This window comes from Rhinopithecus bieti, unplaced genomic scaffold (genome assembly GCF_001698545.2).
Source record: "Rhinopithecus bieti isolate Rb0 unplaced genomic scaffold, ASM169854v2 scaffold_26546, whole genome shotgun sequence".
Lineage (NCBI taxonomy): Eukaryota > Metazoa > Chordata > Mammalia > Primates > Cercopithecidae > Rhinopithecus > Rhinopithecus bieti.
In genome coordinates, this window is record NW_016812367.1 from 2,215,772 (window position 1) to 2,272,080 (window position 56,309).

Below are 56,309 nucleotides of genomic sequence, written 5' to 3' on the forward strand. Positions count from 1 at the left end.
TGTTAGCCAGGATGGTCTCGATCTCCTGACCTCGTGATCCGCCCGTCTCGGCCTCCCAAAGTGCTGGGATTACAGGCTTGAGCCACCGCACCCGGCCTTTTTGTTTTTTTTTTGAGACGGAGTTTTGCTCTTGTTGCCCAGGCTGGAGTACAATGGGGCAATCTCGGCTCACTGCAACCTCTGCCTCCCAGGTTCAAGCGATTCTTCTGCCTCAGCCTCCTGAGTAGCTGGGATTACAGGTGTGTGCCACCATGCCCGGCTAATTTTGTATTTTTAGTAGAGACAGGGTTTCATCATGTTAGTCAGGTTGGTCTTGAACGCCAGACCTCAGGTGATCCACCCATCTCAGCATCTCAAAGTGTTGGGATTACAGGCATGAGCCACCGTGTCCAGCCTCAGACAGTCCTTGTAATATTTTCTATCATAGGCATGTGTGCATGGGAGCCCCTCCATTATGGCCTCCTGAGTTCATTTTGTTAGGGTTTGGCATAAGTGACTCCAGTTTGATTTGGACAACTTGTGCAGAAGGATGCCGACTTTTGCTACTTCTATTCAACATAGTACTGGAAGTTCTAGCCAGGGAAATTAGGCAAGAAAAAGAAATAAAAGCAACTCAGATTGGAAAGGAAGAAGTATCTCTGTTCGCAGATGCTATTTATTTATTTAGAGACAGTGTCTCACTCTCACTGCCCAGGCTGGAGTACAGTGGTGTGATTGTTACAGGACAGGGGTAACCCCAAGAGAGGGTTCTTGGATCTCACGCAAGAAATAATTCAGGGTGAGTCCCTGGTGCAAAGAGAAAACAGGTTTATTAAGAAAGTAAAGGAGGGGCAAAATCTCGCTCTGTTGCCCAGGCTGGAGTGCAGTGGCGCGATCTCAGCTCACTGCAAGCTCCGCCTCCCGGGTTCACGCCATTCTCCTGCCTCAGCCTCCTGAGTAGCTGGGACTACAGGCACCTGCCACCATGCCTGGCTGTTTTTTTGTTGTTTTTTTTTTTTTGTATTTTTAATAGAGACGGTGTTTTACCGTGTTAGCCAGGATGGTCTCGATCTCCTGAGCTCATGATCCACTTACCTCGGCCTCACAAAGTGTTGGGATTACAGGCGTGAGCCACTGTGCCCAGCACTGCAACCTGTGTTATCAGCAAGGTCTTTATGACTTGTATTTTGTGCTGACCTCCTATCTCATCCTGTGATTCAGTATGCCCTAACCATCTGGGAATGCAGCCCAGTAGGTTTCAGCCTCATTTTACCCAGATCCTGTTTATGATGGACTTGCTCTGGTTCACACGCCTCTGACACAATCATGGCTCACTGCAACCTTGACTCCCCGGGCTCAGGTGATTCCCTAACCTCAGCCTCCTGAGTAACTGGGACTATGGGCACCATAACACCATGCCTGGCTAATTTTTTGTAGTTTTAGTAGTGATGGGGTTTTGCCAGGTTGTCCAGACTGGTCTCAAACTCCTGGGTTCAATCTATCCACCCACCTCCACCTCCCAAAGTGCTGGGATTGCAGGTATGAACCATGGAACCTGGCTAATAAGCTCTTATCTGCAGAAAACCCTAAATATTCCACACATAAAAAAAAGTTAGAGGTAATAAATGAATTCAGCAAAGCAGCAGGAATCAAAGCCAATGCACAAAAATCAGTTAAATTTCTATGCATTAACAATAAGCAATCAAAAAAGAAGATAAAACTTCCACTTACAATAACATCAAAAGACCAATCAAAAGCTCATGCCTGTAATTCCAGTTCTTTGAAAGTCTGAGGATGAGAGGATCACTTAAGCCCAGGAGTTGAGGCTGTAGTGAGCTATAATCGTGCCAGTACACTCTAACCTGGACAAGAGTAAGATCCTGCCTCAAAACAAAAAACAAACACCAACAACAAAAACTCATGCAAATGGACAGCAATAAATAAATACATTAATTTAATTAAATAAAACAATTTTTAAAAAAACCTCAAAAAACCAGTAACAGCAAAAGGTTCTCAAGGTGTTACCAATTAAATTGAAAGTTCCAGGTGGGCTTGGTGGCTCACACCTGTAATCCCAGTGCTTTGGGAGACCAAAGCAGGAGGATCCCTTGAGGCCAGCAGTTCAAGACCAGCCCAGTTACTATAGCAAGGCCCTGTCGCTAAATAAAAAAATTAAAAAGAAAAAAACAAAAAAACCTGGAAGTTCCCTTCAGCCCAACTCCACTTCTACCCCAGTGTGGGGCACGTCTTTCCTTTCTCTCTTCCAGTCCATATTTCATGTAGCCCTTCAAGTCCCACATTAGAAATAGCAGACAGCCCAAATCCCATGGTGTTTCTTTGCATCGTCTCCCTGTACCCCGTGTTTAAAGGTCACAGCGCCTCACACACAGAGCCTTGACATACCATTTGCCGTCTGTTGGTCTCACTGGATTGTAATCTCTGCATGGCCATGGCTGGATTTTGTAAAACGTTGCTGTCCTGGTGCTTGGCAAAGCGCAGGCAGGGAGGAGGTATTCAGAGCCTGTTCACGAGGGCAGAGGGCAGCGGGCAGCGGCGGAGAGTGGCAGGCTGTCTGGATAAACCAGGTCTGCCTTTCTCAGGCTGGTTCATACCTAAAGGACATTTAAGGGGTCCAGCCGGGCCATTCAAACTCTGGTCGTATGAACTGAAGCCTCCTCAAGGGAGATACACACAAAAAATGCACAAAACAACACGGCCTAGTGGGAAAGGACCTGGACTTGCATGAAAAGGTGCGGGGCAGCCTTTTCCAGCCTCAATTTTCCTCCTCTTACAGAGGCGGAGGCTCATAGAATGAGGTGCATGACACCCCAGCTTAGGAGAAGAAACTTTTGCAGAATGAATCAGGAGCCAGGTCTGCGCTCCCGAGGCCAGAGCTGGCTTCCTGTCGCGGCCCAGTGCACAGTGCGGCCACTTTGTGCCTTGCGCTTCGCTTCCAGACCGGGCGGGAGCTGTGCCTCGCCCCGGTGTCCTGGACGCGAACAGCTGGGCGCCGCTGCGGAGAGAGGGAAGCGCCGCGCGGGTGCCGGGCCCAGCGCTGCGCCCAGTCCTGAGGCGCCCTCCTGCGGCCGCTGCTCGGCGACCTCCCGGCCCTGCGGCTGCGGCCCCGCCCCCGCGCTGACGTCACCGCATTCTCCGGCCTCCCGCTCCTCGCCGCGGCGTCCGCACCGCAGTGCCAGCCAGCCGGGCCCGGCTGGGCGGAGAGGCAAGTCGTCCGCGGGCCAGGCTCCCCCGCCGAAGCCGGCTCCCCGCGGCTCGGGTGACAGCGTCGCGGCCGCCGGACGCAGCGCGGGGCAGGCGCGGGCAGAGCCGAGCGCAGCGGAGGCTCCGGCGGAGGCGCGGGGAAAATGGCTGATGACTTTGGCTTCTTCTCGTCGTCGGAGAGCGGGGCCCCGGAGGCGGCGGAGGAGGACCCGGCGGCCGCCTTCCTAGCCCAGCAGGAGAGCGAGATTGCAGGCATAGAGAACGACGAGGGCTTCGGGGCATCTGCCAGCAGCCATGCGGCCCCCGCGCAGCTGGGCCCCACGAGTGGGGGTGAGTCAGCGCGGGGCCTGGAGCGGGGCTCAGGGCGCGCACCCGGGGGACCCCGGCCGGGGCCCAGCGGCACAGGGTAGAGAGCCTGCTCTAGGCCAGCCGGGGCAGGAGCTGGGGGACGTGGGGAAGAATCTTCCTGGAGCTCTCCATGGAGCACTTCCGAGCTGGGGATGAGGCCTCCCCTGGGGCTGTGGATCCGGTGACTCCCGGGACAGGAATTCTGTCATGACATTTCATCCCCAGGCCAGCTTCCTCGCTGCCCGGCTCTGGAATCCAACCCCAGCTCAGTTTTGAGAGTCCCTCCTGAGCCTCCTAATATCCTGGCTGTCCCAGGCTCCCAGCTAAGTGTGCAGGTGTGGGCAGAACACAGCCCTCCTGGCCCCTCAGGCTTAGCTCTCTCCTGCAGCTGGGAAAAAAAGAGGACCCTGGGTGCTCCAGGAAGTCACTAACCTTCCCCGGTGACCACCTGCCATTCGGCAGTCGCTGGGCTAAGCGCCTTGGTTACATTTAATCACTTCATACATGTTACTGAACCCATTTCAGAGATGGTAAAACTGAGACTCAAAGGGGTATGCTATTGAAATAACTAATAAGTGGCAGATCAAGAATTTAAACCTGATTCTTTTTATTTTTTATATATTTTTTCTCTTCCTTTTTTTGAGATGAGGTCTCGCTGTGTTGTCCAGGCTGGTCTCGAACTCCTGGGCTCAAGCGATCCTCCCACATCTTCCTCCTAAAGTGTTGGGATTACAGGTGTAAGCCACCACACCTGGCCGTGAATTTAAACCTGTTTCTGTCAGACTGGAAGCCCTCTCCACCTGACCACACTGCCTTCCAAGTGTCTGGCTCTGAGTTAGACACCGGAATGTGGGCCGCAAAGAGCCATCAGTCAGATGCGGTAGGGCCCTTCAGGGTTTTGTAGTTGTCGACTTAATGGTTTTCCAAAGGTGGTCCGGAGCTATCATGGTTTTCCGTGATTGTCTTCAGACTTCAGAGTTCATGCCTTGTCCCTGAGAGATCATCTTTATCAATGATGTTCCTGCCCTGGTTCTGGCTAGCAAGAATGATTTTGTGAAATATTTAGTAAAAAAAGTAGATATCAGCCGAGTGCGGTGGCTCTCCTGAAATCCCAGCAGTTTGGGAGTCCAAGGCGGGTGGGTCACAAGGTCAGGAGATCGAGACCATCCTGCCTAACACAGTGAAACCCCATCTCTACTGAAAATACAAAAAATTAGCTGGGTGTGGTGGTGGGTGCTTGTAGTCCCAGCTACTTGGGAGGCTGAGGCAGGAGAATGGCGTGAACCCGGAAGGCGGAGCTTGCAGTGAGCTGAGATCGCGCCACTGCACTCCAGCCTGGGTGATAGAGCGAGACACCGTCTCAAGAAACAAACAAACAAAAAGTAGATATCACCTTCATGGGTGCATCCAAAACAGGTTTTACTTCCTGTTAATGTCATTTTGGAGAGGTTTATGGGCCTGTTGTGATAGTGCTGACATGTATACATATAGATATATTTTGGTTAATGATGTTTACAAGGCTCTTCACAGTCATGTTTGTATTCATTCCACATTTGCTGAGCACCTACTGTGTGCCAGGACACTAGGGATACAGAAATGAATAAGACAGTTCCTGTGGCTGAGGAGTTTGAAGCATCTCTGTATCTCCTTGATATGAGAAATGTAACCAGGCTTTTGTAACATGCAAGAAACTGGTGGCCCAGATAATCTGAGTATCTTGCCCAGAGTCACACAGCCAGGAGTGACCGATCTAGGGCTTGATCCCACACCTCCCAACTCTGGTCTCCATTCTCTTTCAAATGCTGTGGAGCCTGGGCAGCATGGTGAAACCCCATCTCTACAAAACATACGAAAATTAGCCAAGCGTGGTGACATGTAGCTGTAGTTGTAGTTCCAGCTACTCGGGAAGGCTGAGACAGGAGCATCGCTTGAGCCCGTGAGGTGTGGGTAGGTTGCAGTGTGCTGTGATCATGCTACTGCACTCCAGCCTGGGCAACAGTTAGACCCTGTCTTTAAAAAAAATATGTGTAGCAGTCACCTCCTTGGGAGGAGATAGGATATGGGGTGAGAAGCACTGGGTCTTTTGCCACCTGTCTGGGACAGCAATGGAGGGCTTCTGAAGTGGCAGCTTCCAGCACCTCAGTACAGAGCCTGCCCTGTCCCAGGGAATTCCTGAGAAATGCCTGCCCCAGTTAATGCACCAGTATTCATTGGTCCACACCTCTGTGAGACCACCCTTTTCTTCAGTCTGGCTCACTGGGGCCTGTTGGGGGAGGGGTGCAGGGAAGAGGAGGGAGGCCTTGTGGGGAGGTCCTGCTGAGGGGAGCCATTGCCAGAACCTCAGGAGAGAGAAGATGGGATTCAGGCCGAGGGCAGCCAGACGCCTCTGGCAGCTGAGCAGTTTGTGGCCTCTCCCAGGACGGTGGGGCTCCAGGGGCTTAGAGCCTGGATGGGAAGTTCTGTCCTTGGCAGAGCTGGGGCACAGATTGGCCTCAGACCCAAGGTGACAGGGAGAGAAACAGACACGCTCTTCCAGGGAGCTGGCTGGGACACAGCCTTCTGAGGGTCTCCCAGGCACATACCTGCTGACTCTGCAAAGCCTCAGCTGCCCTTAGTCGGGTCGGGGAACAGGGAGGTGTTAAGGGATGGTGGCTCAGTGGGTGGCCTGATGGACTAGAATTGATCTGACCTTCTCAGCCTGCGCAGTGCTGAACAGGTAATCTTCCCCTGACCAGGGATGTGTGCCAGGAGCCTGGATGGGGCAGAGAAAAAGCGCCCTGGCCTGCTGGGAGTTGGGCAAAAACTGGCTCTGGCAGCAGCCGCCAGTCATTACCTCTGAGGCACCTTCTCTTGGATGTTGGGGTGCTCGGATTAACAGTCTCTGTGCCGACACTGGGCTCAGGTGCCCCTGGGGAAAGAGGGATCTGGTGTAGACCTGTGCTGGAGCTGCAGGGAGCCCTCCTCTCTGGCGGGGCCTGTGGCCCTGGGTGATCAGGGTGATGGACACTGTTTCCATTCATCAGCCTTGGGTAGGTTTCCATTTTCACACCCAGTTTTCTGAGCACCAGGCCTGGCTCTGACTTGCCTGTCAGTTCTGGGCAAGCCCATTTCCCCCGCTGGGCCTCAGTAAGCTCACAGGAATGTTCTGGACCCTCTCTGCCCTTGTTCCAAAATGGGTCAGACAGCTGAGGGAAGCAAACAGCCAGGGGTTTATCCCCGGGACGTGTCTCTGCCTCAGTCCTGTTCTGCCGGCCTGTGAGTGTGGACTCCCGGTGATAGATGTGCAGTGGGCGGGTGGAGAGCCCTGTGGGAACAGGTACTTGGAACGCTGTGTGGGTGTGTGTGGACTCCCAAGGAGGCCGAAACGGCATCTCCAGAGGAACACTCTGGAGGCTGAGGCTGGGGCAGAGAGACTTTCTGAAGGTCAGGGTAGACTCCGGGTAGCTGCGTGCAGATGTGGGGTCTGAGACTGGGGTTGGTCAGGGCGGAGTGGAGTGGTGCAATTTCTTGAGAAGGCCAAGTGTACTGACTGGCACCACAGGAAATAGACAGACCCCGGTAACGTGAAGCCCTGCTAAAGGAGACAGCCCTGCAGGAGAAGCCCCTTTGCGGAAGATGCTGCCACTGAAACCCTATTGGTCCCACGGTGATGTAGGGGCCAGGACACCCACACGGGAGAAGCCTTATCTGAAGGAATGGGGGTGACAGCTGGCAGAGTTGGTTGGAATCAATCACTGTTTGACTCTGAAAGTAAAGTCAATTATGATTTATGTCACCCGGGGATTATTTCCGTGGGATTAAGTGTCCTTCCCTTCAGTCCCCAGGCCAAACACACTGTCGCTGCTCACAGCCCTCTCTGGCTGGTGAGGGGCTGTTTGACCATCTGCCTAATAACCTCATGTGGCCTCCATGGCTTTTTGCTAGGAGGCACGGCAGTTTCTGAGAGCCTTGCAGATAACAGCAGGCCTCAAAAGAACAATTCAACTTGCATTTAGCCAACAGTCACTGCTCACCCCTTCCGTGCTGGAGCCCTGAGGAGCTAAGTAGGACACAGAGCCGGGTAAAGGGGTACACACAGGCCCTGGGGATCATAAGTAATTGCACAAGAGGATGGGAGATACTGTATGATATCCTGGGATACCCCAAAAGTGAGACCTACCATAATTGCCCAGGGAAGTAGAGGAAGCAGAAGAGGGCTTCCCAGAGGAGGTGACTTATGAGCTGGACCTTGGAGAATAAATGGATCCAAAAAAGCGTTCTTTAGAGAGGGAAGCAGGATGAAAGCATGGGGATGAGGGTGGTGTGTTTGGGGAAGGAGGAAACCAGAATTTAGGGTTTGTGGGATGGGCTGGTGGGAAGTGAGCCAGGAATGGGCAGGGCCAGATTGTAGAGATCCTCATGTTCCAGGTTAGATGTATTCATCTGGCAAATATTTATTGAGTCTCTGTCATGTGCCAGGGACTGTTGCAGGTGGTGGGCCCCATCATGGATGAAACCAAGTCCACACCCTCATGGAGGGTCTGTTCGATGGGGGAAGACAGATAATAAACACATAGACAAATAAACAGCAGGCTGTAGTAAGTGCGCTTAATACTGCTGGAGGAATAGGAAGGGGTGCCCGAGGGGTGGATGGGAGTGTGGTCAGGGAGGCCTTTAATTAGACAACATTTCAGCAGAAGCTGAAGGGGGTAAGGGAGCAGCCTTCCAGGCAGAGGGAACAGCACCTGCAAAGTCCCCAAGGCAGGAGCAGGCGCTACAGGCCACTGTGGTCCATGGGAAGTGGATTACTTTGGAGTTTGTTTTCATGACATTTTGAGTCAGAGGAGAGGCACAGGTAAGTGCATGTTTTACAGACTGTCAGCCCTGGCAGTTGGTTTGAAAGAGGGATGGGAGAGGCTGGAGTCAAGGGGGCCTGTGAACGGGCAAAAGCCGTGCATTCGTTGTCTTTCTTTCATGCATTTATTTACTTGTTTATTCAACAGATAATGATTGAGCACCTGCAAAGGCACAAGTGCGTGCAGGTCTCTGGGAAAGACACAGGAGAAGAGAAGGAGACACAGTTGTGTCTTCCCAGCTGTTTGCCCCTATTTAGCAGGCAAAGCAGTTGTGCAGGTGCAAGATGCTGAGGGCCGGGCCTGGGGCTGAGCTGCGGGAGAGAGTGGAGGGCAGCTGTGAATGTCACTGTTGTAGCTGAAGCCCCAGGAATTGGTGACTAATCAGATGTCAAGGAAAGGGACAGGGAGGAGTCACTACTGAGGGCAAACTTCGTTCCTTCTGGGAGGGGCACAAAGAGAAAAAATGTGCCAGGTGCTGTCTGGTGGGAACTGCAACTCCGGCTCACCCAGGAGGAGCAGTTGCTTAAGGCACCTCAGGGACAGGCAGAGACACGTCGGCCCCCCTTTTCCTTATCCAGTATAGCCCCCACCCTGAGCTTACAGCAGCTCAGCCTACTCACCAGGCACAGGCTCCACAGGTAATCTGGCCATTCCCAGCCATGGCCAGGGGTCAGTGATTTCGGGTAGGTAAGGAGCTATTCCTGGCTGGGTGATTTTGAGCAATCGCATGGCCTGTCTGAGCCTCAGCTTGAGTATCTGTAAAATGGGTTGACAACAATTTCATTGCAGGGCTGTGGTGAAAATAAAATGGACTAATGGCTGTGAGAGGCTTTGTAAACAGTCAGGGATGGGATTGAGCCTAAGTTATATATATATCTGTTATGTCTGCTTGCATGTGGGTCAATATATACATGGGTGTACACAGAGTTTGGGTTGAGGGGCTAATGTAGGACCATTTCCTGCTTGCTATAAGCTAAACAGTGAGTAATGCTATCTCCTCGTTCTCTTTCCAGCTGGTTCTGAGGACATGGGGACCACAGTCAATGGAGATGTGTTTCGGGTAAGCAAGGCTCTGTCTCAGCACTGGTGAGGACCAACAGCCCTGATCTCAGTAACTTAAAGCCTCATTGTTGTAGGCTTACGGCTCCAAGTTCTCCTGTTCATTATATCTGATGCGTTGGGGTGGGAACAAAGAGAAAGGTTTTTGGCATGTTTTCTTGTCATGTAGAGGGCAGGGAAGAAGAATAAGGACCACCAGTGATTGAGATTGATGGGGAGTAACCTCAAGTTGCCCATGGTGATGTCCGATTTTGGGAGGGAGAGGTCAAGTAGCCCACGGTGGCATGAGATGAAGGCAGCGCAAGGCCTTCCCTGACCATGTGCCACTGACGGGAGGCAGAACCCAGGCCATCTCCACACACAGGGCAGGCCCTTTGGTCCAGATATTCCACTTCCAGAATTTTCCCAAAGGAAATAATTAGACAAGGCCACCCAGATTCTCTGCAGGATTATTTATAATGGCAGACAAATTGGAGACAACCTAAGTGTCCAGCATCAGGGGACTGAATAGATAGATTAGAAAACCATGCTGTTGTTAAAAAGGACAATCAGGGTTGGGTGCAGTGGCTCACGCCTGTAATCCCAGCACTTTGGGAGACTGAGGTGGGTGGATCACTTGAGGTCAGAGTTCAAGACCAGCCTGGCCAACATAGTGAAACCCCATCTTTACTAAAAATACAGAAAATTAGCCCGTCATAGTGGCAGGTGCCTGTAATTCTAACTACTTGGGAGGCTGAGGCAGGAGAATTGCATGAACCCACAAGGCGGAGGTTGCAGTGAGCCGAGATCATGCCATTGCTCTCCAGCCTGGGAGATTAAGAGTGAAACTCCGTCTCAAAATAAATAAATAAATAAAAAATAAAAGGGCAATCAGAGCTTCCTGTATTGACACGAAAAGATGTCCACAATATATTAAGTGGAAAAAGCAGCTTGCAGAATAATATACACAGTATGGTCCTGTGTTTTTTTTTTTTTTTAATATATGTTTGGGCCAGGTGTGGTGGCTCACACCTGTAACCCTAGCACTTTGGGAGGCCAAGGCAGGTGGATCATGAGGTTGGAAGATTGAGACCATCTTGGCTAACACGGTGAAACCCCATCTCTACTAAAAATACAAAATTAGCTGGGCATGGTAGCGCATGCCTGTAATCCCAGCTACTTGGGAGGCTGAGGCAGGAGAATTGCTTGAACCCTGGAGGCGGAGGTTGCGGTGAGCTGAGATCGCGCCACTGCACTCCAGCCTGGGCAACAAGAGCAAAACTCTGTCTCAAAAAAAAAAAAAAAGTTTGCACTGCATATCTGAAAGGATGTGTACCAGCTGTTAACAGTGGTTAGCCCCGAGGGCGGGGTGGGATGGGGATAAGAAAAGGGCATTCACTTTCACTGGGTTGTTTAAAAATTCTTTAAGTGTTTTTATAGCACAAAAAAGGAAAACCCAGTCGGGCACAGTGGCTTATGCCTGTAATCCCAGATTTTGGGAGGCCGAAGTGGGAGGATCGCAGGAGTCCAGGAGTTTGAGACCAAACTGGGCAACATAGTAAGACCCGTTTCTACAAAAAATGAAAAATTAGCTGGGGCAATAGTGTGTGCCTATAGTCCCGGCTACTCAGTAGTCTGAGGTGGGAGGATTGCTTGAGCTGGGGAGGTCAAGGCTGCAGTGACTAGGATTACACTACTACACGTAGCCTGGGTGAGTCTTTTTTTTTTTTTTCTTTTCTTTTCTCGAGATGGAGTTTTGCTCTTATTGGCCAGGCTGAAGTGCAATGGCACTATCTCGGCTCCCTGCAACCTCCGCCTCCTGGGTTCAAGTGATCAAGTGATTCTCCTGCCTCAGCCTCCTGAGTAGCTGGGATTACAGAAGTCCACCACCATGCCTAGCTAATTTTTTGTATTTTTAGTAGAGACGGCATTTCCTTTTCTTTTTTTTGAGATGGAGCCTCGCTCTGTCGCCCAAGCTGGAGTGCAGTGGCGCGATCTCTGCTCACTGCAAGCTCCACCTCCTGGGTTCACGCCATTCTCCTGCCTCAGCCTCCCAATTAGCTGGGGCTACAGGCATCCACCACTATGCCCGGCTAGTTTTTTGTATTTTTAGTAGGCACAGGGTTTCACTGTGTTAGCCAGATGGTCTTGATCTCCTGACTTCCTGATCCTCCCGCCTTGGTCTCCCTAAGTGCTGTGATTACAGGCGTGAGCCACCATGCCCGGCATGACGGTCTTAAAAAAAAAAAAAAAAAGGGAAAACCCTAGTAAGTGTATTTCTAGTTAAGACTGCTTCTGTCTGCACCCGCCTGACTCTCTTCCCCTTGAATACACACAAATCCATTTTAGTACTTTGAGGGAGCTCAGACCACAGAGGCGTGCAATCGTCCTCACCTCAGCCCCCCAACCAGATGCCTGGTGGGGCTAAACCTCCCCTCAGAGCCTTCATTCCCACTCAGACTGGGCCAAAGACCCTTGATCCTGGGGACTTTGGCTGTGGGATCTTCTGAGCCCTGCCCTGGAGGAGCTGGCTTCTTAAATTCTCTGGGGGAATAAACAATCCTTATTTTCTTATGTAAGAGGAATGGGCTGGTACCTTATGCAGGGAAACTGGCCAAGTCCTGTTTCTGGAAAATTACTCAACTATCAGCAAGCTGGAAAAGTCGATCTCTAGGACTTCAGCAGCTTCATGTCTGGTTGGGCCTGAGGGAGTCAAAGAATGAGGATTTGCTTCTGTGCAGCTTGGTAGATCACTGAGACTTAGGCTGCCCAGGCTCTGGGCACATTCAGAAGGACTTTGCTTGACCCCACAGTTCTCTGTCCTAAAGTGGACCCAGAGCTGGAGATATGCTTGGAACCACAGAAGTATGTAGAACATGGCTGGGCACAATGACTCACGCCTGTAATCCCAGCACTGGGAGGCTGAGGTGGGTAAATCACTTGAGGTCAGGAGTTCGAGACCAGCCTGGCCAACATGGAGAAACCCTATCTCTACTAAAAATACAAAAATTGGCTAGGCAGGATGGTGGGTGCCTGTAATCCCAGCTACTCAGGAGGCTGAGGCAGGAGAACTGCTTGAACCCGGAGGCAGAGGTTGCAGTGAGCTGAGATCACACACTGCATTCCAGCCTGGACGACAGAGCGAGACTTTGTCTCAAAAAAAAAAAAAAGTACCTAGAACACTCTCAGCAGGATCGTTCACCTTTCCTAAAGACGAGCATCGTGATGCTCAGCGCGGTGAAGTGGTGAATGCAAAGTCACCTAGGAAGTCAGCCAGTTCTGGAGTGCACCCCATTTGACTGATTTGGCCCCGTGCCTTCTCCCTCCCAACCCCGCATCCCTGGGTGAGCCCTGGGTGAATCTGAGGAACCCTGGGCCTCTTTTCCAATCTCAGTGAGAACCCTTATTTTCACTGTTACTAAGAATCACAGCAGGTGTGTTTATTTGTAAATCATATCACATCAGTGCCATCCTAGAATCCTTATAGGCAGGGCAGGGTCACAGACGAACTGAGTCACTCAGAAGCACGGTGGCAAAGCCCCAGCTTGCCTACATCTCCTGACCTCTGACCCGGTGTGCTTTGCCTTACCGCTCTGTTGCTGGAACTGGCTGGCCACAGCAGCTGGGTCACAGGTGGAAAGCCCCAGCTCTTTAAGATTGAGCATAGCAGATCTGGCCTGCACCTGCCTGGGGAGGAGAAACCTTGGCCTGTGCACACCCAACACTTTCAAGGATCCTGGACCGAGCTTTTGTGCTTCTTTTGTTACTCTTTTCTGCAGTCCGTGCACCACGAGCGGGTCCAGCTGCAAACCCGATTGCCAACACAGCCTAAGGACAAGCCTGCCCACACCTATTCCAGCTCCATTTGGCACAGCCAGTGTCAGGGACAGAAGGGGCCTGCAGGACTCCGCCTCCCCACCTCTGCACAGATCCTCTCTCCTTTCCCTTAATACTCCCATCATCCTCCTTTGAGCTACTTAGAGGAATCAGCAGCTCAGCTTAGCTTAGATTTAGCTGATCAATCCCAAAGAAGGATGTGGCTCATCCTCTTGGCCGTCCCTGGAGTCGCAGCACACGCTTGGCTGGTGTGGGTCCGCAGAGGCTTTCATGGGTGGGCCCAGCAGAGGGGTCCCTCAGGAGAGGGATTCTAGGGAGCTAGACTGAGACAAGCCTGGCCCTGACTGTCGCCTCCTGCCTTCTGGTCCTGGCTATTCCTGCCCCTTTCTCTCTCCAGAGCTTGGGAGGGGTCAGAACATTGCTCTAGCCACTGGTGAGCTCTCCTGGTTGCCACCCCTCCTGGCTGTGACTTGATCTCCCCACTGAGAAGCTCAGGTGATTAAAGGAGAGCCCAGTTGTGGCCCCTGACACTGTCACTGGCAAGGGTAGGGGTGGTGCAGGGGCGAGAAAATCAGTTCTGAGCAGCCCGGAAATAATGAGTGGCGGCTGCTTCTCGGGGCTTTACCTGCTGGCAGCGGCACTGTGCTGTCCTGGTCACGGTGCACTGAGGGCCAGCAGGTGTGGGGCCCTGCCACCCTGGAACAGCGGGCGACAGCAGCCATGCTGTCCCTCACACGCACACACCCTCCATGGGCTGCGGAGTGTTTCCATAGCATCTCATGAGCCTCACTTCCCACCGGTAGTAGGATGTTGTCACTCATTTAACAGGTTTGAGAGCCAAGCTGCCCAGGGAAGGGACTTCTCAAAGGTCACGAGTCCGGTGAGCGGCAGAAGGGGGATGTAAAGCCCAGCCCCTCTGATGGGAGTGTCCAGCGCTCTCCCGTGCCCTCCACACCCCTGTGTACCCAGCCACTTGTTTATTCATTTGGTTTATATGTTTGGTCATTTATTCATTTGGTCAGTGCACATTCTTTTATGGCTACACACCTGCTAGGGCAGCAAATAAATGGATATGGAGGCAAATCCACTGGGTAGTTTGTCTCCAAAGAGCTCTCTTGGCCGGGCGCGGTGGCTCACGCCTGTAATCCCAGCACTTTGGGAGGCCAAGGCGGGCAGATCACGAGGTCAGGAATTCAAGACCATCCTGGCGAACACGGTGAAACCCCATCTCTACTAAAAATACCAAAAAATTAGCCGGGCGTGGTGGTTAATACAAAAAAATTAGCCAGGCAGGCACCTGTAGTCCCAGCTTCTCGGGAGGCTGAGGCAGGAGAATGGCGTGGACCTGGGAGGCGACAGAGCTTGCAGTGAGCAGAGATCGCGCCACTGCACTCCAGCCTGGGCGACAACCGGGAGGCGACAGAGCTTACAGTGAGCAGAGATTGCGCCACTGCACTCCAGCCTGGGTGATAGTGAGACTCCGTCTCAAAAAAAAAAAAAGAGCTTTTTTTTTTTTTGAGAGACAGGGTCTTGCTCTGTAATTGAGACTGGAGTGATCAAGGCTGACTGCAGCCTTGACCTCTTGGGCTTAAGTGATCCTCCTGTCTCAGCCTCCTGAGTAGCTGGGACTACAGGGAGGGCCATCATGCCTGACTAATTTTTAAATTTTTTTATGGAGATGTGGTCTCGCTATATTGGCCAGGCTGGTGTCAAACTCCTGGGCTCAAGCAGTCCTCCTGCTCAGCCTTCCAAAGTGCTGGGATTACAGGTGTGAGCCACTGTGCCTGGTCCCACACTGGCTTCTGATAGAAGACAGGGACCTGGAAAGAGGCAGATGGGAGCCCAGGAAGGGAGGGCTTGGCTCTGGGGAAGTATTAGGAGCTAACAGATTGAGTTCTTCTCTGTGTAGGCACCAGCCAAGAGCTTAACGTGCATGATCTCCCTGAGTTCTCCCAACTCCCTGTGATGTAGGTTGTCATTATTGTTTTAATCCGGAGGGTTAACAGCTCGCTCGAGTTGTGTAGATAGTAAGAGGTAAAACTTGAATCCAGGATCAGGCGCCAGGGCCTGCCCTAAAGTTAGGGAACGCAACTGTGAGGGGACGCTGGCAGGGTTCTGAGGCTGCCCAGGGAGATGTGGGTGGCCTTGGCCAAGGGAAGAGCATGTGCAAAGCCGCAGAGGGTTGATCATTCAGTCCGGGGTTCACCCGAGCCTGGGACCTGCTGCACGAAGGGACGTGCCAGGAGAGCCAGGGGGGCCAAAGGTTTCGGGTGAGCCCTGCATAGCCCCCACTAGAGTGCATCAGTGGGCCTTGCAGCTGGTTGCAAGGGGTGGAGATGTGGACCCAGTTTGGCCAGCCTTGGCACCTTGGGCCTAGGGCAGGACACTGTGGGGGCTGAAAGTTTCCTTAAGGCTGTTCCCACACCCAGACTGCGGGCTGCAGCAGAGGTTTAGATGGAGTCAGAAGACCTGGACTTTCACTTTCTGCTTTTTCCCGGCTGGCTGGCTGTGCGCTAGTCACTTAACTGCTCTGAGCCTGGTTTCTCATTTGTAAAATGAGAATTAGAGGCTCCGCTCCGCTGCCACACAGGGCTGTGGGAAAAGTGCTCTGTAGCCCCGGACGCTTCTCACAAATTCCTGGCCCAGCCCCTCGTTGAGCTTCGGGTGGTGTGTGGGGGTGTGTCCCAGAGGAAGGCGGCCCAGAGGCCTGGGGGCAGCCGGAGCTGGGGACCCAGTCTCTAGTCTTGGCTTGAGAAGGAGACAAGCAGGAACACAAAGCATGCATCACAGAAGTGGTGCATGGGCCCTATTAGCTACTATGTGACCAGTCACACCCAGCAATTCAGTTTGAATCCTGGCTCTGTCACTTCCTGGCTGGGTGACCTTGGCTCTTTGGAGATAGAGTTTCCCTACCTGTGAAACAAAAAGAATAAAGCTTGGCTGGGCGCGGTGGCTCACGCCTGTAATCCCAGCACTTCGGGAGGCTGAGGAGGGCGGATCACTTGAGGCCAGGAGCTTGAGACCGGCCTGGCCAACATGATGAAACCCTGTCTCTACTAAAAATAAAAAATTAGCCGGGCGTGGTGGTGCCCACCTGTAATCCCAGCTACTCGGGAGACTGAGGCAAGAGAATCATTTGAGTCCGGGAGGCGGAGGTTGCAGTGAGCAGAGATCACACCACTGCACTCCAGCCTGGGCGACAGAGTGAGACTCTGTCTCAAAAAAAAAAAAAAAAAAGGGCCGGGCACTGTGGCTCACGCCTGTAATCCCAGAACTTTGGGAGGCTGAGGCGGTTGGATCACAAAGTCAGGAGTTCAAGACCAGCCTGGACAAGATGGTGCAGCCCCGTCTCTACTAAAAATACAAAAATTAGCTGGGCGTGGTTGTGGGCGCCTGTAACCTCAGCTACTTGGGAGGCTGAGGCAGAGAACTGCTTGAATCTGGGAGGTGGAGATTGCAGTGGGCTGAAATCACGCCACTGCACTCCAGCCTGGGTGACAGAGTAAGACTCCATCTCAAAATAGAAAAAAAAAAACAAACAAAAAACACCAAAAAACAAACAAAAAAAACCATGTAGGGTTGCGAAGATTAAAGAAAGCCATTTAATTGCAAGTTCTCCGGAGTCTTAATTTAGGGCAGGCTTGGCCAGGCGCTGTGGCTCATGCCTGTAAACCTGGCACTTTGGGAGACCGAGGCGGGTGGGACACCTGAGGTCAGGAGTTCGACACCAGTCTGGCCAACAGTAGAGAGAGAACCCCGTCTCTACTAAAAATACACCACACCTAGCCAGGTGTGCTGGCAGATGCTTATAATCCCAGCTACTTGAGAGGCAGAGGCAGGAGAATCGCTTGAACCCAGAAGTCTGAGGTTACAGTGAGCCGAGATCCTGACATTGCACTCCAGCCTGGGCAACAGAGTGAGACTCCGCCTCAAAAAATAAAAATTAAGGTCAGGCTTTATGGAGATGGCGGGCCCTGAAGGATACAGATGAAAAGAGACTCCTGCGCAGGGCCCCTCTCCGGTCCTCTCCTCCCACATCTGGCCACATGTATATATTGATTTCCCAAAGGCTCCAGGCCCACGTGATTCCTACACGTGCTGGCTCTTGGCCTGAAATGCCCTTCCCCATCTCTCCCCACTGTAATCTGTCTCCAGATAAGAATGGTGCCCTCCCCTACTCTCTACCTGACCTGTGTTCCAGCAAGGTTCACATTTCCCCAGCCATGGTTCTCATTTGCGAGGGACTCCCTGTCCCAACTTCCTGGAAGATGTCTTGCTCATCCCTGTCCCCAAGCCTGAACATCTCTGAATTCATTCAACATTCTTGAAAGGCGGCCGGACGCGGTGGCTCAAGCCTGTAATCCCAGCACTTTGGGAGGCCGAGACAGGCGGATCATGAGGTCAGGAGATTGAGACCATCCTGACTAACATGGTGAAACCCCGTCTCTACTGAAAAATATAGAAAACTAGCCAGGCGAGGTGGCGGGCGCCTGTAGTCCCAGCTACTCAGGAGGCTGAGGCAGGAGAATGGCGTAAACCCAGAAGGTGGAACTTGCAGTGAGCTGAGATTAGGCCACTGCACTCCAGCCTGGGTGACAGAGCGAGACTCCATTTCAAAAAAAAAAAAATTCTTGAAAGGCTCCTGCAGCCAGGCCCTCCTGGTGCTGGGTGCTGTATAGAAACAGGCAGCCTCTGTCCTCCTGGAGCTTGCTTACTTTTCTGGGGGAGGGAAGGGGGAAAACACAGATAATGAACAGGTAAACAAGCCAAGGCCTCAATCAGGAGGCAGAGGAAGCCCTAGGAAGATACAGACCCTCGATTCTAGGGGAAGAATGTTCCAGACAAAGCCTCTGAGGGGATACAAGATGAGCTTGCATGAAGGCCAGTGTGGCAAGAGTGCACAGATAGAGGACAGAAATCAGAGGCCCAGGGAGAGACCAGATCACTTGAATTTTGTTCTAGCCATAATAGGGACCCTTCACATATTTTATTTTAATTATTTTTATTTTAGTTTTATTTATTTATTTTTTGAGAGAGTCTCACTGTGTCACCTAGGCTGGAGTGCAGTGGCACGATCTTGGCTCACTGCAACCTCCATCTCCCGGGTTCAAGCAATTCTCCTGCCTCAGCCTCCTGAGTAGCTGTGATTACAGGCACTTGCCACCACATCTGGCTAATTTTTGCATTTTAGTAGAGATGGGGTTTTACCACGTTGCCCGGGGTGGTCTTGAACTCCTGAGCTTAGGCAGTCTGCCTGCCTCAGCCTCCGAAAATACTAGGATTATAGGTGCCAGCCACCATGCCCGACTGCCTTTGGATATTTTAAAGTGTGACATGATAAATCGGATTTAGGCTCTGAACAAGCCATTCGGGCATTTTGTGGAGATGAGGCTGCAGGAAGCAGAGACCATCTGTGGTCCAGGCCAGGGGTGGTGAGGGCCGGAGGGAGAGTTTTAGAGATTGTGATGACAGGCCCTGCTGATGACTTGCACGGGGGATGGGAAGGAAGGAGAAATCAAGGACGAGCATGAGGCTGGGGCCTTAGTACGCTTGGGAAATTGTTCACTGTCCCTAGGCTTTCATTTTAACATCTGGAACAAAAATCCAAGAAAGCAAAGGAGGTTTTGTAAAAATGCTGTGTGACACAAGGCGAGTGGGTGAGTGGCGATTGGAGGAGGCAGCCCCCACTGCCCTTTCTCATAGACCTAAAGGCTGAGGTCTCGATGCCATGTGGATGCCACCCTAAAGACAACGCTCAGATATGACCCTCTCTTCCCTTCCTCCTCCCCCACAAGGGCATCGTGGTGCCTTTTTCTCAGACGGAGGGTGGGGGCAAGTTTGGGGAATGAAAAGTCAAGTGGCGTTTGGGATTCCTGAACACCCACGTGGGCTGGCACAGAGAAAGGGCTCAGTATATGTTTGCTCAAGGAGTGGGGATTGGGTGGTGGTCAGATGGCTGCCTTCATTGTATTTTTATTTTTATTTCCAACTTCTCTGACCTCTCAAGTCATTTTAGACAGAGGTAAGTGTTGGGAAGAAAATAAAATAGGGCACCTGGGTAAACCCATATACACAAAGTAACAGTGCAGTTGTCTGCAGATGGAAGGCTCTGTAGGTTTGGGCAGCGGTGCTGGGAGGAGTCCTCGCTAGCCTGGCCTCAGAGCAGCGTTGTTCCCAGCAAGGAGCAGCGGTGAACTTGTGTTCTCCGGATGAGGGCCCCAGAAGGGCGCACTGGGATGTTGGGAGAGAGTCTCTGAATTGAAATGCAGCGCTGTGCTGGAAGAGGAGTAAGGGTGGCGCCCAGCTGCCCTGATGATCCCAGGAGCCAGGCTGCACCCCTGTCCTGGGCCTGCCCTTCCCTCACTCCCCAGACAGCTGGAGACCGAAGCCCTGATGTGCCATCTGTGTTCCCTCTCCCAGAGCTCCTCCCTGAACCAGGCGCCTGCTGGCTCCAGGGATCTTTGCTCATCCAGGCACTGAGGATAGGTGGGCGCCGTAGGACAGAGGGTGTGCCAGACACTCCTGTGGGGAGAAGATGTCAAACAACATGGGCAGTCATGGCAGTTTTGATAACTGCTTGAAGGAGGAGGAGGGGAGACTATTGCAGTCCAGAAGCGCCAGGAGACAAAGGCGGGGCGGCTGGAGTGGAATGCCTGCAGACAGAAATGCGGAGGGCGTGGGTGCCAGAGCGGGTGTGGCTGGACCTGGATTGGAAAGGCTTTGCCAGACCAGAGGGTGCCACACCCTTGTGAGCAGAGCTCACAGTCCTCAGCGCTTTGGGTCCCCAGCTCTGGCAAGGGGTGGGGAGACGTGAGCAGAGCCCCTGCCTGGGAGTCAGGGACCTGGACTCTAGCCCTGGCTCTGCCACTACATTGTCCCATGTCTCTGGGCCTCAGTTTCCTCCCCTGTAAAATGGGAATAATAATAGTAGTAATTCTAGCTACTATTCACTGAGCCAGCACTCTACACCAAACACTCTTCTAAATGTCTCACAAATATTATAGCATTAAATCACAACAGCTCTTAGGGATGTTCTTAATATTATTCCTTTTTTTTTTTTTTCTGAGACAGTCTCACTTTTATTGCCCAGGCTGGAGTGCAGTGGTGTGATCTGGGCTCACTGCAACCTCCCCCACCCCCGGATTCAAGTGATTCTTGTGCCTCAGCCTCCCGAGTAGCTGGGACTACAGGCGTGGGCCACCATGCCTAGCTAATTTTGTGTTTTTAGTGGAGATGGGGTTTCACCATGTTGGTCAGGCTGGTCTCTAATTCCTGACCTCATGTGATGCACCCGCCTTGGCCTCCCAAAGTACTAGGATTACAGGTGTGAGCCACCGTGCCTGGTCTTTTCCCATTTTTCTTGCTTTTTTTTTTTTTTTTGAGACTGAGTCTCATTCTGGACCGGGCTGGAGTGCAGTGGCATGATCTCCGCTGACTGCAACCTCCGCCTCCCAGGCTCAAGTGATTCTCCCAAGTTCCAGCCTCCTAAGCAGCCACCACGCCTAGCTAATTTTTTGTATTTTCAGTAGAGACGGTGTTTCGCCATGTTGGCCAGGCTGGTCTCAAAAACTCCTGGCCTCAAGTGATCCACCTGCTTTGGCCTCCCAAAGTGCTGGAATTATAGGCATGAGCCACCGTGCCTGGCCTTTTTTTTCTGTAATTGAAAAAAATTTTTTGAAAATAGTGAGTGTCTTGCTGTATTGCCCAGGTTGGTATTAAACTCCTGGCCTCAAGCAATCCTCCTGCCTCAGCCTCCCAAAGTGCTGGGATTATAGGCATGAGCTACCATGTCCAGCCCCATTTTTCAAATGAGAAAACGAAAGTCAGGCAAGGTTAAGCAATTTCTCCGAGGCCTTACAAACATTTCATAGTATGAGAGGTGGCATCTGAACCGAGACAACCAGGCTGCAGAGTCCAACTTCTTCCCCATGGTGTGATCTGAGCTATGATCATGCTGCATATCTCAGGGATTCTTCTCTACTCAACAGACATCTACTGAGCATCTGCTGGGCCAGGCACTGTGCTGGGCTCTGGGGACACAGCAGTGAAAAGGACAGAGATGACATCCTGATGGCAGAGACAGACAAACACATTATAAAGTAAGGTCCTTTTGGGCTGGGCATGGTGGCTCAAGCCTGTAATCCCAGCACTTGGGGAGGCCAAGGCCGGCGGATCACTTGAGGTCAGGAGTTCGAGATCAGCCTGACCAACATGGAGAAACCCTGTCTCTACTAAAACTACAAAAAATTAGCCAGCCATTGTGATAGGGGCCTGTAATCCCAGCTACTCAGGAGGCTGAGGCAGGAGAATCACTTGAACCTGGAAGGCAGAGGTTGCAGTGAACCAAGATCACGCCACTGCACTCTAGCCTGGGAAACAGGGACATGTCATCTCAAAATAAATAAATAAATAAATAAATAAATAAATAAATAAATAAATAAAGTGAGGTCTTTTAGGACTAAGTGTTAGGAGTTGATACAACCACAAGAGAGATTTTAATGACAGTAACATAAGGGACTCACTGTGCCAAGCAGTATTTTTATATTTTATTTTTATTTATTTATTTTTTGAGACGGAGTTTTGCTCTTGTTGCCCAGGCTGGAGTGCAGTGGTGCGATCTTGGCTCACTGCAACCTCGGCCTCCCAGGTTCAAGCGATTCTCCTGCCTCAGCCTCTGGAGTAACTGGGATTACAGACATGCACCACCACGCCCGGCTGATTTTTTGTATTTTTAGTAGAGTCAGGGTTTCTCCATTTTGGTCAGGCTGGTCTTGAACTCCCAACCTCAGGTGATTCGCCCGCCTCGGCCTCCCAAAGTGCTGGGATTACAGGTGTGAGCCACCCGCCCGATGTTCTTTATAATTTAACTCATTTCATCCTTATGTCCTCCCATCAGGGTGCATACTGTTATTTAGCCCATTTTATGACAAAGAAAGTGGCTGGCACACGCTTTCTTGAGTCTCCTGCTTGGGGGGTCTCAAAACCTATGACTGGGCTGGAGGCAATGATCAGGCACAGAGAGGGTGAGTAACTTGCCAGCAGTCACACAGGTGGCGGAGTGTTGCTGGCAGAGGGAACAGCAAGTGCAAAGATAGGTGTAGTCACCGGAGACGGTGGGTATGAGATGGTTTGAGGTCAAATTATCCAGACATGAGCGAGTCCCCAGCAGGGGCAGCAGAGACAGTGGGGCAGGTGTGCTGGCTGGATAGACTGCTGCGTGTTTGTGTTGTAGGAGGCCAACGGTCCTGCCGATGGCTACGCAGCCATTGCCCAGGCTGACAGGCTGACCCAGGAGCCTGAAAGCATCCGCAAGTGGCGAGAGGAGCAGAGGAAACGGCTGCAAGAGCTGGGTGAGGGCGGGGCTGAGGTGGGGTTGGCTGGGTGGGCTGTGTGTGGGGTGGAATGTGTGGGGAGTCCTCAGAGTGCATGGAACCCTGCATACCTTAATGTGGGACTGGGCCAGTGTGGTCCTGAGGCTGCCTGGCAGGGGCCAGGGGAGGAGCAGCCGGGGTGGCCAGGCCTGTGCATCCCCAGCTGGAAAGCAGCCGCTCGTTCTTCTGTGGGGTCCTAGATGCTGCGTCTAAGGTAACAGAACAGGAATGGCGGGAGAAGGCCAAGAGAGACCTGGAGGAGTGGAACCAGCGCCAGAGTGAACAAGTAGAGAAGAACAAGATCAACAACCGGTGAGAGGGCTGTGGGGACATGAAGGGGCTGTGGGGACATGAGGGGGCTGTGGGGACATGGGAGGGTGGGGACATGGGGCTGTGGGATATGAGAGGGTGGGGACATGAGGGGGTTGTGGGGACATGAGGGGGGCTGTGGGACATGAGAGGGTGGGGACATGAGGGGGCTTGGGTAGCAGGAGGGGACTGTGGGGACATGAGAGGGTGGGGATACTGAGGGGTTCCCTGTGGGAAGCATGAAGGGGCTAATGGGGACATGAGGGGGCTGAGTGGGGACATGGAGGGTGGGGACATGGCTGTGGGATTGAGAGGGTGGAAACACGAGGCGGGGGACATGAGAGGGTGGGCGACCATGAGGGGTTGTGGGACATGAGGGGCCTGTGGGGACATGAGAGGGGCCTAAATGGGGACATGGGAGGGGGGGATATGGGGCTGTGGGATATGAGGGGTGGGGGACATGAGGGGGGCCGTGGGACATGAGAGGGTGGGGGACATGAGGGGCTGTGGGGCGATTGAGAGGGGCTGTGGGGAGCATAAGGCTGGGGAATGAGAGGGTGGCTGTGGGGAGCATGAGGGGCGCGTGGGAACATGGAGGGGCTGTGGGGACATGAGGGGGGCTATGGGGACATGACTGAACATTGCCCAGCTTCCTGCCTTTGAGGCTGTGCCCTTCAAGGTACAAGGTCTTCCAGGAAGGGAAAGGCCTGTTCTGGGAAAAGCTACCCTTCTGTCTAGGGAACTGCTGTATGCCAGGCTCTGGGGTAGGCACTGAGGAGATGGAGATAAGGAGGACCCAGTCTTATGTCCTCAAAGGGCACAGAGGAGAAAAACACACGTTTGACTGAGCTCGAATACACTAGGGCCCTCTGCACAAAGGCCATGGAAGCAAGGAAACAGGTCAGGGAGGGACCTCTGTGTCTTGGGACTTGGGCTTTGGAAGATGACTAGGAGGTCATCAGGGAAAAAAGGGCAGGGGGTGGGGGGCGCATTCTAGACCTGGGTATGAAAGAAAAAGATGTGATGTATTGGGCAATGGGGCCAGGGAGTGTTGGGAGAGAAGGCAGGAACCTGTGGGCTCACATTGTAAGGGCCTTGGCTGATGAGCTGGGCAGTGACATGGGCGGTGGGGAGCCACTGAAGGTGTCTGAACAGGAGTAACATGATCAGGGATGGATTTTAGAGAAGGCGCTGGGGCCAGGGTGAAGGTCCCCATTCTCCTATTTGGGTCTGTGGATCGTTGCTGAGCCTTCCAGAACTATGCTTCCTAACACTTCTCCTACTGGAGGTACTAATGCTGTCTCTCTCTCTCTCTAACCTTCTGCCTGCCTGTCTGTCTTGCCATCTGTCTTCCCCCACCTAACCCCTTCCCTCAACCTTTCCCTCAAGGATCGCTGACAAAGCATTCTACCAGCAGCCAGATGCTGATATCATCGGCTACGTGTACGTGTCTCTTTTGCTTCTCTGTCGGGGGAGCTAGAGAGGGAATGGCCACCACAGTTTCTTGAGTTTCCTGCTTGTGGGATATAAATGAGTGTGGCTGGGCTCGGAGCAATGGTCAGAGCAGGAGGCAAATGCCCTGGTGGGTGCAGGCACCAACCACCTCCCTCCCTCCAGCGAATTGGAGGCTGCTTGGCTAAATCAGAGCCCTGCAGGATAAAGGCAGAGAAAAGAATGTGCTTGGCACTCATTCCCATGTGGGAGGGGCAAGTGGCAAGCCACCCAAACTCCCTCCCTCTGAGATATCTCTTGGTGAGTGTGGGGGGTGAAGGGTTTTGTTTTTTTTTTTGGGGGGGGATGGAATTTTGCTCTTGCCACCCAGGCTGGAGTGCAGTAGTGCAGTCTCGGCTCACTGCAACCTCCACCTCTTGGGTTCAAGCGATTTTCCTGCCTCAGCCTCCTGAGTAGGTCAGATTACAGGCGCATGCCACCATGCCCGGCTAATTTTTGTATTTTTAATAGAGACAGGGTTTCACCATGTTGGCCAGCCTGGTCTCGAACTCCCGACCTCAGGTGATCCACCCACCTCGGCCTCCCAAAGTGCTGGGATTACAGGTGTGAGTCACTGTGCCCGACTGAAGGGGTCTTTTATTGAACAAAACAGACACTGAGCATGGGATGCTGGAGGCATGTGAAGGACAAGAGCTGCTCCTCTGTGACATCCATCTCTTCCTCCTGCCCCAGTGCACTGACTTTGGCCATCAGCCCCTGCCCAGACCACCACAGGCCCGCTCACGTTTCAGGTTTGGGTCTACTTGGTGTGATGAGTAATCAAGACCAGGGTTGGCAAACAGGTTTTATCTCATGCCAACCTCAGTTGATTGGTAGAGGCATCCTGGAGGGTGGCGGTGGGGATTCTGGAGCTGAAGAGAAAGTGCTTTCTGTTCTTCACTCTAGGTGTGCCCTCATAGCCTGTTGTGTGTCGAGGCTAAGCCTCCTCTCACAGGGCACAGAGCACACCAGAGCCTTCGTCTGCTTCCTTCCACTCTCCCTCATTTAGTACTCATTGGCACTCGCCTTGTGCCAGATTGGTAAGACACCCACAGGCCGCCCCCCCACGGTGCTCGTGGTCTGGAGTGTGTTGTGATAAGGGCCTCGTGGAAGGACACAGTGAGCTCTGGAAGCCACTGTCTGCCTCGGGAGCCTGGGCAGGCTTCAGAGATGCAAGACCTTCAGCTGACCTTCAAGTGTGAGAAGGAGTTTGCTGGACAGGGAGGGTGGGAAGAGAAGGTGGGAGGAGCGGCTGGGGCCAAGGCATCCGGAGAGAAAAGGCCCAGCTGGCTGCAGTGGCTGAAGCTCTACAGGCCAGAATGGTGGGGATGGGTGGGAGCTGAGGCTGGGAGGTGGTTGGCTTGGGGCTGGTTGTAAAGCTCCTGTTGTGCCAAGGCTGAGCTTAGACTTGATCCAGAAGGCAGTGGGGAGCCACGGGAGGCTTCCAGCCAGGGATGGGGATGTCAGATGGGCATGGGTGCTGTGAAATACCACAGGGTGCTCAATGCTTCTGTTGAGCCTGAGCAAATGGCCCAGAGAGCACCCAGGAGAGCCCTGAAGAGAGAATATAGACCAGGGCTTCTCAAACTTTTTTTTTTTTTTTAAGATGGAGTCTCGCTCTGTCACCCAGGCTGGAGTGCAGTGGCATGATCTCAGCTCACTGCAACCTCCGCCTCCTGGGTTCAAGCAATTCTCCTGCCTCAGCCTCCCGAGCAGCTGGGATTACAGGTGGCTGCCACCACACCCAGCTAATTTTTTGTATTTTTAGTGGCGATGGGGTTTCACCATGTTGGCCAGGCTGGTCTCGAATCCCCGACCTCAAGTGATCCACCTGCCTCTGCTTCCCAAAGTATAGGGATTACAGGCGTGAGCCACTGCACCCAGACTCAAACTTTCACATGCCTGTGAATTACCAGGGGGTCTGGTGAAAACCCCGGTTCCGATTCAGCAGGACTGTGGGGAGGCCCAAGGGTCAGCATTTCTGACAAACTGTGTCGTCATGCTGATGCCATTGGACCATGGACACTTTGAGCTGCAAGGATGGAGGAGAGCCTCTGGACCCTGAAGGGACAGCTCCTAGGATAGCTTCCCTCATCCCCACCTGCCACCCAGCTCCACGCGGCACTTCTCTTTTTCCCAGGCCCACTTGCTACCTCATTGAATTCTCAGGCCAGTGAAATAGTTGGTAGGGCAGAGCTATGATCCTCATTTTACAGGCTACAAAATGAGCACACAGCCAGCATTGCTCGAGAGGGGCCACGTCACCTGATCCGGGGTCAGCTCTTCCGTGGAGAGCTCCTGCCATCAGTCGTGTCTGGCATCGGCAGAACCAGTCCTGCTTGAGATGGAGAGGGAGCTTCCAGGGACTTTTGAGGGACCCTCACTGGCCATACAGAACATAGACCCAGCTCTCCTCACCTAAGCATCCCTTATTGTCTTTCTCTTAATGAGTCCCACTTTGGATTTTGTTCACTATACTGTATTTACTTGTTTCCCCACTGTCCCTTAGTCAGTGGCTTCTGTAACCGTCAACTAGAACTTCTGATGAAGGACCGCCAGTTTTCATCCTAACTTGATTCCAACCAAAAGCAGACTCCAGTGGAGCATTCATGCCCCAGGCTGTGGCTCCATAGAGACACCATAGAGACAATGGTGGTTCTGGGCTACAAGGGGCTCTGTAGTGAAATATGCTTGGGATGTGGTAGATTCCATCACATACCCACCTTGGAGGGTCACGATGCACACAGCATATTAAAGGCTTTGAAAGTCTTGCTGTAAAGATCCTCTAGCTGGGTTTTCCATAGGTATTTGACCACAGTCTTTCTGGAGAATCCTCACACAGAGCATTCGGGCAGTGCTGAACTAGGCGCTTCTGTTAGGTGGTTAGTCAATGTCCTACTTCTGCCAAGCTTTTGGAAATAGTGAAAATAGCTAAGGTCCTGCATTAGGTCCTCTAAGGGTCTTTAGGTGTCAGGAACCCCAGGTTGGGAACTCCTGATGGGGAGGTAATGAACAGAAGGTACTTAGGCTGGGAAGACCTTTCTGAGCAGGTAAGGCCTGCACTGAGACCTGAATGGCAAGAAGCAGCAAGCCAGGAGCAAGTCTGGGGGAAGTGTGTTCCAGGAAGAGGTGATAGCAAGGTCCTGCCTCGGGACCAAGCTAGGCTTCCTCTTGCGCCAAGGCTGCCCTCCTCTGAAGTCAGGGGGGCACAAGGCTGGGGAGGACAAAGTGCCCCAGAGTAGGCTGGGCAAAGCAGCCTTGCTCAAGGGAAAGGCTGGGGAAAGGCAGACTGCTATAAAACCCCCTGTGCTATCTCCACCTGCAGGGCATCCGAGGAGGCTTTCGTGAAGGAATCCAAGGAGGAGACCCCGGGCACAGAGTGGGAGAAGGTGGCCCAGCTATGTGACTTCAACCCCAAGAGCAGCAAGCAGTGCAAAGATGTGTCCCGCCTGCGCTCGGTGCTCATGTCCCTGAAGCAGACGCCACTGTCCCGCTAGGTGCCTGCTAGGTGCATGGCCACAGAGCACGGGCCGGGCCTGGGCAGAGGAGGAGCAGCTGCTTTGGTCGGGGTGGAGACTCGCAGCAGCTGCTACCCACAGCCTATTCCACTCCTCCCCATCTCTAGGCGCTGGGAGGGGGACCCTCACCCCTCTCACCCCTCACTCCCTTCTGGCCCTATGGTCCAGCCCCTCACACCTCCTCTCAGTCTACTCAATTGTGACTGTCCCTCCTGATGTATTTTTTTTTCTTGGCTTAAAGGGTGTGTTGTTAACTCTTTTTACACTTATTATCATTCTCATTTCTCTGGAAGCCTCAACTGGTGTCAGGGCTCAGTTTGTGCTTAGAACTTTCCCAGCTTTATGGCCTTGAAAGGTGAGAATGTTTCCCCATTTCCCAGCCAAGTGGGAGCCTCAAGTTGTCTATGTCTGTTGCCTCCATCTCCAGGAGGAAAGACAGCCTCTCGCAGAATGCTTTTGTAACCTCGATCCTTTAACAAGTCTGTGAGGTAAATTCTGTTATTCTCATCATATAGCCAAGGACACCAAGGTTCCCAGAGGGGAAGTGGCTTGTAGTGGGAGGGAAAAGCAAGACCAGAGGTTCCTGGTGGTAGCTTCCTTCTAAGCTTAGGTAAGAGCCCTGAAGACCCATGAGACTCCCTTCCTCAGGGTTGGCTGGGACCCTCTGGATGTGGAGGGTCCACTGCCCTGTGTGTTTCGCTTCCTCCTTCGGCTGGGCCCATCTGTGGATTCGGGATAAACAACCAGTGACCACACCTTCTTCCCCTTCAGCAGAGTTTGCAAACAGGACGCTCATGACCTGCATGATGTTTAAAAAGATTTGAGTAATTGCCAGTAAATATTAGCTTCCTAGGGCTTCTGTAAGAAGGTACATGAACTAGCTGGCTTAGAACAGAAGTTTATCGTCTCATAGTTCTTGAGGCCAGAAATCTGAAATCAAGCTGTGGCAGAGCCATGCTCCCTCTGAAGGAGCTGGGGAAGGGTCTGTTCCACCTGCTTCTGGCTTCTGGTAGCCTCAGGCATCCCTTAGCTGGCAGATGCATCACTGCAATCCTGCCCCCATCAGATGGCTGTCTGCACATTGCCTTATAGGTGTATCTGTCTTTGTGGCCAAATCGTCCTTTTTTTTTTTTTTCCTTCTCAAACAGGGTCTCACTTTGTCACTGAGGCTGGAGTGCAGTGGCACAATCTCGGCTCACTGTAGCTTCAACTTCCTTGGGTCAGGCGATCCTTCCACCTCAGCCTCTCAGGTAGCTGGGACTTCAGGCATGTGCCACCACATTCGGCTAATCTTTGCATTTTTAGTAGAGATGGGGCTTTGCCATGTCACCCAGGCTGGGCTCCAACTCCTGTGCTCAAGCGATTTACCCACTTTGGCCTCCAAAAGTCCCAGGATTACCGGGATGAGCCATAGCACCCAGCCTAAGGTCACATTCTAAGGAACTAAAAGGACTTCAACATTTTTGGAGGGGGACACCATGACACCAACACTTACAGTGTTCATCCTCTTTAAAAGTGTCACAGTCCTCACCACTCCATGTCCTTGTCTTGTACCTGGAGGCCAAGAGTCGCCACAGTGCACTGCTCTACACCTATCAGCTCTGCCTCAAAGCTGACAGAACATGGTGGAGGCGAGACACTTAGCTGGCCCTAGTACAGCCCTCCACTCTGAGATCTAGACTCTTGGGGGGCTCAAGAAGGGGTGTGGCTTCACTCCCTTTTTCCTTCTGCCAGCTTGAAGCTGGTGTTGAAAACAGTAGAATCGCACCCAGGAAGAGCGTTGGAGGAGAGCTGACCACAGACCAGGAATGCCTGTTTGAGACTTTCCATGGAGGAGGAACTCACAGGTCACCTCTCCTCCAGAGTTTGCTCAGGTCCTCAGCCTCTTCCAGAACCCTCAAACGTTACGTACACAAATTGCTGGAGAGCTTTGGCACTGTGTTCTTCCACTGTACAAGACTGCTGCTCAGCCTGTTTCCTCTTCCATACTGTGTCAAGAACCAGATGGTCTAGGCCGGGCGTGGTGGCTCACATCTGTAATCCCAGCACTTTGGGAGGCCGAGCCAGGTGGATTACCTGAGGTCAGGAGTTCAAGACCAGCCTGGCCAACATGGTGAAACCGTGTTGTTTCAGTATTCTACTAAAAATACAAAATACAAAAATTAGCCAGGTGTGGTGGTGCACCTGTTACGCCAGCTACTCGGAAGGCTGAGGCAGGAGAATTGCTTGAGCCTGGGAGGTGGAGGTTGCAGTGAGCAGAGATTGTGCCATTGCACTCCAGCCTGGCTGACAGAGATTCTGTCCCAAAAAAAACAAAAACAAAAACAAAAAAACAAAACACCAGATGGTCTAGATCAGTGGAGCCCCACAGACTCTCGGGAGGTGGGAGCAGGGTGAGGAACTGATGGCGGAGTGGAGGGCAGAACCCTGTCTCTGACCTGACTATGGGAGGCCTCATCTGAAGGAAGGTTGTCCTACTGAAAGTTTGAAAAACTGCTGGGTAGATCAGTATTTTTCAAATGGCATTACTCTAGGCCCACTGAACTAGAATCTCAAGGAGTGACCTTGAGATTTCTTTTTTTTTTTTTTTGAGATGGAGTTTTGCTCTTGTCCAGGCTGGAGTGCAATGGCGGGATCTCAGCTCACTGAAACCTCTGCCTCCTGGGTTCAAGTGATTCTCCTGCCTCAGCCTCTCGAGTAGATGGGATCACAGGCATGTACCACCACGCCCAGCTAATTTTGTAGTTTTAGTAGAGATGGGGTTTCTCCATGTTGGTCAGGCTGGTCTTTAACTCTTGACCTCGGGTGATCCGCCCGCTTCAGCCTCCCAAAGTGCTGGGATTACAGGTGTGAGCCACGGCGTCCGGCCAAATCTCTGCTTTCAAAGTGCCCTGGGTGGCTGTTACTAGAAAAGTTCGGGAATAACTAGACTACCGATTTCTTTATTTTATTTTTTTATTTTTTTATTTTTTTATTTTTATTTTATTTTTTTTTGAGACGAGTCCGCTGTGTCACCCAGGCTGGAGTGCAGTGGCGGATCATCAGCTCACTGCAACGCTCCATCTCCCGGGTACAGGCCATTCTCCTGCCCTCAGCTCCCCAGTAGCTGGGACTAAGGCCGCCACTCACCCAGCTAAGTGTTTTGCATTTTTTAGTAAGACGTGGGTTTCATGGTTAGCCAGGATGTCCTCGATCCTGACCTCGTGATCCGCCGGTCTCGGCTCCCAAAAGTGGCTGGGGATTACACGGCTTGAGCCCACCGGCGCCCGCCTATTTTTTTTTTTTTTTTGAGACGGAGTCTCGCTCTGTCGCCCCGGGCTGGAGTGCAAGTGGGCCGGATCTTCAGCCACTGCAAGCTCCGCCTCCCGGGTTCACGCCCTTCTCCCTCCTGCCTCAGCCTCCCGAGGAGCTGGGACTACAGGCGCCCGCCCACTCGCCGGCTGTTTTTGTACTTTTTTTAGTAGTAAGACGGGGTTTCCACCATGTTATCAGGATGGTCTCGATCTCCTGACCTCGGTGATCCGCGTCTCGGCTCGGCCAAAGTGCTGGATTACAGGCTTGAGCCACCGCGCCCAGCCTAGACTACCGATTTCTCAGCGCCACACCAGTCTAAGTCTGTTTCTTTCAAAATCAAAGACCAAAAACCATGGGGATGATACTGAATTCACCATACTACAAGTGGATTTTTAGAGTTTATTAAGCAGGGGAGTGGAGGGGAGATGTGGCACAAATAGAAGTATGTAACATTCAAACAACAGAATCTAGGATTTTTGAAAAAACTTTCAGTTACGGTTACACAAAGGGTCACTTCCTCCCCCAACGACACATGGGCCTCTCAAAGGAGAGGAGGGAGTAAGACCCATGGTAGGGCCAGTGGTTGCTCCTGGGTTTTGGAATCATTTCTGTGGAGCTTTCAAGGCCAGACCTTGGGCTCAGGGTCGAGACTTCATAGCGGTTACAGCTAGACCCAGCAAGAGGGCTGTGACCGTGAAACCCTGGGCGGCGATCCGGGTGCGCATCATGAGCTGAGAGCGCTGGCTGTCGCCCCGGTAGAAGGAGTAGAGGCCGTAGGTGAGGGCGGCCACCGTGGCCAGGCAACCTGAGGAGGGGACAAAGCAACGGGGAAACAGCAGGTCGGGCCCCGCAGGTCATTCTCCGCTTTAGGTCTAGCTTCCCCCAAGCCAAGATCTCTGGATCACAGCGGAGGTAGGGCGGAAAGGGTAGGTCGAGGTGAGGTCCTCCTAGTTACAGAGTCCTCCCAATGCTAGGCCCCACATCCCGCCCCCTAAACCCGCTGCTCCCGCTCCAATCAGTTTCGCCCCTCACCGCCCCGCCGCCTCGTTACGTCTCTGGTCCGCTCTCATTCGGCTCCCCGCTAGTGCTCTGGTCCTCCTCTACTTCCTTCCCTCCGACATCACTCTCCTCTCCTTGTGCAGTTCCTACAGCACTCACTTACCTATGGGTACCACCGGGTTCTCGCGGGTCTTGCGAAGGAACTTTTCCTTGAAACTCTCTGGATTCCTGTAAACAGTGGGGCTAAGCCCCTCAATGACTGGAGGCTTCGATGGTTCAAAGGGAACCTCCGGAATCACAGGGCCGGGAGTCGCCATGTCCGGGCCACAGCAGCACGAGAAAATAGGGACTCCGAGCTCTGCCTCCTGGTAAAGGTCATGAAAGGGGCGGGGAAACGACTAGATTGAGCGTTGTAGGCAGGCGCAGGTGCTCGTTGCATCCTGGGAGTCGTATGCTCAGAACGGTAGCGCTACGAAAGGACTACGTTTCCCCAAATGCCCGCAAAGCCTTGTGCACGCCTTCCGGAAGGAGTTTCTTACACGAGGTCTGAGAGTGAGAGGCACTTTGAGCTGCTGGTGCCTTGGTCAGCGCAATGCCCAAGGCCAAGGGCAAAACCCGGAGGCAGAAGTTTGGTTACAATGTCAACCGAAAGCGTCTGAACCGGAATGCTCGACGGAAGGCAGCGCCGCGGATCGAATGGTGAGGGGGCTGGGGTTCCGGGTGGCGGTGGGCCTCGGCCGGGAAAGTCCGCGAGATGACGGATCCGCGATGTCTCTCTTTGCCCGTAGCTCCCACATCCGACATGCCTGGGACCACGCTAAATCGGTGCGGCAGAACCTGGCCGAGATGGGGTTGGCTGTGGACCCCAACAGGGCGGTGCCCCTCCGTAAGAGAAAGGTACTGACATGGCAGGGTCTCGGTCCTTGACTTCTTTACTCTTCCCCCGCCATACTGACCTAGGTTTCAGAACTTGCTTGGTACTGCCCATACCTTCCCTCAGACCCTTCCCGAGTTTTCGACCTCCCCACAGTTGGAACGCTCAACTGATGGTGATCACGGGTCTCTTGACGACCTTCGTCACACTCCCTCCCCTGCACACATTCCCCACACCCTCTCTACTCAGTCTTTCTTCTCTGAAATTAACCCATTGGCATCTCAACGGTATTTTCCTTAATGTATCTTTTTCCACCCTTAACTTCGCTAATTAGTACTGCGTAAGAGTTGGATATCTTTACACCTTTCCTTTGTTGTTCTATCATCCTTGGTCTGAGGCTTCCCTAGACTTCCCTGACTGCAGTCTCCTCCCCGGGTTCAAGCGATCTCCCACCTCAGCGTCCCAAGTAGCTGGGGTTACAAGCGTGTGCCACCACACCCGGCTAATTTTTGTCTTTTTAGTAGAGACAGGGTTTCGCCATGTTGGCCAGGCTGGGCCTCAAGTGATCCACCTGGCCCCCTGGAGGCTTCAACTATTAAAAGAATCTAGATTCCCAAAAGAAAAGCAAGCAATTCATCTTTCTCTGCTTATCTATAAAATGGGTATAACACTCCTTGCCTTAGGGATTATCTAACCCGTGTGGCTGTAGCCTCACATTTATTCAAGAAATGGCAGTGCCATTTTCCTCTGGCATGAAATAATAAAAAGAAACTTGCCTAAGGCAATGGGACAAATGCATTCAGCAAGCCCATTCATTAGGTTAACTAATTATTGAGAACATGTCACCTCCTAAGCACCCTGGGGATTTAGTAGAGAACAAAACACAAAGTTCTTTTCACCAAGGTTATGTTGGGGGTAAAAGGCACAGACGGATTACTTGAGGCCAGGAGTTTGAGACTGGCCTGGCCAACATGGCAAAAACCCATCTGTACTAAAAACACGAAATTTAGCTGGGCATGGTGGTGCACGATTGTAATCCCAGCTACTTGGGAGGCTGAGGCAGGAGATCACTTGAACCCCAGGGGAGGTTGCAGTCAACCAAGATTGCGCCACTGCATTGGAACCTGGGCAACAGAATGAGACTCTGTCTCAAAAAGAGAGAGAAAAAAAGCCTCCAGGGCATTAGTTCTCATTGTTACCTACTTCTACCTAGCCTTGGGCAGGGATTCTTATGGGTTAGTAGTTGGGTTGGGATAAGCAGGAGTCTATAACTTTCCCTCATCCTTCTGGTCTCAAGGACTGTGGTCTCAAGGACTCTGTTCTCTGCAGGTGAAGGCCATGGAGGTGGACATAGAGGAGAGGCCTAAGGAGCTTGTGCGGAAGCCCTATGTGCTGAATGGTGGGTTTGGTCCATATATTCCTTTAGGTCACTGTCCTGCACCGTGGGAAACTGGGAAGGGCCCTAAGATGTTCTCATTTTGCAGATGGAGAAACCAAGTTTCAGAGGGAAGAAGTGAGCTGGTTCAAAGTTCACAGAGTTAGGACTGTGTCCTGGCTGGGTCATTTTTCATTGTACTGACTAAACCCTGACCTTACTGTGTGAACTAAGGTCAGAGATGTTCAGGGAGGATGTACCTAGGTGCCTGGGAGAATAGAAGAGAAACTAGTAAATCTCAGGCATGTGTATGGCTTATCATGAATTTAAGGATGAACCGATTTTTAGGGATTCCACCATCTCAATAAATGTTTCCAATGACAAAATCGATTTTACATATATTAAGGCTATAGAGAGTGAATGCTAAAACAGAGGAGAGTAAACCCTACAGGAAAGTGGGAATACTCTAGAATTCTTCATTCATCCTTCCCCTTACCTGTCGGGGAGTTTAAGCAGCTCCCCTGAAGATAAAGGATTTGAATGGCCAGACATTTGATACAGAATTCCTTGAGTTCCTGTCTTTATCTCAGTGGTTCTCATGAGAGTTACTGCACAGGATTGTATAAACAAAGCCATGTGTACTTACTGTAGTCAAAGAGAAATATTTTTTAAAATTTTAAATTGTGGTTAAAAAATACATGAAAGTCACGACCCTAACCATTTTGAGTGTGCTGTTCAGTCAAACATACTCGCTTTGTTGTGCAACAGGTCCCTATAGCCTTTCACTTTGCAAAACTCAAACTATACCCATTAAACAGCTCCCCGTCTCCCCTACCTCCAACCCCTGGCAACCATGTCAAAGATAATTTTATATACAATAGGACCTAACCCCTGGATATTATTTGCCTGCTTCCTTTCTCTGAAGTAGCTCTTTCTCTCCCTTCCTAGATGAGAAATGGAGTAGGATTTGCCTGCCTATTTTTAAAATGAAGCCATTAGTTGGCTCCACATCCTGGCTTTTTCTCTCCCATGGAGCACTATTAAGGTGCCAGGGCCCAGCTTCAGGCCCCAGACCCAGAAGCTCTAGATCTCACATATTTAGACCATCCGATTTCATGTGTTGCAATAATACATCAAGAGCTTCTTTGAGCGGCTTATAGCTGGAAGGGAGCCCTGTCCTGTGGGCAGGTATGTACCTTCTTCTCTGTCCTGAGACCTGCCACTAAGTAGAGGTTATTAGTTTGTTACCTTCTTTGTAAATCCACCTGAGGCCTGGAGAGAAGTGACTTCCCTTTCAAAAAGTTGCCATACTGGTAGATGATTGGGTCATAGGAGACAGAGTCTGGGATCCAAGGGGCCGAAGAAGGTTCCAGCAATGAATTGGGGAATGGGGAGGCAAAGACCCCCAGGTGGTTGGTGTGGTGGGTCTTGTGGCTTGGGAGTGGGTGAAGGGGTGATTGGACAGCTCAAAGAGCACAGAAAGCAAAGCCTTATTCCCTGTTTCCCCACTTCTGTCATCATTCCAGACCTGGAGGCAGAAGCCAGCCTTCCAGAAAAGAAAGGAAATACTCTGTCTCGGGACCTCATTGACTACGTACGCTATATGGTGGAGAACCACGGGGAGGACTATAAGGTGAGCCGGCTGAGGCCACGTGGGCTGGCTGGGAAGGTGCCCTGGACCATTCGCGGCTTGATCTGCTTGCGCAGCACCTGTTTTCTGAAACGGTGCAAAGAAAGGGAGGAAAAAGACTCTAGGAAATGGATCCTACTGACAGAGACCTAACTCGAACGAATGCTTATGGCAAGCATAGACTGAGTGGCCTTGGTTCCTGTCTCACTCACAGATAAATGTTTTGCTTGCATATGGTGTTTTGGTGTGTTTTGTTTTGAGACAGAATCTCTGTCACCCAGGCTAGAAGTCTATTTTTGGCTTCCTTAACAGTGGAAAGATCTGGCTACAAACAGTGGACCCTTGGACCCAGGTGGGATTAGTTGGCTATGATGCGTCACGAGCTCCTCAGCTGGCCCCAGCTCCTCCCTGGCCCACTGGACTCTCAGGCCTTCCTGGTCTTTTTTTGAGACAGAGTCTCACTCTGTCACCCAGGGTGGAGTGCAGTGGTGTGATCATGGCTCACTACAGCCTCAACCTCCCAGGCTGAAACAGTCCTCCTGCCTCAGCCTCCCAAGTAGCTGGGACCACAGGATGGTTAATTTATTGTTTTTGGAGAGACAGGGTCTCACTGTGTTGCCCAGGGTGGCCTGGAACTCCTGGGCTCAAGAGATCCTCCCACCTCGGTCTCCCAGAGTGTTGGGAGTACAGGTGTGAGCCACTGTGCCTGGTGCACCACAGCCTTTGAGGTTAGGATTCTGGACCTCAGGGGTAGATAGCAAGTGGCTTGCCTAATTCAGGATGAGCTAAGATTTCAGCCTTTGCCTGTCTAGCCCTCTCTTAAAGTAGCTCTTCTCCTTTCTTAGGCCATGGCCCGTGATGAGAAGAATTACTATCAAGATACTCCAAAACAGATTCGGAATAAGATCAATGTCTATAAACGCTTTTACCCAGCAGAGTGGCAGGACTTCCTTGATTCTTTGCAGAAGAATAAGATGGAGGTTGAGTGACTGGTTTACATCACAGCTGCCCCAGGCCGAGGCCTGCCCTGGACCAGTGAAGCTGGAGTCAGGGTGTAAGGCAGGGAGGGCTGTGTGGCTCCAGAGGCGCTGGCCAGGTCCATGGAATCAGAAGGTTACGCATGCACACACACACGCACACTCCCCGCTCTGGGGAAGGAACTGTTCTCAGAGGCTCCAATTTATATTCGTCTGGGGGTTCATGGAAAAGCCAGAACCTGCTGTTTTCAGGGTAGGTGGTTTTTATATATAGTGTGTACATAATAAAACAAAGGTATTTTACTTCTCTGATGATTTTGTATTTTCTGCTCTCAGCCAAACCCTGGGGCTGCCCCAGCGAAAAGCACCTCTACCGGGGCTGAGAGGCCATCCTGCCTTCAGCAAGTGCTACATTCACATGCTCTTCTAGGCACGGCCCCCAGCCTCTTCCTGATTGCTGTCTGCCCGTTTCCCACACAGCAGTTCCTCTCACCTCTACAGAAGCTCGCCAGGAACCCTGGGCTGCTTGGAAGGGGCCTGCCTTGGCCATGCTAGTCCCATCCCTAGGCTGGGGACTGGTGGGGCCCTAGCTTGAGGCCAGCTGTGGCTTTACTGGCAGAGGGTAAGGAGCTCGGAGGGTAAGGAGCTCCGCTGGACTCTAAGCTGCCCTCTGAGTGACCTGCCTCCTCTGCTTTTCTTTGGATTGCTTATACTGGCCTTGGTCCGAAGTGAATCCGAGGCCCCCAACCTGGCTTCTGGGACTGGTGGGCTGGTGAATCCTACTCTGTTGTATGCCAAGCACTGGGCTACACATGGCTTGGCCATCCTTTGGGCCAGGCTTGCCTGATTCGGTGGCATGAGGTGATGTCCACAATGTAGCAGGATCACGAGCAGGGTATGGAGTGGACACTGGGCATTTTCTTAAGTCCTGATACTTGATCCCCAACTATTAGTCATACAAAAACCTCATTCCCAGGGTTTCTCAGAGTCACCTATCAGCTGTCTCTTGTCACTCATTGTTCTCAAAAAGGAGGGCTTGCTTTTTTTCCATAGATCATTTCATGTGAAATCTTGTATGATACATGGGTTTATCCTCATCTTACAGGTAAGGAAACAGGCTACAAGGAGTCGAGGTGGGATTTGAAGTCTGTCCAACAACTAAGCCTAGGCTTTCTGCTTGCTGTCTTCCCCTTTAAGGACCCCGAAGGCTGCCCATCAGTCCCACACCGTCAAGTCAGGCTGGGAGAGCCCCAGAGGCCCCCTTACTGGAGCCAGCTGTAGACTCCAGCAATGACTGGCCCTCGGAAGCATGAAGCAGTGTTTAGTCTGCAGCGGAGCTCCTGAGGGCCTATTTGGCCCCATCTTATGTCCTCCAAAGGATTCCAAATTCAGGCCTTTGGCTGGGGTGGCCCCTTAACGTGTATATTTACACAGTTGAGGAAAGAACTTTAGGAAGCCTTCCCTACCACTATCCTGCACCCCCAGGCCATGTGAGTGTCTTGTAGGTTTTTTGAGACAAGATCTTGATCTTGTATCCCAGGCTGGAGTGCCATGGCATGATCATGGCCCACTGCAGAAGCAGCCTCAACCTCCCAGGCCCAAGTGGTCCTCCCTCCTCAGCCCATCCCAGGAAGCCATCTCTGGTGGCCTCTCTTCAGAGGGATGGTAATAGGTCAGAGAATGGAAAATCAGAAGCCACCGCTTCATCTGAGTTACTTAAGAACAAAAGCCCCCAGTGCCAGGTGAGTGACCAGACACAGGTTCAACAGGTAAGTGTAGTGAAGACTTCCCTTCTATGTGAGGAGTGGACGCTCTGCATGGTCGGCACCACCCACTCCCTCAAGTCCACAGCCTTCCCTCCAGCTATCTCTGTTGGAACATGAGAGCTGCCCAAACATTTAACTCTGTTCCCAAGCTCAGCTAGGTTGGCAGCTGTTGGGTTTAGGCAGTGGGGGGAACACAGTATCACCCAGGCTAGATCATTCTGAGATGAGCAGCTCAGGGTAACTGGACTGGTTCCCAAGAGCAGGTGATCGTGGTTCCTGAATCACAGAGTCATATTCAGGAGCAGCTGGGTAAGGGCACCACACAGCCAGTTAGGTGAGGTTCTTAAGGCCTGTTCACTCACTTTGCCCAGTCTACGTGTGGTGGAAACCAAAGCAGGTGAGCACTGTGCCTGAGGAACAGGCCAGCAGCCCCACCAGAGGAGCGCAGCCACTGGCCACCGAGCCACAGGCTCCAGGACACTTACATTCTGTACCAGTATCACAAAGCGGTGACACTCTGGACCTTCCGTGCCCTCAGTGTGCTGCTGGGACCTGACATTCTGAGAGCGGTCTTGATAAAAGTAGCTCAAATAGACATAAAGAAACTATTCTTCAAGGTCACCTCCCACAACTGGGGACTTTAAAAATTGTACTATATAAAGATATTCATTAGACATACACAAATCTTAATTAGGTAAAATGGGACCCCCTCAACCATTAAACTGGTTCCAAAGGTGACCTGTTAAACTGCATTAAGTTTGGCCTAAAGCTGCCTCTGTACATAGTGAATTATAACCTAACTTAATGTGTAAACACCCTGCAACCTAAGAGTCTACTCTTGTAACAAGTAGCCAAATCTCAGCCAACCATAGGCTGAAGGCTGCCAAAACATGTCCAAAGAAGGGAAACGCCAGACTGCAGCCAATCAGGCTATCTCTGTATGTCATTTCCATTCCTTTGCCTATAAATAGAGCCTGCACACATTCTGAACCATTGCTTTTGGTCCTGAGTGCTACCTGGTTCATGAACCCTTTTCTGCTCAATTAAGCTGTTAATTTGTCTATAAAATTTTTCTTTTAAAAAACTGGTGTCAGAAGTAGGATCCGAAGTAGAACTTCAGTGACCTCCAGGAGCACTGAGTGACCACACAAAATGGTATCTGCCAGGGCCCATCGTGCCCACTGATCTCTCACAGCAACTAGAGGCCATAGTGAGTTCTGGGATTCTGAGCTCCATAAATTTGTGTTTTGAGCTCTCCAAGTTTATCTGAGCAATTTTTACTGGACTGCGTCCTGGATTAGACTCAATCCCATAATAAACTGGATGGATCCAGTTAGAGGCACTGGGTAGGTCATCCTTTTGATAATGGTCTTGTTTCAATCCAAGGAGTCTGGGACTCCACCTTCTGGGACTCCATCTAATTTTATATATAAGATTTATGAGGCTGGGTGTGGTGGCTGACGCCTGTAATCCCAGCACTTTGGGAGGTCAAGGCAGGAAGATCTCTTGAGCTCACAAGTTTGAGACCAGCCTGGGCAACATGGCAAAACCCCATCTCTACAAAAAATACAGAAGTTAGTTGGGCATGGTGGTGTATGCCTGTAGTCCCAGCTACTCGGGACGCTGAGGTGGCAAGATCTCTTGTGCCCGGGAGGCAGAGGTTGCAGTAAGCCAAGATCACGCCACTGCATTCCAGCCTGGGCGACAAAAGCAACACTCTATCTCAAAAGACAAAACAAGTCCGGGCGTGGTGGCTCACACCTGTAATCCCAACACTTTGGGAGGCCGAGGTGGGAGATCACCTCACCTGCCTGGCCGATGTGGTGAAACCCCTCCCCACTAAAAATACAAAAATTAGCTCGGCATGGTGGTGCACATCCGTGAGCGCAGCTACTCAGGAGGCTGAGGCAGGAGAATTGCTTGAACCTGGGAGGCGGAGGGTGCAGTGAGCTGAGATCACACCACAGCACTCCAGCCTGGGTGGTGACAGAGTAAGGCTCTGTCTCAAAAAAAAAAACCCAAGATTATGGACCCAGAACTTGTTTTTAGAAAAACAGGCTAACCTTACTAGAAACAACTTAGAATTAAAATGGCCACAATGAGGAAACTTTAAATAAAACTGTTTATTTGTGGGACACATTAGAAAAGAAAGGATCAAAAACTCCACAAAAACAATGGGATGCATTTTAAATTGGTCTCTGCAGAGGCACCCAAAAGACTATACAAATCTAAAATTGCCTAAAAGATTCTTTACAAAATGCAAATGAAAGGCTCATGCAGCACACTAACCCCGACTGCTCCTTCTCTTTCTCTTCTTTACCTCGATGCTCTGAGTACAGTAACCCTTTTGCGCAGTCACCTTTTCTCCTTGAGATTAATGAAAGAGGGGAAGTTGGATAAATGCCTTGCCAAGTGAGACTCTAGTCAACCAGCCCTGCCTGCTGTAACCACTTTTACTCCATTGTCTTAAGCTGAGTTTAGAGCCATCGTAAAGACTTAACTAATCCAAGAGAAAATACTCAAAAATGTACTGGGAAATTGAGAATCCTCATAGGAGCTTATGATCCAGGCCTCTAATCTTTACCAGTTTATTCACATGATACTGGGACCTGGTGAAGCTCGAAAATTGATGGCAGGAGTAGAATGGAAACAGCCTGAGGATGTTAAAGACCACTCCAAAACCCCGAGAGGGGGGCCAAAAGGAACTAGAAGAATTGCCGAAAATCTTTTAAATTCAATCCCTAAGACTTTTCCACAGAAAAATTGGTCAATCACATAATCTTGTGGGCAAAAGATCAACCAGTTTCAGATTATAGAGCTCATTTAGAAACACTACTTGTGAAACCTGCAGAGACAGAAATGACATTAACTGCTCTATTTAAAAAGGACTTCATTCAGAACTTCGCAGTCTAATTAAGAAATATAAACCAGGATGGAAAGGAACAGATACGGTTGCTCTAGGATTTCCAAATTACACTGAACCCTTCACCTTGTTTGTTCATAAACACAACAATCAGGCATTAGGAGTTCTTTCTCAAGAACATAGTTGGCCCAGCACTTTGGGAGGCCGAGGCGGGCAATCACCTGAGGTCAGGAGTTCGAGACCAGCCTAACCAACATGGTGAAACCCCGTCGCTACTAAATACCAAAAATTAGCCAGGTGTGGTGGCACATGCCTGTAATCCCAGCTACTTGGGAGGCTTATGCAGGAGAATTGCTTGAACCTGGGAGGCGGAGATTGCAGCTAGCCGAGACTGCACCATTGCACTCCAGCCTGGGCAAGAAGAGCAAAACTCCATCTCAAAAAATAAATAAATACATGAAAAAGAACATAGTTGGGAGAGCATAGGCCCATCACATATTATGGCCTGCAATTAGACCCCATAGCTAAGGCATATCCTAATTGCTTAAAGGCAGTGGCAGCAACCACCAGATTGGTAAAGGGTTCATCTGACCTGGTTTTAGGGAATGAATTTTTTTTTTTTTTGCAAGTTCCACATGCTGTGGAAAGTCTATTAAATTCCAGTCAAACCCAGCATTTTTCAGCAAGTAGACTAACATCGTTTGAAATTATTCTTTGGCAAGATATGTCATCACAACCCAAAATGAGTTAATAAAAAGCAGACTCTTCCCAGTTGTTCAACCAGCTCAAAGTGCAGAGCTTTTGCTCTCACTTGAGCTTGTCATATAGTTAAAGGGAAATCAGTAAATGCTTATATACAGAGCAGACATGCCTTTGGAGTAGTCCACAATTTTGGCATGTTATGGCAACAAAGAGGGGTTCTCACTTCTAGTGGAGCCCCCATTAAAAACAGACTCAGGTGGATGAACTTGCTACCATCCTGTTGCCATCACAAATTGCTATAAGGTCCAAGCTATCTTGAGTAAAGGAGAAAAATAAATAACAAATTCTTGCAAGATTGAAGCCCATACATGGAAAGCTGAACCTGAATATCAAGGGACTGCCCTGACAGATTTTCATGCTAAATCAGATAGTGCTGAAACAGTTAGGATGTGCAATTGGAATGAACGCCACTAGATTGATGACCTTTTTGATGACCCATCTAACAGTGCCATGCACCTGACTTGGAAAGCCAAAATTGTCTGACAGACGTAAACATAATGTTAAGTGTAAACTCATGGAGAGCCTAGATGGCCCCCTGGTCCTTCCTGAGCCCTTGAAACTTTCATTGTTAAAACCTTTGCACTCGGCCAGGCATGGTGGCTCATCCCTATGATCCCAGCACTTTGGGAAGCTGAGCTGGACAGACGGCTTCAGCCCAGGAGTTTAAGACCAGCCTGGGCAAGAGGGTAAAACCCTCTCTGCAAAAATTACAAAAATTAGCTGGGGATGGTTGCGCACACCGGTAGTCCCAGCTACTCAGGAGACTGAGGTGGGAGGACTGCTTGATCCCTGGAGGTGGAGGTTGTAGTGAGCCACGATTGCACCACTGCATTCCGGCCTAGGTGACAGAGTGAGATCCTGTCTCAAAACAAAAACACCCTCTGCACCTCACAATTCCTCATGAAATGCGCAAAGTCATCCAAATTATAAAAACCATTGATAGTGTGACTCCTCTAAAATGCTAAAATGGGTTATAACCAATATTTGGTTTGTCAAACCCATAATCCTGGGAAGATAATAAAAACTCCAAGTGTGTATTTCCACCACCACCTGCTGGACCCCTGGAACGTTTACAGATGGCCCTCATTCAACTGCCACCCTCGATTAAGTATCGGTATGTTCTTGTAATAGCTGGCATGTTTTCTGGTTGGACAGAAGCCTGCCTGTGTAGGAGAGCTGGTGCTGTGACAGCAGCTAAGGAGTTATAAGAAAATGCGTTTCCTTTATGGGGCATCTCTGGAAGAATCTCCAGTGACAGAGGAACTCATTTTATTGGACAAACCATGAAGCAGCTAAAGAAAGTGTCAGCAACACAGCGGCACTACCATCGTCCCTTTCACCCTCGGTCTTCCGGAAAGGCCAAAAGGACACATAATATTTTAAAACTAAAACTGGCAAAATTAACTGAACTGATTGGATTATCTTGGCCAAAGGCACTACCATTGGCTTTGAATTTCTTTTTTTTTCTTTTTTTTTTTTTTTGAGACAGAGTCTCGCTCTGTTGCCTGGGCTGGAGTGCAGTGGCTGGATCTCAGCTCACTGCAAGCTCCGCCTCCCGGGTTTCCACCATTCTCCTGCCTCAGCCTCCCGAGTAGCTGGGACCCGCCACCTCGCCCGGCTAGTTTTTTGTATTTTTTTTAGTAGAGACGGGGTTTCACCGTGTTCGCCAGGATGATCTGGATCTCCTGACCTCCTGATCCGCCTGTCTTGGCCTCCCAAAGTGCTGGGATTACAGGCTTGAGCCACCGCGCCTGGCCGTTGAATTTCATTTTTATTTCTCTGATCTCTGAAGAAGAAAGTCAACCATTGCCTTTGGTCCGCCGATCAGATCCACGACAGACACAGATTGACCCCCATGAAATAGTTACTAGAAAGCCTGTGCTCCTAACAGAACTTCACGTAGTTTCTACTCTCCTAAATGCTCATATGACTAAATACTACAAAGCTATAACGCATTATGTCACACTGTATTTTGACAAAATAAACTTCCTGTGACCCACAGAGGACCATCAAACCCTTCACAATCTGTAACCTGAGACTGGGTCTTCTAGAGATGATATCAGGGAAAAAGTGCCCTTAAACCTCATAGAAAGAGACGATACCGAGTTCTTCTATTACCCACACTGTGGCAAAACTTCAGGGCTTCGAACCGTGGGTCCACATCTCACAGCTCAAAAGGACCTCTCCAGACTCCTGGAACTATGCACCTGTTGGAGACTTTAAGGTAAAGCTAACCAGGGAAGTTTTTCCCCAGAAGCAGATGGTATCCTAGACATGAACAGCTTTCCCTAGATTGTGGATGAAGACTTCACTGCAATCACAAAAATCTTATCTTTTCCCTCTATTTCCTATTTTCTGCCCCCAAATCCTTTCCCTTTCTTTATGGGAAAATCCATGGGACCATAATCTGGGGCTGGCTTTAGCAAAAGCTAATGCTCTAGCAAGTAACTAGAGTAACTGTTGGGTCTGAGTTAATGCCAAAATCAGGAAACGATTCCATTAATGCCAGTATCTCTTCATGTTCCCAATGAGTCACCCCAAAACCCCAAACCCCAAAGGAAGAGTGGAATGCTAACCTTTTTTTTTTTTTTTTTTTGAGACAGAGTAGTCCACTCTGTCTCCCAGGCTGGAGTACAGTGGTGCGATCTTGGCTCACTGCAACCTCCGCCTCCTGGGTTTAAGCAATTCTCCTGCCTCAGCCTCCCAAGTAGCTGGGATTACAGGCGTGTGCCGCCAGCCCCGGCTAATTTTTTGTACTTTTTGGTAGAGAAGGGGTTTCACCATGTTAACCAGGATGGTCTCGATCTCCTGACCTCGTGATCCGCCTGCCTCAGCCTCCCAAAGTGCTGGGATTACAGGCGTGAGCTACGGCGCCCAGCAGCTAACCTTGATATTCTAAACACCACTACTTGCTTCCCTACGCTCACTGGAAGTGGTACTCTGACCTTTTCAATTAATAACTAATAAGTGCCAATACGGAAAACCTGTCCAGGTAATGCCTACGCAAGGAATACTGCCTACACCTATGCTTTCAGGCGTCACATATTCAGGACCTGGGAACTATCTATGTGGCTCCAAGCGATTGCTTATATAATGTCACTGGGTTAAATCCAGTAGGGTCCCTTCTCACTGGCTGTGGTTATGCACCCTTACAGCATGCTATAAAGGGACCACAAAAAAAACAAGTTCCCCACTGGATCTTGTTTTGGAGCTGTGCAGACTTATGGTGGAATGTAAGTGACCCCTGCTGAAATGCTACCAGGTGGCCCCCACTTTCCAGCTTCAGAGGGTACATATGAGGTCTGTGGATAATTTGCTTACTCTGTCCTGACTTCAGATCTTGCTGTTTCGCCTGATTCACACTCGCCTTGCAAACAGCTTTCTCTGAAAGTCCCCATAATCAGAGGTCCAAGACTAAAATGAATACCGGCCTTGAGACAGATGATGAGTAAGTTTCCACCGAGCAGATGTTCCAGTGGGGTTCCTGGGACTCACTTGCTGTGGCAGTGGAGTGCCAACTGTATGGAAATTAAAGTAAATGCTAAATTGAAAAAAATTTTGTAGCATGGAGATTCACACTGGTAGAAGCCACAGATGGATGGATGAGGCCATCGGTGTTCAACAAAAACACTTAATGGAACTTCATGCAGCTTTAGATTTCCTTTGCCCAGCTAGGAGCTTGTGTGTGGTGCTGAACAAAACCGAACGCTGTGCTTATCTTTCCCGATTCTACTACTATGGAAAGCTTAAAAAGGCGGTGGTGGCTGCCGCTTCTGTAGATACTGCCACCAAACACATCAAGGACATTTCTCAGGGAAAAGGAACACGTAATGTGTTTGCAGGAACAGCTAGTGGTCGGTTTGCAGGCATCCTGAATAGTAGATAGCAAGCTGAGCCGTTCAAGGTTTTCTAATCTTGATCTTTCCTTTAGTGGGTATCCCAATCACTATGACTTTTGTTACCAAGCTAACTAAAAAATCAAAAACCTTAAAATTCAGTTACTCCATAGTGAACTATGTCCTTAATTGCTGTTATACCCCGAACAGGCTATGAGCCACAGAGCTTGAATGCTGCTGAACTATTTTTTTATCATTGTGACTGTGACCTTGAGTTGTCTGATTCCGATCAGTTTGGTTTGTGGAGACTCATATTTAGGAATGCCTTCCAGTTTCTTGGTATTATGCCCTGATGGCCATCCTAAGGTCCTCACTGATGTGCTATAGTCGTAAGTCCACCAGTGCCGTCATCCTTTGTACCTCAAGTGGTCTCATTACGGTTAGAGGAACAAAAACATGAAGACATAAAGAATCCTCTAACTGATTTAACATTGTAAACTGTGAGTTCCATAATGAGGTCAAATAGTGACAAGGTGGTGTGAGTACCTGGGATTTTGGTCAATCTCTCAAAATTAAGGGACTGAGCAAAATGGTAGATACTGTGAAGCTGAATTAAGTCTGGCCTAAAGCTGCCTCTGTACACAGTGAATTGTAACTTAAAGTGTAAACAACTCATAACCTAACCGAAAAGTATGTTCTTCTAACATGTAGCCGAATTTTAGCCAATCACAGCAGCCAAACCGTCAGTCAATCATCAGCTGAAGGCTGCTAAAACATGTTCAAATAAGACAAATGCCAGACTGCAGCCAATCAGGCAATCTGAGTTATTTTCGTTTCTCTGGCTATAAATGTAGCCTGCACACACTGTGGGGCTGAGCATTCTGAACTGCTTTTGGTGCTAAGTACTACCCAGTTCATGCATCTTTTTTCTGCTCAAAACCAGAACATAGTTTTTAAACTATGTTGAAGTTGTCTAAGGTTTTTTTTGTTAACACCTTCAAGCGCTGAAGAACAAGTTCATAGAACAAAGGAGAAAAGTCTCTTACCCTTCCAATGACAAAATGAAAAGCTGCCAGCAAAGTTTCAAAGGCTACTCTAAAACCCAAGTCCTTCCTTAAAATTTTACATAGGAGCACATAAACCACTTCTTACTGCAGAAAGTGAACCAGCACTCTAAAGAACAGTGATTCTTTACATGGCGCTCAAGGGCACAGCAGCCTCTATTCCAAAGATCGCACTTGCTTCTGGACTTCAGAAGTTCCCACCCTCCTTGCGGCCTGTTGAACTGCTTTTATCACAGTTCTTCTTCTTGCACTGGTCACAGTGTGGAACTGAGGCATGCTGGGTAAATGTCAAATGAAATGAAGGCACACAATCTCTATTCTCAACTAGACAGCAAACTGAGGTGCACAGCTCCTCTTAAAGAAAAAAAAAAAAATCCCTTTGTGGTTGTTGATTTAGTGGTCCCTAACAGACAATAGGCTCCTCTTTGCCTGTACTAACAATACATGTCAGTACAGAGCCAGTCCTTACACTGGGCTGATGGCCAAGCACTGGAGAACCATGGAGTGTGCACTGATGAGAACTCCAGAAACTCAGTCCAACTCGCCTTTCGCTGGGGAAAAACTGGGCCCGGAAAGGCTGAGTGATGTTCCCAAGGCCACCCCGTTGGCTGGTCTGCTATTCCTGTCCTTAGGATCACATAATACAATTTTTTTCCATCTTTTTACCTAGATTCACATAAGGGAAATCCTCTCCCAGAGCCATTTCTTATCTACCCAGAAGGAATTTGCACCCTTTCAACATCCTAGGCCAAGTGGTGGAGTTTTAGTTCATGTGAATCCATGTAAAGTACTATGACATCGAAGACAGCCTCAAAGCCTGGTGGGAGGAGGAACTACAACGTTGTCTCCATTGACATCTGTATGTTATCTCATTGTCATTCATGATTCCAGCTATTTTCCTAAGTTCCAAATTTTCCATCACTATCATCTGGGGTTTTGATAACAGCACCTAGAAACAGAGCCTAGAACTCTGGCCTGTTCCTCTTATAAATAAATAAAATGCAGTTCTGAGGTCAACACCTAGCTCCAGTTGACTGTCGTCCCAGGGACACAGGCTCATCCCAGGGACACAGGCTCCTTCATTCCCCTGACTTATGTAAACATGGGCATTGGCACAGTTAGTACAAGAGCAGCAGCTTGTCTACAGATTAGAGGGGAAAAAAACCCAGCCTTCACTTTTTCTGTTTGGTGGGTGAATATGTTATTCTGTAGTCAAAAGAGGCTGGCAGGCCAGGCCTGGGCTCAGGGAAAAGCAGGGAGGTCTTCAGAAAGCTCCTTGCTAGGATTGCCAGGTTCATCCTAGCACTTCATACTCCCATGGCTGGGAAAGGCATCTCCGAATTGGGAAACCACCTCCCTTTAAAAATAATGGCTCTGGGGCCAGAGAGGCAGAGATTGCACAAGGCCACAAGTCATTTAGGTGGAGCTGGGGCTGTACAATGCAGGACTGGGAACAAAGGCTGGCTGTGTTACCACTCAGAAGCTGCCCACGTGAGAAAAGCATGACGTCACCAGGAGGGAACAGTCTAGACTGGGAGAGACCTTGAGGCTCTAGGAACATTTCTGACACCTACACTGGTTCCTCAGCTACCGGGACCCGCAACGGAGGACTGAGCCCACTGAGTATCTCACTGTACAGGTAACAGAAGGGAAAGCTGGATCCACATTCCAGCCTGGAATGAGCTAGACACTATCCTCCCCACCCTCTGTCTCACCCACCTCCCAGCTTCGGCTTCACGGCCACCTCACCAGGAAAGCTTCTGCATGGTTCTTGGCCTTGCCCACGCCCTGCTCTTGAGAGGGAAAGGAGGGCAGAAGAGAAATGCTGTCATGTGGCTCTTGCCCCAGGCCCAGTCTGGCAATGAAACAGCAGCAGTACAACTGTGGTCTTGACAGGCAGGTGGCGAGCAGGAGAGCTCCAGCCTAGGAGAGAAGCTCCAAGAGCAGTTTCCAGATGTGAACAGTGCCAGGCTCTTCGAAGCTGGGTCCTGCAGGGGCAATGCTGGCTGCCAAGAGGAAAACCTCCCGCTGGTTATCGATAGCCTGTAGGCCCAGCTCCCGCTGCAGCTCCACCATACTCATGGCCTCGCTCAGGTCCTGGGTGAGACAGAGAAGTCAGAACACAGCTGGCAGCATTTCGTAACACACTCACACCCTTGTCATTCATGAAATACACTGTTCTTAGGCTATCCCTGGGAATATCAGGCCCCAAGTTCCAAGAAGTAGCCTCTGGACCCGTTGATCTAAACTCAATACTCTCTCCCTCACCCTGGGCTCACCTTTGTACCAACCTCTTTTCATTGCATCATCACTGTGGTAATTTCATTGCATTACCACAGTCACTGTGGTAAGAAACAGAGCACTTTCTTTTTTTGTTTTGAGACGGAGTTTTGCTCTGTCACCCAGGCTGGACTGCAGTGGCACGATCTTGGCTCACTGCAACCTCTACCTCCTGTGGTGGAATCCTGAAGCGATTCTCCTGCTTCAGCCTCCCTAGTAGCTGGGACTACAGGCGTGAGCCACCATGCCTGGCTAATTTTTGTATTTTTAGTAGAGACAGGGTTTCGCCTTGTTAGCCAGGCTGGTCTCGAACTCCTGACCTTAGGTGATCCACCCGCCTCAGCCTCCCAAAGTGCTGGGATTACAGGCATGAGCCACCACGCCCAGCCAGAAACAGAGCACTTTGTATGTGTCAAGCGTTGTAGATAGGCCCTTATATACCTAGCTTAATTTTCACAGTCCACACTTAATTGATGAGAAAATTAGCTCAGGGAGCTGAAATCATTGAGCTAAGGTAACAGTGATAAGTGGCAGAGCCAGGTTCCAACTCAGGTTGGTTTGATAACCAAGTTTCCTAAACTCAGTCATGGAGAGATGATACAGTAGGGTCACTTCCAGACAAGACCTCTAGAAACTAGCTGGAGGAAAACAAGAGACCACTACACAGCATGGCTGGTGATGGTACATTGTAATTTCAACCCTGGCCCAAGATTGAAATGATTCTTCCTGGAGCAATTGAGAGACTGCTGGGACCTTAGATGTTGTCTCCTACAGGTTCAAAACTGCTATAAATTAGTTTATAAATAGAATATGATGTGATTCCTTGTCCAAACTGGGGTAGTGTGAGGCTCAGAGCAGGCACTATTAATAGTCATATATGGGGACTGTCTTGGACAGAAAAGGACATACAGTCACCCTATTTAGAAATAATTGTCAAATGTTTCCTAATAGGTTGGGGAATCTGAGGTCAAAGACATACAGCCTCTCTCCATGTCAAGTTGGAAATAGGTCCCACAGCTCTCAGAGGCACCTGAGTTCAGGCCGCAGGAAATAGGATCAGACTCTGTACTCTGGCAGTTTCACCTGATATTGAGAATGGGACCCAAGGTCTGTGATATTGAGGGTTCCTGGGCCCAAGGCGACTCTCTGGCACCCACGAGAGGTGCAGCATACTGGTTTAGAGGAAGAACTTTGAAGAATATCTGACTTCAGGTTGGCTTTGCCACATACCAGCTGCAGCTCCAGGTATTTAGTGCTAACAGCAGGGCCCATCACGGGGTTTTTGGAGGGCTGAAGTGAGGTCATGATTGTCAGGTGCTTACCACATGTATGGCACACTGTAAACACACAATAAGTGTTAGCTGTAATTATTTAACCTCTTCTACCTCTCATCAGTTACCAGCTTCAGCTCTCTGATCTAGAGCCAGAATTTGCAAGGGAATAGCAGAGTGGAAAAGGTACAGCTTTAGAGTTAGACGTTCTCAATTCTACTATTTTTTTTTTTTTTTTTTGGATAGGGGCTTTCTTGGTCACCCAGGGTAGGGGGGGATTCCAGCCCCTGCAGCCTCGACCTCCCGGGTTCAAGCGATCTTTCTGCCTCAGCCTCCAAAGTAGCTGGGACTATAGGCAGACACCACCATACCCAGTTAATTTTTTGCATTTTTTTGTAGAGACAGAGTTTCGCCATGTTGCCCAGGCTGGTCTCGAACTCCTGGAAACAAACGAGCCACCTTCCTTGGCCTCAAAGTGTTGGGGGTAGAGGTTTCAGCCACCACGCCTGGACCAATTCTATTACTCTCAAGATGTACAACCTTGGAAAGATTACNCTCTCATCAGTTACCAGCTTCAGCTCTCTGATCTAGAGCCAGAATTTGCAAGGGAATAGCAGAGTGGAAAAGGTACAGCTTTAGAGTTAGACGTTCTCAATTCTACTATTTTTTTTTTTTTTTTGAGATAGGGTCTTGCTGTGTCACCCAGGCTAGAGTGTGATCACAGCTCACTGCAGCCTCGACCTCCCGGGTTCAAGCGATCTTTCTGCCTCAGCCTCCAAAGTAGCTGGGACTATAGGCAGACACCACCATACCCAGTTAATTTTTTGCATTTTTTTGTAGAGACAGAGTTTCGCCATGTTGCCCAGGCTGGTCTCGAACTCCTGGAAACAAACGAGCCACCTTCCTTGGCCTCAAAGTGTTGGGGGTAGAGGTTTCAGCCACCACGCCTGGACCAATTCTATTACTCTCAAGATGTACAACCTTGGAAAGATTACAAAACTTCTCTCATCTATAAAATGGAATAACATCCCATACTTTATAGGCTGAACAGAAGCATAAGAAGAAATGTTATTCAAAACCGTACCTGGGGGCCAGACACAATGGCTAATGCCTATAATTCCAGCACTTTGGGAAGCTGAGGTGGGCAGATCACTTGAGGTCAGGAGTTCAAGACCAGCCCGGCCAACATGGCAAAACTCCGCCGCTACTAAAAATACAAAAATTGGCTGGGTGTGGTGGCACATGTCTGTAATCCCAGCTACTCGGAAGGCTGAGGCACAAGAATTGCTTGAACCCGGGAGGTGGAGGTTGCAGTGAGCTGAGATCACACCACTGCATTCCAGCCTGGGCAACAGAATAAGACACTGCCTCAAAGAAAACAAACAAACAAACAAACAAAAAACACCATGCCTGGCATGTAGGAGGCACTTAATGATTATTTTTCTCATCTCTCCAGGGTGCGAGATGATAGGGAGGCAAAGAGGAAGGAAGACAGAGGCAGGCATCAGGACAAGGCATAGGTAGAAGAGGTAGGGGCAGCATCTCAGCCAACCTCTCTAGGCCATGGGCCCAGGCAGCGCTCCTTGCCCCTGCCCAAGCATCTCTAAGTGGATATCCCCTGGACTGAGCTGCCCTCCCACAGCCCTCACCTGCTTGTTGGCCACCACCACGACAGGCAGGTCAGGGTCCTTGTCCAGCAGCTTGTGCAGCTCCTGTCGGGCCCAGGGCAGTCGCAGTCGGTCCGCTGAGTCCACCACAAACACCAGCACATCCACCTCGTTCACAAACTCCTTCCAGTAGAAGCGCAGGTTCTGGCTGCCACCAACTGAGGAGAGGCCAGGGGCCAGCTCAGAGCGTCCAGGGCCCTGGCTTACTGCCCACAGCCCCCACCCCACCCTGTTCCTAGCTTGGTGAGCTTCCACCGGCGAGGGGCAAGGAAAAGTGTCCGCAGCTACTCAGACGAGATGCAGCTCCAGCTCTGACAGGTGGGTCTCCTGGGGCAAGTCCCTAGCTTTAAACACCAGTCTCCTCCCTGAACTGTCCTAACAGGTTGCAGTAAAACCCACAGGTACCATGTGCAATGTACCTTTCACAGGACTGACACATAGGTGCTCAATAAATGGGACTCTTCAGTTCTTTCCCCTGGGCTGTCTTGCTTTGCCTCTTGCTAATTCTTAGCTTTCTCCGACAGGTTCGAAACTGTCAGTGATGGCTGTGATAGGAGCCAAGAGTCCTATTGTCTAGAAAACTCAGGACCCCCTGCCCTGCCTATATACAACCATTCTCCATTCAGTTTCCCCATCCCCTTCTTTTCCCTTGGAAATGTCATACTCCATCCTACCAACACATGGTTGCCAACACAGTCCCCCAGCCTGGGTCACCTTTCTGTTCCTCTGTGCTCCCCTGCACTAGTCCCATTGGTCACCCCGCACCCTAGTGTTTCTGGCTATGCTTCTGACACTTGTGGATTCTAAGCTGTGAGAGTCAGAGACACTTACCTCTGGATCCCCACAAAGCCCTCAGCACAATGCCTGGCACATAGCAGGCACTCAACAAGTATTTACTGAGTGCTTGCTAGGTGCCAAGCACTGATCTGGGTGCTGGGGATACAGAGGTGAGCAAGGCAGGCAGGGGCCCTGCACCAAGGAGCTCCCTCCCTAACTGGGAAGGACATGGCAATGACATCAACACATTTCAGAAAGGAAGGAAATAAAACAGAAAAAAGGGAAAGTGGCTGAGGTGGAACAGGGGTTGGCCCTGGATTGGGTGGTCTGGGTAGGTCTCATCAAGCAAGTGGCATGTGAGCTGAGTGTGGGATGATGAGAAGGAACCAGCCACGGGAAGAGGCAGAGGAAAGCATTCCAGACAGAGGGGAGAGCAAGCTGGAAGTGTCTGCAAAACAGAAAGAAGGCTGGGGTGGGCCGGGCGCGGTGGCTCAAGCCTGTAATCCCAGCACTTTGGGAGGCCGAGACAGGCGGATCACGAGGTCAGGAGATGGAGACCATCCTGGCTAACACGGTGAAACCCCGTCTCTACTAAAATACAAAAAACTAGCCGGGCGAGGTGGCGGGCGCCTGTAGTCCCAGCTACTCGGGAGGCTGAGGCAGGAGAATGGCGTAAACCCGGGAGGCGGAGCTTGCAGTGAGCTGAGATCCGGCCACTGCACTCCAGCCCGGGCGAGAGCGAGACTCCGTCTCAAAAAAAAAAAAAAAAAGAAGGCTGGGGTGCTGAGGCACTGCAAGAAGGAGAAAGATATAGCTGTGAGGCTAGCTGGGACGGGCCACATAGGGCCAAAGACCACAGTGAGGGGGTGGGGAGACCACCAAGGGCTTTAAGCAAAAGTGACATGACCTGACATGGGCTTTCTCCAGCTGACACTAGGGACAGAAGGGGAAGCAGGAAGACCAAAGAGGAGACTGTGGTGCTGAGAGGAAAGATGACACTAGATTGGGCCAGACAGGCAATGGTGGGGGAGGGTGTGCCACTGCTCACTGCACTCCAGCCTGGGCAACAGAGACCCTGTCTCAAAAAAAAAAAAAAAAAAGACTAGAAAGGTCGGGCGCGGCGGCTTACGCCTGCAGTCCCAGCACTTTGGGAGGTCGAAGGGGGCGGATCACTTAACGTCAGGAGTTCAAGACTAGCCTGACCAACATGGTGAAACCCCGTCTCCTCTAAAAGTACAAAAATTAGCCGGGCGTGGTGGCGGGCACATGCAATCCCAGCTGCTCCGGAGGCTGAGGCTGGAGAATCGCTTGAATCCAGGAGGCGGAAGTTGCAGTGAGCCGAGATTGCACCATTGCCCTCCAGCCTGAGTGTCACAGTGAGACTCCATCTCAAAAAAAAAAAAAAGAACACTAGAAAGGTGGGTGACCTTGGATTCATGATACTACTGCTGGAACTCATTTTTCTCTGGAGATAATTAGTGTAGTGACTGATTCTAGTTTTATGTAATTGTTTAGGGGAGTTTTCTTAAGCAATGCCTGTCAAGTGCGTGGCATATGAACCCTTAGCTATTAGTATCTCTGTGTTAGGCCTATCGACTTTGGTAGGGGTGATGGAGCAGGCGGTGCAACTGGAGAGGCCCGATCAAGAAGGCCCTAAATGTCAGAGCACAGAGCGTGGACTGAATCCTGTGCCCCAGAGAGGGGTGGGAAGGATTCGTACACGGGAATGTGCTGCTTATACATGCATTTTGGAAGCCCCCTTCCCTGCGAGAATCCAGGACAGGTCCAGTAGAGGAGACGGGGAGATGGGGTAGGGTGTCCGCTCACTTTCTAGCAGGTCCACCTCAAAGTCCTTGGTGGGCAGACGCACGGAGTTGAAGCCCCAGGTGGGGATGTGGCCTTCCAGAGGTGGCTTCCCCGACAGCACGCGCAGGAACGTGCTTTTGCCCGCGCCATCCAGCCCCAGCACCAGCACCTCGCGCTGTTCCAGCTCCTCCAGCGCCGGCTCCTCGTCCTCCTCGTCCTCGGGCTGCGGGGAAGCGGAGGTAAGGCTGCGGCTGGCGGCCTCCTGGTGGACCTTTCGCGAGGGAAGACCAAGGCACCAGAGGGCTCAGGCCCGCCTTCCACCCGTCCTGGGACAGGCAGGCATGGTCTGGATGAGTGGGACGAACGCTGCCTTTGGAGTCCTGAGTTCCAAACCCTTGGCGAACTCCTCACGCTCCCGCGCCCTGCTTCCTACCCCGGACTCGGAGTCCCAGCCGCAGGCGGGAGGGGACGAGGTTTCTCCCGACATCTGCCGGGGCGGGGCGCACTGCGCAGGCGCCGGAGGGGCGCGAGCCGACCCAGCTGGGGCCCAGGACACTCCCGAACCGCGCCCTCCAAACTCCGGCCCACGCTGGAACGCCCGAGCCCCACGGCGTGGAGCGACGGCGCGGCTCTACGGCGCCGTACACACCCAAACACGCCCAACCGTTCCTCGGTTCCCGGGCTCTCACCGGCCACCCGCGCGGGGCCTCTGCGCTGCGGCTGCCAAGCCCTCGACCCCCCGAGCTTCCGGCGCCAGCAGGGCCGCGGTCACACCCCTTGGCCACATGCGCGGAATCGCAGCCCCAGCTTGCCCGCCCTTTCGCGAACCTAGGCCCGGCACTCACGTCCCACTCGTCCCACTCGGGGAGGCGGGCGGCTTCCGCGCCCCACCAGGCCTCGCCCCGGTCCCAGCGCCGCTCCCTGCCGCGGCCAAAGTAGGTCTTCCAGAGGATGAAGAGCACGGAGCCCAGAACCGCCGCGGCGCCGCCCAGCGCCAGCACCAAGGGGCCCAGCGGCCGCGGCGCCATCGGGCCGGGCGAGGGGCGCAGGTGCGGGCTGCACAGGCCGAGCCCGCTCGCCCGCCGAAGATGGCCCCGCTGCGACTGCCGCGGCCGCGCCC

General features: G+C 51.2%; 4 protein-coding genes across 5 annotated transcripts; 2 read left to right on the top strand and 2 right to left on the bottom strand.

Annotated features, from left to right (window-relative positions):
• Positions 1-3,095: 3,095 nt before the first annotated feature.
• Positions 3,096-28,243, top strand: CLTB (clathrin light chain B). Of its 2 annotated transcripts, XM_017896145.1 has the most exons (6): positions 3,096-3,531; positions 9,398-9,444; positions 22,492-22,609; positions 22,831-22,942; positions 24,329-24,382; positions 27,756-28,243. In XM_017896145.1, the coding sequence occupies exons 1-6, from the start codon at positions 3,345-3,347 to the stop codon at positions 27,925-27,927; spliced, it is 690 nt and encodes a 229-aa protein (XP_017751634.1). In that variant the 5' UTR covers positions 3,096-3,344; the 3' UTR covers positions 27,928-28,243. The 2 variants fall into 2 exon arrangements, with proteins under 2 accessions (XP_017751634.1, XP_017751635.1); XM_017896146.1 differs by lacking the exon at positions 24,329-24,382.
• Positions 28,244-31,621: 3,378 nt separating this feature from the next.
• Positions 31,622-32,940, bottom strand: HIGD2A (HIG1 hypoxia inducible domain family member 2A). The gene is made up of 2 exons (XM_017896076.1): positions 32,405-32,940; positions 31,622-32,047 (listed from the first exon to the last, which is right to left on the bottom strand). The coding sequence occupies exons 1-2, from the start codon at positions 32,556-32,558 to the stop codon at positions 31,881-31,883; spliced, it is 321 nt and encodes a 106-aa protein (XP_017751565.1). The 5' UTR covers positions 32,559-32,940; the 3' UTR covers positions 31,622-31,880.
• NOP16 (NOP16 nucleolar protein) lies at positions 32,451-37,409 on the top strand. The gene is made up of 5 exons (XM_017896075.1): positions 32,451-32,940; positions 33,030-33,138; positions 34,445-34,514; positions 36,017-36,123; positions 36,966-37,409. The coding sequence occupies exons 1-5, from the start codon at positions 32,834-32,836 to the stop codon at positions 37,107-37,109; spliced, it is 537 nt and encodes a 178-aa protein (XP_017751564.1). The 5' UTR covers positions 32,451-32,833; the 3' UTR covers positions 37,110-37,409.
• A 7,814-nt stretch (positions 37,410-45,223) lies between these two features.
• Positions 45,224-56,303, bottom strand: ARL10 (ARF like GTPase 10). The gene is made up of 4 exons (XM_017896077.1): positions 56,035-56,303; positions 55,211-55,412; positions 52,589-52,764; positions 45,224-49,485 (listed from the first exon to the last, which is right to left on the bottom strand). Exons 1-4 carry the CDS (start codon positions 56,215-56,217, stop codon positions 49,312-49,314), a joined length of 735 nt encoding a protein of 244 aa, XP_017751566.1. The 5' UTR covers positions 56,218-56,303; the 3' UTR covers positions 45,224-49,311.
• Positions 56,304-56,309: the final 6 nt, after the last annotated feature.

Bases quoted from the DNA above. Each gene is read 5' to 3' on its own strand.
- CLTB (XM_017896145.1), top strand. From the start codon at position 3,345: ATGGCTGATGACTTTGGCTTCTTCTCGTCGTCGGAGAGCGGGGCCCCG. The intron at 3,532-9,397 runs GTGAGTCAGCGC...TTCTCTTTCCAG, and splicing joins GCTGGGCCCCACGAGTGGGG to CTGGTTCTGAGGACATGGGG. The intron at 22,610-22,830 runs GTGAGGGCGGGG...GTGGGGTCCTAG, and splicing joins GAAACGGCTGCAAGAGCTGG to ATGCTGCGTCTAAGGTAACA.
- NOP16 (XM_017896075.1), top strand. From the start codon at position 32,834: ATGCCCAAGGCCAAGGGCAAAACCCGGAGGCAGAAGTTTGGTTACAAT. The intron at 32,941-33,029 runs GTGAGGGGGCTG...CTTTGCCCGTAG, and splicing joins GCAGCGCCGCGGATCGAATG to CTCCCACATCCGACATGCCT. The intron at 34,515-36,016 runs GTGGGTTTGGTC...TCATCATTCCAG, and splicing joins GAAGCCCTATGTGCTGAATG to ACCTGGAGGCAGAAGCCAGC.
- HIGD2A (XM_017896076.1), bottom strand. From the start codon at position 32,558: ATGGCGACTCCCGGCCCTGTGATTCCGGAGGTTCCCTTTGAACCATCG. The intron at 32,048-32,404 runs GTAAGTGAGTGC...TCCCCTCCTCAG, and splicing joins GAACCCGGTGGTACCCATAG to GTTGCCTGGCCACGGTGGCC.
- ARL10 (XM_017896077.1), bottom strand. From the start codon at position 56,217: ATGGCGCCGCGGCCGCTGGGCCCCTTGGTGCTGGCGCTGGGCGGCGCC. The intron at 52,765-55,210 runs GTGAGCGGACAC...GCCTCTCCTCAG, and splicing joins TGAGGTGGACCTGCTAGAAA to TTGGTGGCAGCCAGAACCTG. The intron at 49,486-52,588 runs GTGAGGGCTGTG...TGTCTCACCCAG, and splicing joins TGGTGGTGGCCAACAAGCAG to GACCTGAGCGAGGCCATGAG.